At 38.9% G+C, this 72,089-nt stretch overlaps 2 protein-coding genes and 2 long non-coding RNA genes across 4 annotated transcripts; all 4 read right to left on the bottom strand.

Moving 5' to 3' along the window:
- Nucleotides 1–6,823: 6,823 nt before the first annotated feature.
- Nucleotides 6,824–48,131, bottom strand: LOC122646735. The gene is made up of 2 exons (XR_006330682.1): nt 48,037–48,131; nt 6,824–7,018 (listed from the first exon to the last, which is right to left on the bottom strand). It is a non-coding gene; the product is annotated as an uncharacterized LOC122646735 (long non-coding RNA).
- On the bottom strand, nt 23,852–36,796 carry LOC122646736. Its single transcript, XR_006330683.1, has 3 exons — nt 36,784–36,796; nt 36,201–36,204; nt 23,852–24,009 (listed from the first exon to the last, which is right to left on the bottom strand). It is a non-coding gene; the product is annotated as an uncharacterized LOC122646736 (long non-coding RNA).
- Nucleotides 48,132–52,999: 4,868 nt separating the features above from the next.
- On the bottom strand, nt 53,000–55,874 carry LOC122645380 (multicopper oxidase LPR1 homolog 1-like). The gene is made up of 3 exons (XM_043838689.1): nt 55,623–55,874; nt 53,355–54,815; nt 53,000–53,064 (listed from the first exon to the last, which is right to left on the bottom strand). The coding sequence occupies exons 1-3, from the start codon at nt 55,872–55,874 to the stop codon at nt 53,011–53,013; spliced, it is 1,767 nt and encodes a 588-aa protein (XP_043694624.1). The 3' UTR covers nt 53,000–53,010.
- An 11,211-nt stretch (nt 55,875–67,085) lies between these two features.
- LOC122645655 (multicopper oxidase LPR1 homolog 1-like) lies at nt 67,086–70,563 on the bottom strand. The gene is made up of 3 exons (XM_043838973.1): nt 70,290–70,563; nt 67,384–68,841; nt 67,086–67,139 (listed from the first exon to the last, which is right to left on the bottom strand). Exons 1-3 carry the CDS (start codon nt 70,539–70,541, stop codon nt 67,086–67,088), a joined length of 1,764 nt encoding a protein of 587 aa, XP_043694908.1. The 5' UTR covers nt 70,542–70,563.
- Between the last annotated feature and the right edge of the window lie 1,526 nt (nt 70,564–72,089).

Here is a 72,089-nt window from a genome sequence, read left to right on the forward strand (position 1 = left end):
TCAAGCTGAACCCTCCAACAAGCACAAGCAAAAAGTTAAAAATTTCAAAAGCATAAGCAAGCAATAAATTCCAAGTAAAATATGAACATTTCTTTGTTTTTTGAAATTTCAGCTGAATCTGACTCCATAAACCTTTAAAAAGAACTGCTATTTGCCTCACTGTTGTATCATATGTTGCATCAAATTCATCTCGCGCAATAGACATTTTCCATTCAGAGAGAGGCATAACATAAGGAGGGTAAGTAGCAGTGGAGAAGCTTAGTGAAGCCACGTAAGGAAAAGATGCTCGTGGATATTGTCCATTGGACTGGAATCCGACAAGATGAAATGCCCCCCATCTTCAGTAGATTTTTTCACATATAAAGTGATGTTGGTATCAATGTTATTCAATCTTTGGATCACTTAAAATCATGGTTCAAGAGATCAAAATTGGCACCGAAAGCCGATTACAATCAGATTCTGATCCTTATTGGTAAGAATTGACCATTAATGACCCTGATTACAATCATAATTGGTAAGAATCGGTCATTAATGACCTAGAATCAACAAAAAATCCCTGGATCAACCAACTCGGATATGCCGCAATCGTGACCTGCTGCGGCCGATTGGCCGATCCAATCCTAATTCCTTGAACCCTACTTCAGATAGTATCTTTCAACTTCAAGAAGAAATATGTGTTCTCCAGGGAATTAAACCAAACATTTTGCAGCACATGCAGGTTGAACTGCATTGAATGTCTTGCCATTAATATGGGGCCAAGGTGCTAAATACCCTCAATTGGATGCAAAATGAGACTTTGTAAACCATAAGGATTGAACTTTGTTCGCTACCATTTCACCTAAAAGCTCAAACTGTTAGGGAAGGGCAGCGTCAATGTATACATCAACACTCCCCCACACGTGCAGGCCAAGATCTCATGATCATTGCATGTGGAGCTCACACGGCATTTCCTTCACGCGGCATCGAGGGAGAAGATCTGTTCCTATCTAACGGAACGCTATTGGATCAAATGACAAAGGCATTGTTGAGAAAGAGATGGCTTAAAATATCAGGAAAACTCTTCTGATGCACTTCCCAGGAGTCGAACACTCAACCTCCCTGCTCTAATACCATGTTCGCTATCGTTTCACCTAAAAGCTTGAACTGATAGGGAAGGGCAACGTCAATGTATACATCAACAAACTTCAATGATGTAAACTAAATCAATCAAAAATATATTGCTGCAAGAAATTTAAGGTCCATATAGAGCCATTGAAATATTTTCAAATGCATGACATGTGATATATTTTAATTTAAAAACATAGCATCCATTGAAAGAACCAAACTAATTACACGCCCTGGCTCAAGAAGTGATTCATATCATCATCCAAGTGCATAGGATCTCTTTTGCGGTGCCATAAAAATCTGTCTCACGGTAGCCACCATCAAAAGTATGATATCTTTGAGTAGCAAGAGAATAGAACAAACCAAGGTTAGCATAAAATCTTTGAATGTAGATCTTATTACCCATTTTCCTCACAGCTTCCTTTGCAGAAAAAGAAGGTTTTTCACTAAGAAACAACATCCAATCTCCCAAGCTGTTTACATTCTTCCAAAGCATCCTAGATTGATCCAGTCTACAAACTTGAATCCAACTCCCAAAAGGACCCATAAACATTGATAGGATATTGCCATCACATTCTACCAAAAAATTCTGATCATACTCAGAAACACAGAGTCTCCATGATGTTCTGAACACAGTCCAACAACCTCTCCCAAGATCAAAACATCCCAACTTTCCCTCCTCATCTAAACAATAAAATAGTCCACCATAGAAAACTGGGTTGCTTTGAGATGGAATAACTGACACTGAATTGTTAATACAATTGCAAACACCCCATCTCCTCTTATTTTCTAAAATTTTAACCTCCCATCTCTCTTCTCCAAGATGTAAGATGTAAATTTTAACGTTGTAGACTGCCGATGAAAAAATGCTAAAAATTGTACAATCGAAGGAAGTTGGTGCAGAGGTGAAGCAAACAGCATCAAAATCAAACCCGAGGGGAAATGGGTAAGGGTTCAAGAAAAACATGTTGTGATCATCTTCAACCAGCAGCAACCAACCATCCTTGGAGAAGCAAATCACTGCACCAGACAATTCTTCCTCCAGTTTCAAGGTATAAGTTTGGTTATACATTGGGTAGAACAAGTTAATATTGCAGTTGTTCATAGAAGAGAACATAAGGCATGGAGATGAAGCCATCATCGAGTAATCCATTGAATCTAGTGGAAGTGGAGCTTGTGAATATTGCTACTGTCTACAGATGGCACAAAAACAAATACGATCGCCAGAAAAGAGATGTGATTGGATCAAACTTAGAAGCTCCTGTGGGAGATCAGCCCAAGAGCAAGGTAACTGTGGCACATCTATTACCTCTTCCATCGTGTTTCTGATTGTGGGGACAATATTTTCCACTATAGCAAGAGTGTTTCCTCCCTCATATTTTATCTCCTCTTCCATCATGTTTCTGATTGTTGGGACAGTATTTTCCACTCTGGCAATCGTATTTTCTTCCACACATTTGTTTCTATAAACCTTTCCTTCATTATAGCTAGGTGCAGACATTATCCAGGCAACCTCAAGCTCTTGAAAACTTACATCTGGACAAGGTAAGGAGATTGAGATGTTCTTAAGTTCAAGACAAAAAAATGTACAAACCCTTCTCCCCTTCTGTATAGTAAATTGAATTCCTTTTGATTCCTAATTTTGTGGCCAAACATGAATGGCAATAAAACTTAACTGAATCAATAAAGAATGCATGGTCCCCCAAGGTTTCAACCTTCTCTTAATCTGTCGTAGATAAATTAACCTTGAAAATCTCAAAATATCAAACTCTTGGATTGTATAGTTGCGAGAATACTTTTCTAATGACAAAAACCTCACCAGAAGATTCAACCATAAATACTCTATTACATGATTGTCTCTTTGGCAGTGTTGGCATGGTAAGCCTTCTCTCAATATCCTCATCCCAGAACCATGGTTCACTTCTAATAAACCAACATGACATATACCATCACTTTTAATTGCATAAATCTTTCCTTCACATCCAATGGCACATGAAATCTGATTTTCCAATTCTTCCACAACCCAATCATCATCACAAGGTCGGCAAAACATAAGATAATTATGATCAAAAAACACAACAAAACATCCCTTAGGATTGTCCGGAGCCAATGAAAGAACGCAAAAATACTAGGTAGAGAAATTCAAAGGTGGTAGTTGAATTTTCTCCAAGGATGTAGGATTTAAAAGAAAGCAGTCATCTGTATTAACATCCAACATTACCAGCCACCCATGAGAACAAGTGCAAAAGTATTTGTTGGTCATGTCAGGAATGCTTCTAACATAGTCGTGACTTTCTGATATGCTGATGGTCACCCAATGAGACTGACCAGGCTCCACCTATTTCTTGTTTCCTGGGTGATTTTCATCCTCCCAAAAAATAGGGTAACCGAAAAAAACTTTTGCCATTGTTAAAAGCTCAGCATGTGGATAAAGCTTACAAATCTGCCTGCAGTGTCATGATGCTTCATGATGCTGAAAGCCATCTTCACATCAACAATGGTACTAATGCAGAAATTTATTAAGTTTGAATCAAATTATGGCTTCATACCTTAGACAACAAAGAGGAGAAGGCTTTAGCAACAACTTTGTTGTTTTGTTCGCCACCGTCACCAGTATAACAGAGAACAACATCGATGCCACCATTTCCAGCTATCAATCTGCATATTTCATCCTGCAGAAAAAGTAAGAAATAGAGGCAAGTTGATTTACAACAAAGAGACAACCAACCTCCAGAGCGGGCCACCTTTCTTGGATCCTTTTTATCCGTTCAGTGATCATTCGTAGAAGGGCATGAGTTTGTGTTACAACCAGAACAAGTCTAGTTTTTTTGCTTTGGAAATCAGAATTGGTCTGCTTCAGGTACATACAAAGCAGAAGCACATTATGACTAGGGCTGTATATCCACTCTATGATTGCATATCTAAAACTGTATATCTACTCTACGATTGCACATCTAAGGCCCAAGTCTCTGTTGTTTGTAAAGAAGAACATTCAGTATCTGTTGCCACTAGGGCTGCTAGCCATGTTATGGCAGGTAATCTAACTTTGACTGTTCATCAGGATGTAGAAATGATGTATTTAATTAATCTTTTTCTTTTGCATAAAAAAAAAAAAGAAAAAGAAAAGAAGCAGAAGCTCTGTAAGATGGGTCGATTCTTCCCCCAAGGTATGGAAGTTTAAATGCTTCTAAAGCAAAGAGTTTATCCAATATGTTCACAGAGCCTCTTCACCATCTATTTGGAAGATCTGAAAAATCTTAGATCAATCAATGTGGAACTTTCAAAGTAGATTAAAAACTGATTCATCTAGCAATCACAACAGGATTATTAATGAAAAGTACAGAAAAGGTTAAGCTAGGTTTGAACTAAACCACTTGATTCATTTTGTTTTTTTTTTTTTTTTTTTTTTTTTTTTTGGGGGGGGGGGGGGTTAATGTTCATTCAACTATTCATTACCATTCATTTTCTTTTTCATTTCTTTTTCCCCCTGCTGTTGGAAGAGGAGGGGGGGGAGGAAATTTTTCTTGAACTATACATTGACTGAAAGGAAAGGTAAATTTTCTATTCATTTCTCATTTAGCTAATTTCTGACTACTCAATTCAATTGACAAATCCATCTGCCATACATGGGGAAAAAATGAAAAAATTGGAGATGACAGACTGATTGGACTTAATCCATAAAGAACCACAGGGAAGAAATGAAAAAACTCAAGTCGTCCTCAGGTTGCTTACTCTTGTCTTAATGAAAAATGCCTTCAGATAATCAATTTGATCACGGTGGTAGACGATAAGAATGCACAACTGCCTTATCACTTCTTTCTTCAGATACCTCATCTTCTTTCTCTTTGAGTTTGTTCTCCAATTCTCTTGCCTTCTTCTCAAGTTTAGCTACACTTCTCAACAGTTTCTCATCCTCTACCCCCTCAATCACCTTCAATTCTAACTCCCCCACTTTCTTGATCTCATCCTGTAACCTTGCAATCTCTTCTCTCTTTTTTTTTCTTTTTTTTTTTTATCCCGAATATTCCGTGGGACCCGGGGGCGGCCCCTAAGCTTTATTGATTAGAAAGAAAACCAGACATACACGGGGGGGACATATCCGCCTTACCCCAACCCAAGGGTACAAGTTGACTTTCCTCTCCTCTCTTTCTCACCCACCCTTACATCGGTTTACACTAAAACTCAAAACAAAACAGGAAAAAAGGATAAAAACCTACTTTCTTAGAACCGGGAACCCTAACTTATCCTCCCAGAGAACTCTACTAAGCTCTCTCGGGAGACCATTTTCCTCATGAAAAACGATGGAGGCAGAGGTTTGACAAGCCTGGTTCGCAAGATGATCTGCTGCCCTGTTCCTTTCCCTATACGCAAAGCTTACATAAGCTCTAGTCATTGTGCAGTACTTGGTGATTTCCTTAAAAAGGTACCAGCCCTTCCAAAGAGTGCATTTCCCATTATTTACCATTAAGGCTAGCATGGCCGAGTCCGTATTTACCACCACCTCTGTCAGCCCTAGAGTGACACACCTTTTAAGGCCATCCCGCAAAGCTCTCAATTCTGCTATCGAGTTGGTACATTCCCCGTAAAAATTTGCAAACGCCACTTTCATCCTCCCTTCATTATCCCTGATGATTCCTTGCAATCTCTCCCTGATTCTTTTCTTGAATTCTCTGCAACGATAGTTTGACGCTCCGTCTCTATGGTTGCAACTGCCTTGTCTAATTCTGTGGACTGAAGCCATTCCTGAAGATCTTTATGATTCTCCTCCATTTTACTCAACTCTGTTTTCAATGCAGTAATTACTTTTCTTCCAGTTTCTACTTCTTTCTTTAGCTTCTCAGCCATCCTTTGCGACATATTAATCATCTCATCTCTATTATCAATGTTTCTCCGGTACCGTAAAAACTTCTGTTTCTTCGATCTTTTTTTGCACCACCTGGCAATTCTTCAGTGATTCCTGATACAGATCCTCAAGTTGTTTATACTCTATAGTTAAACTTTTGATTCTATCCTCCTGTTCTTTCAGCAATTTCTGCTGATCAGAAACCTGCCTAGTTAACTCAATGTTCATATTCTCCACCTGAGTCTGTCTTCCTGCAGCTTCTTGTCTTTCTCCTGCAATCTGCAATTCCAATTGGCTTTTCTGGGAGTGTAAGGAGTCCAACTCCACTTGCAGATCATTGACCTGTGTCATTAAAGCCATAATTTGAGCTGACCCTTCATTCTTGTTATCTTCAAGTTTCTTCAGGAGATTAGAAAGCTCATCTCCTCTCTCTGATAATATTCTCTCCAAATCAAAAAACCTGATCTTGCAACTCTGTTCTCATGAGCTGCAGCGCCAGGTTTTCTTCCCTCAACTCCTGTGCTTCATGACTCTTAATTTTGATCTGCTCTTCCAGTTCACCTTTCTGTGCTAATAAAGAGTTCACTTCCAGTCGAAGGTCAGTCACCTGAACTGCCAGATGATCCTTCTCAAGGTACAGGTTTTCAATCTTCTCATATTCTGACCTTTTTTTTTTTTTCTCAATTTGCAAATCTAGTTGGTTTTCCTTAATGTGCAACGAATCTAGTTCCTTATGGAGAGCAGAGAATGATCCAAATCGGAATTCTACATTTTGAAGCTCATTTCTACATGTTTTGTTTTCACTGGCTTTCACCTTGGAAGAATGATCCGAATCGGAAACTGAGCTGGAACTAGGTGATAAGTCACCATCTTTTTCTTCTTGGTCATGAAATTTCTCCTTTAACTCTGCAGTAAGATGATCATAACGTTCATAGAGTGATTGGCACTGTTTGTGGAAATCCTTGACGAGGTCAAAAAGTTCTGACTCTCTGTTCGAGTTCCCTATGGAATTGTTTTCTTCTCCTCCATCTTTGATAAGCTTCAAGATCTTCTTCACTTTATTCTCAATTTCTGCAATAGACAGGATGCTTCGAACTTGATTATCAAATATAATTTTTTGCAGGCTGACAAAATATTATAAAATTGCTTTATCTGACTTCCTAATCCCATTCTATGTTGTCTTCATTGGAGGAAAACTATGAATTTCTTCAATGACATTTGAAAGATTAAGACCATTTCCTAGAAGATCTAGAGCAGGCATCCCCATTTTTTTTTCTCTCTTTAAGCTGTTCAGTATTTTAAGGAGCAACATGAGTCCCAAAAATGGATTTTGTTGAATCCCTCCAGTGATGTTTTGTCATCATTGTGGGTTACAGACAACTCAGTGAACTGTTATTTGGCAAATGAGAAGATGGGAAGGAAACAGAGCTGGTTGCAGCATCATATCTTTCCGCTTGGTGTCAACTTCAACTTTAGAGGTTGCTTGAGGCCCAATCGATGTGGCAAATGGACCATCCCTTTCATTTTCAAAGTGACAACAGTAGTACAACACTAATCATATTTCAGTTTACCTGCATGAGTGTCACCAACTTGCTCATCTGATTTTAAGTTTATCCTCTCTCATTTTAAATCAGGGTGAATAATGAAATTCGCAAGTTCTATCGTAAAAGCAATAAGAGAAGTTTTAAAGCCTAATTTTAAACATGTATTGGGAAAATCTGTGTCAGCTGTGCAAAACTATCAGTTTAAGGTTTCTCCCTTCCAATTCAAGGCCAAGGCTCTTAAGGCATTGAAGATGGTTTGCTTTTGAGTATTAGACGGGTTTCCGAACCCAATGCCATTGTTACTCTTTGAGAGTGTTGAAAGATGTTGATGGTAGAGAATAAGAGCTGAGAACAGTTACTGGTAAAATGATGCTGTCCAGAGCCCATGCATGATCCCAGAAAATTTCTTGAGTTTAAATCCCTGAACCAGAGGGAAGGTAGGAATGTTAAATGTGTACCACACTACTACCACCATATTGTCTCTTTGTAGGTTCCAAATTCAGCTAAGAAGGGTATTTCATTAGTATAAGAGCTACCCCACAATCAAAAAGCAACAATCAGAGCTGAGAACAGATCTTCTCAGAATAAGCAAGAAAATCAACTACGAAAATCGCAAAGACCCCTAACCTCAGATTTACTGATACAGGTTTTGAAACACAAGAAGAAAATTAAATTTCTTGATAGAGAGATTACACAGTGAACCAGGAGGTCTGAGGAGAAATAGGAGTGTTGTTATTGTCAGAACAAGGGTGGACCATTGGGAGAAATCACGATAAAAAAAATCCCAATCAGGAAGAAGCACACCGGCAATGGTGAAGAGACCAAATATGTAAGTGAACACCATCTTCTTGAATGAATAAGTTTAAATACTGATTAACAAGGCCATTGCACCCAAGCAAACCAAAGAAGATCCAGGACAGCATCATTTGCTATGGTTGCTGGTCTGCTGCCCCAAAAGAAATTGTGCTCTCAAGAACAACTCTTTAAACTATCCTTGGGGCCTGCCTATTAAAAAAAAAGGGGGAGAGATTGCTGCCTGGGCCTCTAGAGTCTGCACATGCATGCTGGCCAATTGGAACGCACATGCAAGCATTGATCTGGGCGGGATTTCTACCTTCCCATGGGGGCAGGATGGTACTTTCCATGGGAGCAGGGCAGTTCTAAGTCTAGGTGCAGGAGCCATGCTGACCATACGACCAGGTAGTGTTCTTTTCCCTAAAACAAATGGAAAATTTATGAGTCCTTAAACTCAATCTATATTTATTTTCTTGTAAAACACCCCATCTTTTTATTCTAACAATAAAACAAACTTTCACCTCTCTTGAAAAGAATTTAATTACTTTGTATCAACCCAGAAGAATCAGAATTTTGTTCATTGATTTGTCTCTACGATTGTAGAGGTTTTATATAAACTTACAACATAAACATTATCAACTCAGCTCTTCGCCACATTAACTCCATAGACTTCCACAACCTCCTAATAACCACTATCCACCACATGTTCCTACTCCTATACAGGAACTCCATCGTAGAATTGTGTCTACTTATTAGCTTCCATTGCTGCCACAATAGCTTCATAATTATTACGATGCCTAGGCGATCCGAGGCGTTGGAGGGCCACCTAAACGCTTAAGAGACAATGTGCCCACGTAGGCGTTGTCTAGGCACCTGCCAACCTCTTCATCATTTAATGTTATCCAACTATCCATTTAATCTAGATAATAATTTAATCATAGTTATCAAGGTGGCAAGGCGACCATGGCATTGGAGAGGGTCTAAAATCAAGGCGACACCAACAAGGTGGCAAGGCGCCCAAGGCAACCAAGGAGCCTGGATGCCCTAGACGATGCCTTGATAACTATGAATTTAATCAAGCTATTCTATACAATGTTTTTCAGCACATATGATTTATGAATAATTTAACAGCCCATTAGAGCTAGTAAGCTACGCATACATGAATAAATTAGGTTCACATACATGAATAAATTAACAGCAAACTCAATCAATATATGTTAACAGCTAACTAATAGTTTCTTAAGTTGATTCAAGAATGAAAAGGGTAATCAAGATCATTCCAGCACTCTCAACATTAACATGTATTATAACAGTTTATGCTAGTGAGAATGTAAATTGCAAAACAGCAAAAAAAAACTAATAAATTTTGAAAACTCTTTGCAAATTCAGACTTCAACCTTTAAAAAGATATTTGCCTCACTGTTGTATCATATGTTGCATGAAATTCATCTCCCACAACAGACATTTTCCATGGTTTCTTTTCCAAAGAGAGGCATACACAGGGAGGGTAAGTAGCAGTGGGATTCAGCTGCACTGAATGTCTTGCCATTAATAGGGGCCAAGCCATGGTTTGAGGAATCGGTACTGGATCGGTGGATCAATCGATTCATATTGGTATCGAAGGAGACTGATTTTGATTCCTAGTGGATTGTGTATCAATGGGTCGGTACAAACAAGGGTAAAAATTTAAACAAAATCTAATTTTTTTGAAGAAAACAGGGGTAAACCTGACCGATCCAGACCAATACGGACTGATACCGATACCGATTACTAAAACCCTGGGCCAAGGTGCTAAATACCCTCAATTGGATTCAAAATGAGACTTTGAAAACCATAAGGATTGAACTTTGATGTAAAATAAATCAATCAAAAATATATTGCTGTAAGAAATTTAAGGTCCAATGTAGAGCCATTACAAAATTTTCAATGCATGACATATGAAATATTTTAATTTAAAAACATAACATCCATTGAAAGAACTCAACTAATTACATGCCACGGCTCAAGAAGTGATTCATATCATCATCCAAGTGCATTGGATCTCTTCTGTGGTGTCATAAAAATTCTTCCGACAGTAGCCACCATCAAAAGTATGATATCTCTTAGTAGCAAGAGAATAGAACACACCAAGGTTGGCATAAAATCTTTGAATGTAGATCTTGTTACCCATTCCCCTCACAGTTGCCTTTGCAGAAAAAGAAGTTTTTTCACTAAGAAACAACATCCAATCTCCCAAGCTGTTTACATTCTTCCAAATCATCTTAGACTGATCCAGTCTACAAACTCGAATCCAACTCCCTAAAGGACCCACAAACACTGATAGGAGATTGCCATCACATTCTACCAAAAAATTCTGATCATACTCAGAAACACAGAGTCTCCATGATGTTCTGAACACAGTCCAACTACCTGTCCCAGGATCAAAACATCCTAACTTTCCCCTCTCATCTAAACAATAAAATAGTCCACCATAGAAAACTGGGTTGCTTTGAGATGGAATAAATGACACTGAATTGTTTATACAATTGCAAACACCCCATCTCCTCCTCTTATTTTCTAAAATGTAAACATCCCATCTCTCTTCTCCAAGATGCAAGATGAAAATTTTAACCTCATAGACTTCCGATGAAACAATGCCAAAAATTGTACAATCTGAGGAAGTTGGTGCAGAGGTGAAGCAAACGGCATCAAAATTAAACCTGAGGGGGAAATGGGTAAGTTCGATCCTTGCTTTTGTGAAAGGGTTCAAGAAAAACATGCTGTGATCATATTGAACCAGCAGCAACCAACCATCCTTAGAGAAGCAAATCACTGCACCAGACAATTCTTCCTCCAGTTTCAAGGTATAAGTGTGGTTATACATTGGGTAGAACAAGTTAATATTGCAGTTGTTCATAGAAGAGAACATAAGGCATGGAGATGAAGCCATCATCGAGTAATCCATTGAATCTAGTGGAAGTGGAGCCTGTGAACATTGCCACTGTCTACAGACGGCACGAAAACAAATACGATCACCAGCAAAGAGATGTGATTGGATCAAACTTAGAAGCTCCTGTGGGAGATCAGCCCAAGAGCAAGGTAACTGTGGCACATCTATTACCTTTTCCAACGTGTTCCTGATTGTTGAGGCAATATTTTCCACTATAGCAAGAGTCTTTCTTCCCTCATATTTTATCTCCTCTTCCACCATGTTTCTGATTGTTGGGATAGTATTTTCCACTATGGCAAGAGTATTTTCTTCCTCATATTTGTTTCTATAAACCTTTTCTTCATCATAGCTGAGAGGACATGACATAGTAGGCGCAGACATTATCCAGGCAACCTCAAGCTCTTGAACGTTTGGACAAGGTAAAGAGATTGAGATGTTCTTAAGTTCAACATCAAATATGTACAGATCTTTCTCCCCTTCTGTGAAGTAAATTGAATTCTTTTTAATTCCTGATTCTGTGGCCAAACACGAAAGACAATAAAACTTAACTGTATCAATAAAGAATGCTCGGTCCCCCAAGGTTTCAACCTTCTCCCAATCTGTTGTAGATAAATTAACCTTGAAAATCTCAAAATATCGAACTCTTGGTTTGTATAGTTGCCAGCATACTTTTCTAACGACAAAAAGCTCACCGCAAGACTCAACCATAAATAAGTTGTCACATGATTGTATCTTTGGCAGTGATGGCAAGGGTAACCCTTCTCTCAATATCCTCATCCCAGAACCAGGGTTCACTTCTAATAAACCAACATAATGCACACCTTCTTTAATTGCATAAATCTTTCCATCAAATCCAATGGCACATGAAATCTGATATTCCAATTCTTCCATAACCCAATCATCATCACAAGGCCGGCAAAACATAAGATAATTATGATCAAAGAACACAACAAAGCATCCATTAGGATTGTCTGGGGCCGATGAAAGAACGCAAAAATACCAGGTAGAGAATTTCAAAGGTGGTAGTTGAATTTTCTCCAAAGATGCAGGATTTAAAAGAAAACAGTCATCTGTATCAACATCCAACATTACCAGCCACCCATGAGAACAAGTGCAAAAGTATTTGTTGGTCATGTCAGGAATGCTTCTAACATAGTCGCGACTATCTGATATGCTGAAGAAAGTTTGGAATTGTCCCCCTACTCCGTGGGAGAAGACAAGCCAAGGGTGTGACCCAAGGGCTGGAGGACATGAATTCTCATGTTCATTTTCAACATCGATTTCCATTCTACAATTCTCCATTCTCTGTGTTTTTTTGTCTTTCCTCCTACTGACCAAAGTCTTCACTCCTCTATATGCTCCATGGAAGAAGGCAAGCCAAGGGTGTGCTTTAAGGATTGGAGGACGGGAATGCTCACCTTGGTTATCAACATCTGTTTCCATACATCCACCTTCCATTTTGTGTGCTTTCTTGTCTTTCCTCTAGCTGAAAATTTTTGAAGTATCTGAAATTTTTTGAAAAATAGATTGTCAAAGCAAAGATGAATCTCATAAAGAATAGATTGTCAAAGCAGACATTAAAAAAAGAATTGTTTAAGAAAAAGAACAATAATTAGATGATATGATAGTAGAGTTTAGAAGTAGTAAGAGTCCAAGTAAAGGTGGCGAATTTATGTTAGGTCAAATGGTACGAAAAATTATTTACAATGAAACCTTATCCATTTCTTAAATATTAATAGGCTCGAAATTAGCAACCCTCATGCAAAATTGTTGATTACTTGTGATTAGTTGGGCTGTTCTTCATTGTTAAAATATAAAATTAATGAAGGATTGAATTTATGAACAAAAATAAATCTCTTGTGCTTAAGTGTTGACATTGATATGATTACTACATACACAACATCGTATTAATTAGTATAATAATAATTAACATCACTAAACCATTAATTCAGAACTTGTTCCATCTCTAAGACAAAAAAAAAAAATAAGCCTTTAGACATCTAATAAGACCTTTCGGGCCATCAGAATATTATTGGAGATTTGAAGGCATGACTCAAGGATTACATAGAAGATTCAACAAACAACTATGGTCATAAATCTAAATTGTCTGGAAATATTAACATCATATATAAAGTTCATACATCTCAAGCAATCTTAGCAATCCTAATAATCTGCATTACAGTACTACTCAATAGTCTCGGCCCTTCATCAACAATCCATGGATAAACCTATTGGATCCATACCAAGAATGAGTTCTCACAATAGGATCTAGGTAACCTAGATAGCCAACTAAGGTCACACATATAGTGACACACAGTTCATCGGAGTTGGACATGGCCAATTCAAGTCCCTCGCCGGTATTAGTTATTCTGGTGGAACACTTGCAGGATGGCTTGCTGACAAGGCTGAAAGTGCATTCTAACCTAGTCTCAAGAATTTTGGGATTGGGCTTTTTATTCATATAGTGTGATCATATGTTACTTCAATGTGATTTTTCAGAAGCAATTTGGTTTAGTTTACCACAACTATTTCGTAATGTTAATCATCAATACACAACCTTCAAAGATCTAACTCTGAACTGGATGTTGGACAGGACTGTTACAAAGGATACGGAACTTTGAGGCTTGGATCAATTATCAACAACTTATCATGTTAAATGATTCAAGAGTTGGCGTGTGCAACAAGGCGATATTGGATATGGATGGATGCAGCAGAAATCCAGTTCATATTTGATGCAGAAAAAAATTGGAGGTGTTAAGACAGTTTAGATGTGTTCAATTCTGAGAATGGTACTCAATTAGCAAGTTGCTACTTCCTAAGATATTATGCATGGCTCATCCCTAGCTGATTAGGTAAATATTTGTTGTAATACATATGTTGTGTGGTTGGAAGAAGGTTAATTTAAAAGACTAGAGTCTGAAACTCTGAATAATGTTAGCTTTTATCTTCTTGCATAAAATTAAAACAAACAAACAATAACAGAAGCTATTACTATTCATAATGCAATTCTGGCTTCCAAACTCTTAAATTCATATCACCATGGGCCCACAAGTGACAAATAACTCAAATTGAATGAGCAGTGGCAGTTTCGTAAATATTCAAAGGGAAAAGTCTTTCTGAGCCTTTACAAAAGAAAGAAACTGTTGAGATAGGCTAGTTACCCGATTGGGGGAACTAGTCCTAGTTGTGTTAGGATTGCAGTCCTAGTTGTGTTTGTGTTAGGATTGCAATCCTAGTTGTGTTAGGATTACTCTTTTTCTTTCTTTTATTTTTTATTTTCCACTGTTTTATTGTATTTTCCTCCTCAGCCGAGTGCTATTCTGGGATTCCTAGTTGTACTAGGAATTCCTAGTAGGATTAGGACTGAGGAGTTTTACTTCAATTACATGTACTTCAGATTACTATAAATAAAGGGCCTGGGTGATTGATTCTGATCACTCAAGCATTCATATTCAGAGCTGTCTACATGGTATCAGAGCCATCTCTGATCTGAAGAACAGCTTCCCCTCGATTTTTCTGGTTTCCATCTTCAACACACTCTCGGCTTCTGGTTCTCTTCTTCTCCAACTCTCTCGGACTCTCTACTTCATGCAAGGCAGCATCTTTGAGGTGATTCAATGAAGAGCTGCTGCCCTCCATGACACCACTCTGAAAATCATTCAAATACTGGGGTGATCTGAACCTGCCGCAGGTTTCCTCCAACCTTGGCGATCAAGCTGCTGCCCTAATCGAGCTGGATTTCTGGTTTTATTTGGAGATTGATTCCTGCACCTTCTGATCTACACCCTATTGTTTTCAAACTGCAGATCCAAAGCTGCAATTTTTTTGCATTCAAACTACAGATCTGAATTCAATCCACAGCAGATCCAAATCTGCAATTATTTTGCATTCAGATCTGTCCCTGTTGACCTAAATCTTCTCCAATTCAGGGCTTTTATTGGCTCATCCGAAGGGGCCACTGTCTGGAGGACACTTTCTCTGCTACAAGGAAGACACTCGAACCTTGTTTCAGCCAGTTCTAAGGGCTGCAACTCATACAGCCTTAAAACCCAGGGCTCTACTCGATTAGGGTTTCCTATTACATCATCAGTTTTTTTCTGATTTTTGAAGGAACTTTACATGATGTCTGACATCACTTCAGCTGACTCTGATGGATCTTCTCGACCAGAGTATCTTCCTTTTGCTTCTCCCACCAAACTAGATGGGACAAACTATTTAATGTGGTCCAGATCCACTTACCTTACAGTTGCTGGCCGTGGCTACACAGGACACCTTACAGGCACTACTCCTATCCCTACTGAAGAAGGAGCTGCCAAGACTAAATGGTTATCCACTGACTCCATGGTCATGTCATACCTTATTCATTCTATGCATCCTTCAATTGCATCGGGCTACCTTCTCCTAGACACTGCTGCCCAGATATGGAAGGCTGCCAAAGACACCTATTCACAGGTAGGGAATGATGCTCAGGTCTACGAATTAAGGAAGAAAATCCATGACACCAAGCAGAATGATTCATCAATCCCTCAATACTATGCTGAACTCCGCAAGTATTGGCAAGAACTTGATCATTACTCTGATTATCAGCCCACTAATGCCACTGACATTGCTGCCTACAGAAAGCATATTGACAAAATTAGGGTTTATGATTTTTTGGCTGGACTTAATGTGGAATACGACCCAATTAGGGTTCAGATTCTAGGCAAAGACCCTTTCCCTACATTGGAACAGTCTTATGCCTTGGTTAACAGTGAAGATCGCCGAAGAACTGCTATGCTCAATACTACAGTTCCGGATCGATCAGCATTGCAGACCGGGGCTGGTTCTACTCCTTCAGTTGTTGATACTTCTAAATTTGAGAAGACACAGGTTAAATGTGAGCATTGTGGAAAATTGTGGCACACCAAGGCCACCTGTTGGAAGATACATGGCAAACCAGCCGACTTTGAGGCTAAACGTGCTGCTCGCAAATCGAAAAACAAAGCTAATCATACTGAAGCTGTCACTCCTACCCCTCCTACTGACACTGGACTATCCAAGGATGAACTGCAGGCTTTCCGTCGTATGTTAGATGCTTCCACTGCTACAACAACACCTGCCAATTCTTCCACTCCTCCAGGTTCAAATTTAGCTCACTCAGGTATTTCTTTTGTTGGTCACTGTGCATCGGTAGTCTCCTCTCCCTGGATCATAGACTCCGGTGCCACTGATCATATGACTGGATCCTCCAGTATCTTTACTCGTTACTCTCCTACATCTGGTAAAGACAAAGTACGGGTAGCTGATGGCTCTCTCTCCTCTATCTCTGGAAAGGGCTCCATCAGTTGCACACCTTCCTTACAGTTATCATCTGTTTTACATATTCCTAAATTTACCACTAATCTTCTTTCTATCAGTAGTCTTACCCGTGACCTAAATTGTAAAGTAACCTTTTTTCCTCACACTGTGTGTTTCAGGATCTGGCAACTGGGTCGACGATTGGATGTGGTAAGATGCATGGTGGATTGTACCTGCTTGATACTGGGAGTCTTACTTCACCACCGCCTTTGGCTTCTCCCATCCATCAAAGTGCGTTAGTTTCTTCTGAACTTCAACAATGGCATAATAGACTAGGTCACCCCCCTTTAGGAACATTATCCCTTTTATTTCCAGCATTAGCTAAAGAATGTCATAAAGATGATTTTTTTTATGAAGCCTGTGTTTTGGCTAAACAACATCGTTCTACTTATTCTATTTCTAATAAAAGAAGCTCTTCTCCTTTTAATATTATTCACTCTGATGTTTGGGGGCCTAGCCGCAAACCATCCCTTAAAGGCCACCGTTGGTTTGTTTCTTTCATTGATTGTTATTCTAGGTGTACATGGGTATATTTAATGCACAACAAAAGTGAAGTTTTCTCTTGTTTTCAAAATTTTCATAAAATGATTCAGACCCAATACACTGCCACTCTCAAGATATTGCGTAGTGACAATGGTAAAGAATACATGGATGGTCAATTTCAGCAGTACCTTGCTGCCCATGGAATACTCCATCAGACCAGTTGTGTTGATACCCCAGCCCAAAATGGTGTGGATGAAAGAAAAAACCGCCACCTTCTTGAGATGACTCGGGCTCTTATGTTTGCCCATTCTGTCCCTTCCCAATATTGGGGAGATGCTGTCCTAACTGCTGCCTATCTTATCAATAGGCTCCCTACTCGAGTCCTTGACTCTGCCACCCCTGCTTCATTACTGCAGGGGTCCTCCACCTTTGTTGTCCCACCAAAGGAGTTTGGTTGTGTCTGTTATGTTCGCGATACCCGATCTCCGAGCAAGCTTGAACCCCGTGGGACCCGGTATATTTTTTTAGGTTACTCTCCTTCCCAAAAGGGATATAAGTGTTACCATCCTCCTACCCGTCGCACCTTCACTAGTATGGATGTTGTCTTTCATGAAACTCTATCTTATTATCACCCCACACCTCTTCAGGGGGAGACTTTTGGTGAAGATGTGATGGTTGACCTTCCCATACAGACCCAGACCCGAGTCCAACTACCTATTTCACCCACCCCTCAACCGACTGTTGTTTCCTCCCCTCTCCCCTCTCCTGCTTCCCCACCGGATTTTCCCCAGGGGGAGAACTTAGAGGATGCTGAAAATCCTATTGGTGATAATTCCCTTCAGGGGGAGGTGACTCCAGTCCAACAAACCATTAGGGAATTTCAGAAGAAAATTAAGAACTCTAATCTCAAAACATATCACAGGGGACATTCCCAATACAAGCAGCTTCCATCCACTGTAGCTCCAGCACCACTACAATTGTCGGCCCTGGAACCAGATCGATCTCCAGGTAATATATCCTCTCCTTCATCTCCTGATTTACCTATTGCTCATCATAAAGGTATTCGCGCTTGTACCCAGCACCCCATTTCTCATGTAGTCTCTTATGACTCCCTTTCTCCATCATTTCGTACATTTGTCTCCTCTCTTTCTTCTGTTCGTATTCCCCAAAATTGGCAGGAAGCTTTTGCAGATGGAAAGTGGAAAGCAGCAATGATGGAAGAAATGCAAGCCTTAAAAAAGAATAATACATGGGAACTTGTGGTTCTTCCTCCAGGAAAGAAACCAGTTGGATGTAAGTGGGTGTTTGTGGTGAAACAGAAGGTAGATGGCACTGTGGATCGATACAAAGCACGTTTGGTTGCAAAAGGATTTACTCAGACCTATAGGATCGATTACCAGGAGACTTTTGCACCAGTCGCGAAATTAAACATTGTCAGAGTGCTACTTTCTTGTGCAGTGAATCTTAGCTGGGAATTACAACAATTAGATGTGAAAAATGCCTTCCTCCATGGAGAACTTGACGAGGAAGTGTACATGGACATTCCACCTGGATTCTCTTGTGATAAGACCAGCGGGAAAGTTTGTAAATTGAAGCGTGCTTTATATGGACTGAAACAGTCCCCTCGTGCATGGTTTGGACAATTTCATAAGGCAATGGTCTCTGCAGGTTATAAGCAGAGCAACGCTGATCATACTTTGTTTATCAAGAAAAATGGTGAAAAGGTAACTCTTCTAATAGTTTATGTTGATGATATTGTGGTGACCGGGAATGATAATCATGAAATCACCCAGTTGAAGACTTATCTGGGGCGAGAATTTGAAATTAAAGATCTGGGAAAACTAAAGTACTTTCTAGGGATAGAAGTTGCTAGATCTTCTAAAGGCATCTTTCTTTCTCAAAGAAAGTACATCCTAGATTTATTGACCGAGACTGGAATGCTAGGGTGTCATCCTTCCGATACACCTATGGATGCTACTACAAGACTTAAAGAAAAGGAGGGAACTCCTGTTGACAAAGGTCGGTATCAAAGATTGGTTGGTAAGCTCATCTATCTGTCTCATACAAGACCTGACATAGCAGTATCTGTGAGTATGGTTAGTCAGTTCATGCATGATCCACACTCCTCTCACATGGATGCTGTTATCCGGATCCTTCGATATTTAAAATCAGCACTGGGTAAAGGAATTCTTTTGTCTCCGACTGGTCATCTTCATGTCGAAGCATATACTGATGCAGATTGGGCTGGTTCCTCTGATAGAAAGTCCATTTCTAGCTATTGCTCATTTATTGGCGGCAATCTTGTTACGTGGCGTAGTAAAAAGCAGAACGTCGTGGCAAGATCTAGTGCTGAAGCAGAGTTTCGTGCTATGGCACAAGGTATTTGTGAAATGTTGTGGCTCAAAGGTTTATTACAAGATATTAGGACTCCTGTTTCTCTTCCCATGATGTTGTATTGTGACAACAAGGCTGCTATTAGTATTGCTCACAACCCGGTTTAGCATGATCGTACTAAGCATGTCGAGGTTGACAGACACTTTATTAAAGAAAAGTTGGAAGGAGGGCTGGTGTGTGTTCCGTTTGTGCAATCTTCTGGCCATCTTACTGATGTGTTTACTAAAAGCTTAAGTGGAAAGATTTTTCATCCTATTCTTGTCAAGTTGGGCATGGTTGACATTTATGCTCCAACTTGAGGGGGAGTGTTGAGATAGGCTAGTTACCCGATTGGGGGAACTAGTCCTAGTTGTGTTAGGATTGCAGTCCTAGTTATGTTTGTGTTAGGATTGCAATCCTAGTTGTGTTAGGATTACTCTTTTTCTTTCTTTTATTTTTTATTTTTCACTGTTTTATTGTATTTTCCTCCTCAGCCGAGTGCTATTCTGGGATTCCTAGTTGTACTAGGAATTCCTAGTAGGATTAGGATTGAGGAGTTTTACTTCAATTACATGTACTTCAGATTACTATAAATAAAGGGCCTGGGTGATCGATTCTGATCACTCAAGCATTCATATTCAGAGCTGTCTACAGAAACAATGATTAAAAAAATAATGTGAGGAGTTGTAGTATACCCTGCTTGCTCAGTGAACACTCCCATATTCAGACCCTTATGGAAGAGATAAATAGGAATTGGGATGAATCATAAAAATAAGGGTAAATGACATCAGGGTACCTAACATTTTAGAGAAATTGTATGTTAGGTATCCAATGTTTGTGAAATTATATTTAAGATACCTATTTTGATTTTTTCCAATTATACCCTCAATCACCACTGCCATCACCACTATAGCCATTATCGCTGACGCTGCTGCTGCTGCTGCTGCCGCCAATTGCCAACAACCACCACCACCACCACTAGACCACCCCCACCCACCCCCTCTGTTCCTTCCCAAACCCCCGCCCTCTGCTGCTCAATTGCCCTCCCCAGCAATCCAGCCCCACCCTCCTCTACAACTGCCCAAGCGCCCCAACCCCACCCCCTGCCCTCCCCTGCATCCCCGCCCCCTAGACTCACCCCATTTGCACTCACACTGCCCCATCGCTACACCCACCATCCCCCACCATTTCCCCTAGTCCACCCATCCGTCCCTCCCACTCCCTCTCCCCTTCCCCTTCCCCCACCCTACCCCTGCCCTCCCCTGCTACCCCGCCCCTTAGACTCACCCCATTTGCAATGCCACTGCCACTGCCCCTGCCCCATCACTACACCCACCATCCCCCACCACTTCCTCTAGTCCACCCATCCGTCCCTCCCTCTCCCTCTCCTCCTCCCCCACCCCCCCCCTTGCCGTAATCCCAGCCCCACCACTCCCTGTAGTCCACCTAGCCCTCCCTCTCCCACTACAACTTATCTGATTGCCATGTCTCTATCAGCCCTTTCAACAAAAGTCTATTTTATACCCAATGAGTCAAGTAACATAATCCCATAGACAACCAATCCCAAAAACCTTCCTGAGGTGCAGAGCGTATTCATAAATCTCCTGAGGCAAGACAAGCTCCAGATTCCAGAAGAACCTGAGGCGATGGTGGTTCTTCCAGGTTAGTTGATGAGCAAATCTCTCTCTCTCTCTCTCTCTCTCTTTTATATATATATATATATATAGGGTGGGTGGTAGCGGAACGTGCGTTCTGTGAGCTTGTTCTTGCGTTTTTTTATTATAATCGTAGATCTGATATTAAACTAATCAAAACCATCCATTGCATTTTCACGCAGTCACCGGCTGGTACGGTTATCAAAAACAGGAAAAAAATGGAGAGAGACGGTTAGGGCTTTGGCTGCAACTCATCCTGTTTGGGCGCCGGTGCTCGATGAAGATGCAGAGGGTAGGCAGGGAGGGGGATATAAAAGCTGGGACGAGAGAGAGAGGGTGCAGGGTTGAGCGTGAACGTAGGGGTGGGGCAGGTGGTACATCAATTCAGGGGAAATAAATTGAAGGAGAAATATTTCTTGATTTTTTATTTGTTATTTTTGAAAAAAAATCCATAAAATTTTCTCTATTGCCATTACTGCTCCGGCAATAACACCAGGGGTTTCATATTCAATGTAATTCCAATTATAACCAATCAAAGGCTGCTCACCTGATTAGTCATCATGCATTTCATTCAAACGTTACCAACAATTCCATATTCGCGCATTTGGGTTTTCCATTTTCAGTCGTCATGGGACATTGAGGGTTACTAACATATAGGTTGAACAGGCCAACGAGTAGTTTTCTTTCCCTTTTGTTCTCTAATTTCATCAATTTTAGAGGTTTCTAATACCGACCTAGAGACTGGGTGAGAACTTGTGAGGATTGGAGATGGTTTTCGTGAGTTTTTTTTACTGTTTCAGTTTTGTTAGGAGACGATAAGTGATACACATTGCAGATCAAGAAAATGTGGGTTTCTGTTTGTTTCCTCCCTCTAACTTTCTCTGAAGGAGATTAGAGATGGATTTCTCCGTTTTTTCGGTTTTGGTGATGGATTTACCATTGGAATTGTAATTGATTTTTGGTACAGAAGGGTGGGAGGGAGATACAGAGAAGTAGCGCCAGGAGGAAATGTAGAGGCAAGGGGAGGAGAGAGAGAGCGGGGAGAGGAATGCAAAGGCCAGGAGAGGGAGAGAGAGTGCAGAAGCGATGGAGGGGGAAGAAAGGATGCAGTGGGGATGCAAAGGCGACGAGGGGGAGAGAAATCACCGTCTTAGTCTGTTTCAGGTAAAATAAGACTAAAGAAATTCAACGGCAGACAGTCAATGGGGTTAAATCTACGGTTATAAATATAGGAACACTCTCCCAACTTATTTTCAAGGATGTACCGGCGTACCACTACATTTAAGCCATATATATATATATATATATGTGGGAGAATGTTCTCTGTGCCACGGCGCAGCCTCCGCATAGGCACATGGGCAGCCTGTACAGAGGGCAGGGTGGTCATTGCGCCCACCCCCATGTGCCTGGGTGCAGGCTGCGCTGCAGCACAGAGAACAGTGCCCCTATATATATATATATATATATACAACAGTAACGGAATAAAGAAAGAAGAACCAAGGAATTGGAATAAAGGGGTTCACACCTACTTGAGACAAATAGCTCGTACCAAAACTGAGTAAGAAGAGAGAGAAGTCAATATGCACCTGCGACCTGCAACCAGCAATATCAAACTTCTATTTATTAAAAATCCAATCTCCATTGAAGGGTTGGGTTACATATAAAACTGAAAGAAAGATTCCTAATCTTATCCAGAAACCAAACTAACTAGGACTCAAAACAGGGGAGGGTAAAATAGTTGAAAAAAAATATATAGAGTGGTGACCAATACTCGATGGAGTCCCAACTCAACTGTAGTTGGCTCACTCCAATAGTAGACTATTAATTAAATCTTTAAATATCCTATTTTTTTTAATCAAAACCCCTGTTTGTTTGAACTTGATTCTTCTGAATAAATAAAATCCACGAATTCCTCAAATTGCGGATTAAGAACTTCTATATCTTTCAAATCAATAACACGAACTAACGAAGTTCTTAATCCGTAATAGAATTTTAACAAACCAGTTTTCCCGAACTCAAAATCAATCTGCAGAAATCGAAAACAAACCTCTTCTCTTTTATGTAAGTTCTTCAAGAAGAACCTCGGAACTAAGTTGTAGCAGTAGCAGTAAGTTGATATCTTCTCCTTTCGTCAAATAATATACTGCTTATCTATCCTTCAAATAGAGACTTCAGAATATGAATACAACAGCAGCAAAGTGTTCCTCTTTCTCTCTTCTCAAATCTCCATAGAATTGCGTAATCTAAAACTCCAATGACGAAGATGTAGCTAAAAACAACAGCCCCTTTTCTTCTTTTATAAAGAGATGTTCTTAAGAATGAATCCCTCTACAAGAGAACACCGGCTTTCTGTACATTCTCTCTCTGTCCTTCTTCGTATATAATTCTCTGTCCTTCTTCGTATATAATTCGCTGTCCTCCTTCTAATCTAACTCTCTTATCTTCTTATCAAGAACTCAAGATTTCTTAATAAATTTGGTAGGATTCGATTTCCTACCAAAAAGGAGTCCTGTTTTTTTTACTTGTTTCAGGTTATAAATTTAAGGGTTAATTTCACAGACACCCTCTGTAAGTATACAATATATTACGGATATACTAAACTTTGCAAAAATATCACAAATAACCCTTATTTTTTTTTTTTTTTTTAACTTAATCCACTCGGTTAGGTCTATGCGGTTAAGTCTTTTATAATAACAAAATTACCCTTACCACAAGCTAAACTTCCTATAATACCCTTAATACTAAAACCCCAAATACAAACCATTCTTCATCGTCTTCGTTGTTCTGAACTCAGATCTTACTTTGTAGAACACATGTTTCCAGCGACCCTTGTTATGGCTGCCAAGCATGGCGGTTTCCTCTTCGTTCATCTCTAGATCTTTACCGAAGGCTGGTTTTCTTGATTGGATCCAAGCCCATCCTCAATCCCACCATTTTCTTATAGATCTCCATTTGGTTCACCGTTAGCCGACATTGATTTGGATCTAGGAAGAAAGTTGAATGATGATGCAGAGGACAGAATGAGGTTGATTCTCAGGGAAATTGACGAGAGCCTTCGACGCAAGCCTTGCTCTTTGGGGCTCTTTTGACAGACAGGGAGGTATTCATTTACAAGTCTGGATGGAAAGAAGCTTCGCTTCTGAGAGCTCTCAAGAATTGAGCTCATGGTGTTTGCTAAAAAGCCTCTCTAAACTCAACAGGAGAAGAAGAGAGAGTGATTGGGTTTTCTGCAACTCTTGTGGTTGTGAAATGTGATGGGGTTGTTGTTGTAGAGGGAAGAAAGAAAGATGGAGAATGGAGGAAAGAGGTGAGATGTAGAAGTTAGGGAAGTGGTAAACTGGAGGTCAGAATTGATGAATGGATGATCTTCTTCAATTGAAAATCCTACATTGAGTTCATCTTTCTGATTATCCAAAAGAGATATCGACTCTCGTTTGCAATCCCATTCATGGAGTTCTGGAGTAAGTTCCTCCATTGGGGCCTTATTTTCTTTAAGACTTTTGTCTATCTGCTTCTTTATCATCTCATTTTGTCCTTCATCAAAACAATGCAAGGAGAATTGATTATTGTCCTCAAGATCATTAGACTCTGAATGACTCCTGTCATACATTTTCATGGATGAGTTTCTGAAACTTGTTGCTTCAGTTGAGGAAGACCAGTGACTGAAGCTGCCAAACCCTTCAATGCCACAAGTTAGTTTGCGAGCTCGGTCCCTCTCTTCTTTGAGGAGTTGGCTCTTTTCCAGCAGCTTTAATACCCTCTCGGATTTCTTTCTGACAGTGAGGCCCCAATTGAATCTTCACAGCTCTAATACAGGCTGTTTTATTTGATTTCTGGGTTGAGGTGGGGACTTGGAGGGATCCATGGCCATTGTGGGAACAAATCTTTTTTTCTCTAGTTTTCATTTTTATAATTAGGGTTTGTATCTGTGTGAGGTTGTAACATAATCTTCTAGCTTTACAATAATTTATGGCCAGCTTTGTTTGTCGAGAACTACAGAACCATGGCCAGTGCCCAGAATTGACTTGCAGCAGTTCAACGGTAAGAATAGGGATGAAGATGAAAGGTGAGTTTTCTATTTAAATAACCAATAAGGTTAAAATGGACATTTCAACTTTGGGTGCTAACTTGTTTAACGTCAAGGGGAAGGTTGATATTTTTTCAGAGTTTGGTATGTCCATGACATATTGCATACTTACAGGGGGTGTCCGGTGAAATTAACCCTAAATTTAAATTTACTAGGATCTCTTTCTAGTTCTAGGATTCTTAAATCTTAATTAGGTTTAGGATGTTATCATTGCTTTGAATCTCAACCATAGAAATTTAGTTAGATGGGTGGTTGAGATTGATTAGGGTTTCATTAGTGTTTATTTTTCTTTAAATATGTAAGGGCTATGCCCATTTTATTTGGTTGGATATTGAATTGAATTTTGGAGTTTCTCCATTTTCAAAGTTTTGAAGAATTTCACCCCTTCCAAGCCTTAAAGAGTTTGTATCGTGCCAGCTGAGCACACCCAACCTTCTATCATCATTCCTAAAAAAATATGATAGTTGGTATCCACATTTCCTTGATTGCATCACTTTCGCCTAAACAAAATAAGTAGGATTCGATTTCCTACCTAGAATGACTTGATCTTCTCTCTAACTATTCTATTTTTGGGTTTGTCTTGTGTTTGAGATGGATAAAAACTCTTTGGACATATATACTCATTATTGTGAACGAATGTTGGTAGGGTAGCGGTGGGTTGCTGGAGGGGAACACAATAGGAGAGGGAAGGGTATCAGGGGTAATTTGGTAATTTAGAATTATCAAGGGAGAAGGAGGGGTGGAAGTTTGCATAGTTGGGGAATCATGAAAAAAAAGAGTTAGGGATAGGGGATTTTTTTATGGAAAAGAAAAATATATTAAGAAAAGCCAAAAGAGTTATATACAATAGGGTTGTGAAAATCAATGGCTATCTTCACCAAATTAGACACAACTGCTAACAGAAAACTATCTTGGATACACCAAAAACAAGTATCTTGGCAACTATTGGAAATCTTCAAAACCAGTCTAACAATTCCCAAGGCCAAATAGAAAGGGTTGGAGAAGGAAGAAGATCGGGGATCAGACTGTTAGAACTCCATACTTTTTTCATCTTCAAATTGAGTTTGGCCGCAGTCTCCAAGCCCAAATGTGCCGAGTCAAGATCCCAGCCACATCTGCTCCCAAAAAGTGAATGGTTTTGATACGACTTGCTGCAATATAAACAAACTTTCCTTTTAACAAAATAAAGAAAGCCCAGCCTGCATGGTTTATGGATGATGGTCGAGTTAGAGATCTGGAAAAATGAAAGTATGGTAATGGGTTAACAATAGATAAGTTTCTAACCTCCTCGATAGGAGCATATACATCATGGGAAAAAAATTTGAGGGGGGGGGGGGACATCCGCAGATCAATGATCCACCAGTGAATATTCTCCAACGTTTTCATAGGGTTAAGCTTGATAGAGCCAGCCACAAATTTGTTCCTAGTTTCCCAAATAAAATAACAACTGGTGATAAAAACACCACAAAACCATTTAAAAGAAAGAGGATCAAGAGAATGAGATTGAAAAAAATCCATGCAGAGATGACCCTAAGATGGGTAGGAGAGAAACTCGGTTCTCAATCCTAGAGGTCCCGTCGCCCAAATATGCTTAACCCAATCATAAGAAAGATGTGCTAGTACGATTCAACGCTATTTCCACAAAAAACACAATTTGGGTCAGTCGCTATCCATTGTGAGAGGGTAGCTTTGAGAGGAAGTCCTGCATGCAATACACGACAAAAAAATATTTTCAATTTAGGATGGAGATTAAGTTTCCAAAAGAAATTCCACCAAGAAGAAGAAAAACATGAACGAGAAGAACTGAAAAGGGAGTAAAGATTTTGTTTTTTTTTTGGGGATGAAAATAAAGACTATATTAAACCTTAAAGAGCTAGGTACATTGTATTTTGGTCAGTTTTATTCTTCCTGTACATCCGAAAAGTTATACTATAAAAGTTTTCCGTAGCCTCTGCTAGGCCAAAACTCATGCTTAAAATTAAAGGAAGGATTAACAAATAGGGGGGAGAAGTTACCTGAAGCGGAGGGAATCCAAGGATCATACCAACAAGAAGTTGATTTACCATTCCCTATGAGGCGATAAGTCATATTCTTTAAGTCTAGAAGCACCTTGGCAATACTATTCCAAGTCCAGGATCTTCTTTTACGGATAGTTTGGGTAAAAAATAAAAGCTCTGGGGAAATATTTTGCCTTCAAAACTTTGGCCCAAATGGAAGAAGGTTCTAACAACAATCTCCATCCAAGTTTGAGGATTAAAGCTTTGTTATGGACTGAGGATTTCCGAAGTCCCAGTCCACCAAAAGCAATTGGTTTGCAGATTGTATCCCACCCAATTAAATGGCATTTTCTTTTATCAATGGGATCGTTATTCCAAAAACCTAAATAGATACTATCAAGGTCCTTACATGTTCTTAGGGGCAATAGAAAATGAGACAGCTGGGGTGGATGCCAGGACCGATTGGATCAAAACTCGTCTCCCTGCAAACAAGAGGAATTTAGCTTTCCACGAAGAAAGTTTGGATCGAACTCGGTCCATCAAAGGGATTAAGTCTTTATATTTGGATCTAGAGTGGCAAAGTTTAGTTCTTAGATAAATGGAGTTGGGGGTCATTTCCTTCATGTAATCAGGGAGCACAAGCGTTTTTTGTGTCCCAGGGAGACACACCTGCTGAAGAAGATATTACTTTTATTGAAATTCACCTCGTGTCCAATAATATCCGAGAAAATGTCAAGAATTGATTTAATGGTTAAGAAGTCATCCTCAGTGGCTCAACAGAAAATGAAAGTGTCATCTACAAAGAGCAGGTGGGAGATTTTGGGTGCAAGTTGAGTAACTTTAATACCCTTGAAAATTCAGTGAACAAAGAGAGAGAAGGAGGTAGTAGATATCAGACAATTTTGAGCCCCCTATGAGGTTTAAGATAGCCAAAAGAACTACCCTGAATTTTGAAAGAGAAGGAGGTAGTAGATATCAGACAATTCACAAGAGAAATCTAGTGGTCATTAAAGCCTATAAACCTTTTAAAAGGTCAACTGCCATTCAACTTGGTCATAGGCTTTCGACATATCTAACTTAATAGCAGCAAGCCCATTTTCCCTTTATGTTTTTTCAAGTAAGTAAAGATTTTCTGAGCAATATCGATGTTGTCCCGACGACCAGAAACAAAGGCAGCTTGAAAGGAAGAAATAAAGGAGGATAAGAGAGGTATAAGTCTGTTTGCCAAGATTTTAGCCACAATTTTATAACTCATATTACACAAGACTAATTGGCCTGAAGTCAACAGCAGACATGGCATTATCTTTTTTGGGGATCATACAAAATAAGGTGTGGTTGCATCCATGGGGCCGTACCCCATTAAGGAAGAAAGAGCGGACAAAAACCTCAACGTCTTTCCAACTAAATTCCCAAAAATGGTGGTAAAAACACGTCTGAAAACCGTCAGGCCTAGGAGCTTTAAAGGCTTCGATGGAAAAAATGGCCTTTTTTATTTCAGCCAAGTCCGGCACGAATGAAAGGGCATGCTGGTTAGTCAAGATGGGGGGAAAGAAACATTCAACAAAGTTGGTATCCTGAGGGTTGGAGGAGAGAAATATTCTTTCAAGATGGGAGGAAAATATCATTGCCATACCTCGAGGGTCATCCACTTTATTGCCCTGGTCATCGAGGATAAAGGATATGCATCTTTTCCTAATGTGGGATTTTGAAACAGCATGATAGAATTTAGTATTCCTATCACCATCCTTGATTAAAGCATGCCGTGACTTTTGAAACTAGAACATTTCCTCAGCTTCAGAGATCCATTTTATATGATAAGCAATGAGGGGAAGCTCCTTGGATGTATCCAGGGTATGCAGGGAATCCTCGATTTTCCCAAATAGGTCAAAGTACGAGGTCTTGAGGGAAGAAATATGTCCAAAAACATCCTTATTCTAGGTAGACAACAGTCTGGCAAGGGACGAGAGCTTGGTCTAAAGATTGTCTCGACATAAAAGGTTCCATTTTTGTGAGCAGAATGAGGTAAATTCAGGGTGATGCATCCAGGTTGTTTGGTAATGGAAAAGTTTTTTGAATGATTTCTTGACTAGTCTAGTATTAAGATAGATGGGGTTGTGATCCGAACCAACAGAGGGTAACTTAGCCAGACAAGAAAGAGGGAATTGTAGCAACCATGAGGGGGAAACTAAGGCTCGATCGAGGCATTCCTTAATTAATTTTGGGGGTTTTTGTTTGTTGGACCAAGTGAAATAAGGCCTAGGGAGGGCAATATTATCAAGGTTGTGGTCGAAAATGAGGGAAAGAAGGGCCTCGGTAGAGGGATGGTTATGAAGAGGGTTTCCTCTAAACTTCTCAGCCGCAGAGAGGGTTTCATTAAAATCACCAATGATGGCGTAAGCCATAGAGAGAGAGGAGAGAAAAGTTGACAAAGCGTCCCAAACAGATAGTCTATCAAATGCATGGGGGGGCATCGATGAAGATAACATAGAGATACATCCCAAAATCATTCAAGATATCAATAGCCACAAACGGAGAATCGATAAGAGATACAGCTGTGTTTAATCCAGGGGTCGAGAGAACCCATAGTCCACCTTGGAGACCTTTGGCACCTGTGCTATTTAAGGAAACCAGGGATTTGAAACTAGTGTTAATGAATTTGAATTTCAACGCATCATGATTCACACATTTTGTTTCAGATAGGAAAACAAGATCAGGCTTAAGTTTCTTCAGGTGTGATGATATGCAGTTTTTGGTGAACGAGTTATTTATACCCCTAACAAATCATGAGGAGATAATCATTGTGAACAAAAACAGAAAAGTAGTCAGCAACAACCAAGAAGAAGAAAAAAGAAGCAAGAACAAATGGAAAAAAACACCTTCGAGGAATGAAGCACCTAGCTCGAGCTTTGCGGAGTTAAGATTTGGCAACTAGACTCGTCTTGAACCTGCCATCAGTAGTAAGGGTACACCACCATTTGTCATTAGTAACCAACAAATGAAAATTCAAAATATTTGAGACAAAATGAGCGGGCAACACAAAAGAGAGTAAATTTAAATTCCATTGAGAATTACATGTAAAATTCCAAACCTTATTTTGGGCTGGGAACAGGTGTAAGGAAGGCGGGAGACAAGACCCCGAAATAGATGGTAACTAGGGATCATGCCTGATCCCTGAAGAAGGTATCTTTACCAATCCCAATTTTCCTCGTAGTGCACTTTAATAAATCAGGAATAGTAGACGTAATACTATTCAAGAACCCTTTTCAACCTAGTTTTTACATCAAACAAGGAAGCATGGGGAAAATACTTACCCTTTAGAAACCGCACCCAAAGAGAAGTGTTATCGGACAATAATCTCCAACTAAGGTTCAAAAGGATAGGGGAGGTTGGATAAATATAAGCCAAGTGTAGGGGAATGATAGTAATTGCCCCTTAAAAATTTCTTTTTTCTTCTAGAACCTTATTATTATTATTTTTTTAAATAGAATGTAAGCAGATACTTCTCCTTCCTCACATAAGGTAACCTACTCCAACCAAAAAATAATAAAAAAGGGTAACCTATGAAGGAACCCACCGCCGGGCATCCTTTCCCTCCCTTTGATCCAGACTCACTAGTGACAATCCTAACCGCTGCTCTTTTCTTGCGTCAATGCGCGACTTCATCGTCACTGACGACCCCATCATCATCTTCTTGTTCGCAAACTGTAAATAGTATCGTAATGGAGGAAGAACTCTATGAACATGAACCTTGACACCAAAACCCTTCCTGGGCATCACTTGTTTTTCTCTGTTGAACTCTCGTCTCACAGACGTTAGACCTTCTCCTCCTCTCCAACGAATTCCTCAGGATAAGATTGCAACAAGGTTGAGTTGGGTTAGGCCTTTTAAGATCCCAACCCAACCCTGAGTCCCCTTAGTTGAGCCCAGGCTTGGCCCGGTCTTGACTCATGGTCAGAAAAACCCAATCCTGATCTGTCCTCAAGGTCGAGCCGGGCTAATCCTGATTGGCCCTGAGCATGGGGGTGGGGGAAGGGAGATGCATGGGCTGGCCAGGCTAGGAAGAAGAATAAGAAAAGAAAGAAGAGGATTAAAAAAAAAAAAAGGAAAGAAAGAAAGAAGAAGAAGAATGATAAGAAGAAATAACAGGAAGTAGAAGATAGGGTCGGGTTGGCCTCAAGGCTCAGCGTCAGATATCTCAACCCAAATCCTATTTGGTCTCAGGGCAGGCTAGGTGGGCTCGGGCTGTCAGGGCTAAACTTGCACCCCTTGTCAGGATGTTTACAGTATGAGTTAAAGCTTGTTATTCCTCTTTTGACCCTAGGGTCTTCTAAAACATGCTGTAAACTTTTGGTCATATGAGTAATTTGACAAAAACAAACTCTGAAGTTTAGGATCGTCAATCCTCGGTTACATTAAATTTCAACATTCTTATCCGATGGTCCATATTATCAATTTCTCTGCAACTTATATGCAGAGGATCAAACCTGAAGGACTTCCTTGAACGCCCTAGTTCTCATCTTCATCTTTATTCGTGACTTCTTCGCGTGATAAAGGAGAATTTTTTTTCCCCATGCTCCGACCACCACCAAGCCCTGCAATTCCTTGCCACCACCAAGTCTGAATCCGCTTCAATTCCTCCCGTGTCCAATCGACTACATCTTTTGCAGCCCAACAGGTGGAACGGGTGACTCCCTCATGAATCGCTTCCCTGATGAGTGTTGCAGGGTAGATCTGATGGCAAGATATCATTTTTATCGCGTCGATGGCAAAAAGATTAATTTTTTTAGTAAAAAAAATCTGGTTTTTCTTCTTATTTTCGCTTTCGAACGAGTTTTTAGTTTTCTTAAAAAATCGTCTCTGCTAGCACGAAATACTCATTCCATGTCAAAGAGGGGAGGAACCGAAGGAAATCAGAGTCCAATGGGTGGAACGGGTGACTCCCTCATGATTCGTTTCTCCGATGAGAGTTTCAGGGTAGATCTGATGGCAAAATATCGTTTTTATCACTTTGATGGCAAAAAGTTTTTATTTTTAAATGAAAATATCTGGGTTTTCTTCTTATTTTCGCTTTGAGCGATTTTCTAATCTCCTTTAAAAACCGTCTCCTCTAGCACGAAATTCTCATTCCATGGCATCCGAATCCAGCTTGTATTGTCACCTATTGTGTACTGTTGTTCGGCTCTGGCTCCACGAAACTCTGCTCCCTCCATGGTGATGATGTCAAAGAGGGCAAGAACCGAAAGAAATCAAAGCCCAACGGATGGAACGGGCGACTCCCTCATGACTCGTTTATCGGATGAGAGTTGCACAGTAGGTCTGATGGCAAGATATTGTTTTTCATCGCTTTGATGGCCAAAGGTTTGTTTTTTTTTTTAATTAAAACCTTCGAGCGATTTTCTAATCTTATTCAAAAACCGTCTCTGTTATTATGAAATCCTCATTCCATGGCATTCGAATCCAGCATGTATTGCCAGGCTCCATGAAACTCTGTTCCGTTCATGGTGATGGTGCAAATAGGGGAAGAACCGAAGGAAATCAGAGCCCAACGAGTGGAACGAGTGACTCCCTCATGAGAGTTGCAGGGTAAATCAGATGGCAAGATATCGTTTTATCACTTTGTTGGGAAAAAGGTTTTTTCTTTATTGAAAAAAAATCTGGGTTTTCTTCTTAGCGATTTTATAATCTCCTTCAAAAACCGTTTCTGCTAGCACGAAATTCTCATTCCATGGCATCCGAATTCAGCATGTATTGTCACTTATTGTGCCTTGTTCTTCGGTTCCGCAAAACTTTGCTCCATCCATGGTGATGATGGCATAGAGCAGAAGATCGAAGGAAATCAGAGCCAAGATAACAGAAGAACTCGACAAAGAAGTAATTGATCTCAAGGGGAGCTTTTCATGTTTCGATTACAGAAATCAGCTTATTAACTTGTTGAAGTCCAGGAGTTTCTTCGAACATTCTTTATATCTAAAAGTTTGGTAGTCAGAATATCGTTAGCCTTCGAGTTTAAGATTTGAAGGTAACGTGCTTCATAATTGCTTAATTTTTACGTTTCAAGAGAGGGGTTTTGTTTTTGCGGGATTTAGAGAGTCTGATCGAAATTGGATTTACGAGATTTTGTTTTATGTAGGAAATACTCTGGCAAGTATGCAGTTTTCAGGGAGCAGAGTAGATGGAGAGAAAAGAGGCTTTTCTTTTCTTTGCTGGCACTTGGTCCAAATCCATTCCCTATGATTTCTTCATTAAACTTTCTTCTCCCTTTGTGTTCAACCAAACTCCCTCCCCCCAAAGATGCAACCATGCCCACAAGGGTTATAATATTAATCGTTGGCTCATCTCATCCGCTTGATGAGATTGGGAAACTTGGGTTCAGGTTGGTACTTGGTGCTCGGTTGCAGTACAGAGAGAAACGACATTACGTTCGAAAGGCATGGTTTTCTAGGATCAAGCGAGCCCCTGATGTGAAGGGAGATTTCAGGGTAATAAAATGGCAGTCTAGATTTGATGGCATGGATTGTTTGTGTTTTCTTATAATATTTTTTTGATATGTTCTCTAGGTATCAGAGACGAAGGAAAATTTCCCCCCAATCAAGAGCGACTCTTCATGAACAACAGGTGGTAGAACAAGTTTCTAGATTCAGATCTGATAGAAAAGATGGATTTTGTTTTCTTGACTTCATTTTATAGCCTCGATTGCCACCAGATTTGCAAGGTCAGCTCTCTCTCTATCCTGCTCTCTTTCTATGGGTGGCATTTTGAATGATTTTAAGACGAGTTGGCTCACTCTCTCTAGCAGAGAGTCGCAAGCCTCTTTTTTTTTTTTTTATTCTCCAAGAGAGATTTTTGGATGACCACCGATAGAGAAATTCATTAATCACTGGCCTGACTCAGCTTGGCCCATAGATCCTGCCTCTAAACTCATACAAACTTAACATTGAATTACTCATTTTTTTTGGAGGGTGGGTGGTTTGGGAGCAGAATTCGAAATAGGAATTTGCACAATCAATCTTGTTTCGTGATGTGTAATTTCATTTATGTCCTGAAATCATCATTTCTAGTGACATACAGTGTAACGACCATATAAACAGGATGTTCAGTCCTATCTCTAGTCAAGAACGGTTTTGGGTGAAAAACCCATGAAACAAACCTATAAGCCTTTATAAATTCAGGAAAAATAGAAATTAAATTATTTCTTCAAATCAAATTTGGGTTTGATGGACATATTCCAACACCTACATCAAGCAAAATGTCATAATCAAAAAATTTCAATGCCATTGGCCAAACGGAAATGTTATTATGTTTAGCTATTAATGCTATAGTGTCTGATTTGTATTTTAATAAAGCTCCAATGTAATGAAAACTACATAAAAGGCAAAATGAAATCGTCTTTCGTCTGAGATAGGCTTTAAAAAACATTAATATTTAATTAAATAAAATGCTAATATTATATTAGAAAACACTAATATTTAACTAAATAAAATGCTATTATTTTATTAAAAAAACTAACATTTATTTAAATAAAATGCAAATTTTTTAGTAAAAAAATAGCTATTATAAAATGCAAATATTTTATTAAAAGACAGTAATGTTTAATTTAAAAATAGCTATTATTTTATTTAAAACACTAATGTTTAATTAAATAAAAAGATGCTATTATTTTATTAAAAAACATGAATGTTTTATTAAAAAACACTAACATTTAATTTAATAAAATGCTATTATTTTGTTAAAAAAGATTAATATTTATTAAAAAATAGCTATTATGACTAGAGTTTCTGATTTTGTATTTTATAAAGCTCCTATGAAATGAAAACTACATAAAGGCAAAATGAAATTGTCATTTGTGAAAGATGGGCTTTCCCCATGTAGATTGGGCAATGTACGTATAAAACCAAATAATACCATACACCATATTAAAATTCCAAAAATATCAATTCTGATGTGATGCAGACAAGTTGATGTAGATCAAAGCATGACGGACAGGACAAAATTACTGTTCACGTGAACAGTGATTTGGCTGATATGGACAGTGGGGGAGATTGAATGTAAATTGAAGACTCAATTGTCAATATTTGTTAGGATACTATCTATTAGTTTTTATTTTAGTTAGTCTAAGTTTTCAACTTCAAACAAGCTGCTGTCAAAGATTCTCTGCAACAACAGTGAGTTTGAATCTCCCCATCCCCAACAATTCTTCTTCTAATCCTCTCACAGCCCAAACCCTAGCTTTCCCCCTTTTTATTTTCACTTCTCCATAACCTAAAATCCAAGCAGACTTAATCAGCCAACAGAACCACATCAAAATTGGATCAATTATTCCTTCCACCCATTGGTACACTCGATCTTATCCCTTGCCACATTCACCCACTCAAACCCAAAAATTCTCCCTCTCTTTTCATTCCCCAAAACCCAAGGTTTCTGCGCAGCTAATTCCAACCATAAAAAACCCTTCCAGTTCTGACCGAGTGTTCCTCTGATGTAAATTGGCTGTCTAAAACCAGCCGCAGGTTTAGGGATTCTTTCCTACACGAGCAGTAGATTAGCCATCTGGTTGGTGTAGGGAATGGGATTCTCCTACAACAACATCATTAATCGTGGACTGAAGTTAGGTCTAATTAGATTTTTTTTATTTAGTCCTTTATTGAGTTGTAACTCTAATTAGGATTCCTAGTGCAAGCTTGAATCCTATATAGAAGTCCTAGTTAGTATTCCTAGTTTTGTTTTTGTGTCTGAGTCATAGTTAGAGTTTGTTTAGTTTGTTTTTTTTCAGCCATAAGACTATAAATATGTAAGAGCTCCAATTGAGCCCCCACGATTTAATGAATAAAGGGTTTTGCTTCTGCAAATATCACCGTCCTGAGATAGGATCTGACGGTGAGATACCCAGGTTGAGATATCCTTCACCGCCTCTCTCCATCGATCTGCATTCAAGTGTTCAATTTGTTTCAGTTCTGCCCTACCCGATAACTTGAAGATTCAACTCAATTGCTGGGATTCTGCTGCTAGACTCAAGAATAGTTCAATCAACAAGTGCAACACCCCAGCCCCCAAACCCTTCTTCTTCTAATCCTCTAAATCTAACCCTAACATTCCCACCATCTCTGAAGATCATCCCCATTACCTAAATTCCACTTAGACCAAACCACTCATCAAAATCCCACCTTTATTGATTCGGTCTTTCCTTCTCACCATTAGGGAAACTCAATTCTAGTACCAACCCTAGGTGACCATCCTAAACCCTAGATTACCCCTCCCACTTTCCCAAAACCCAAAACCCCCGAAAACCTTAAACCTAATCTATTGTTCTTTCAAGTTTACATGCCTAACCTCATCAAAGCATCTCAGGACCTTCATTGGAAGCCTCTCCTACATCAACTTACCCTAACCCTACCATCAACCCTAGGCCCCATCAAACCCTAACCCTAATTTCACAATTTCACATATTTTGACCAAGCCGATTTCCCTAATCCATACAGACCTGGTTCTTGGTTCTAGTTGGCCTCATACCCATCTAGAATTACATTATCCTCTCACCATCAGAAAAGTTCGATCCAAACCTCAGCCTTTTCTGCCCATCCTAAACCCTAGATTCCCCTCTTTTCCATTTTTCAAAAACCCAGAAAACCTAACCCTAACCTGCTGCCCATTTAAGTGTACATACTTCCTTAAAAACATCTTTGAACCTTCACTGTTAAACTCCTCTACATCAACTTGACATAACCCATACATTAAACCCTAACCCTAATTTCACCAAAAACCTATTTTGACCTAGCAGATTTACCTGTTCATATCAGGTCCTGATTCTCTGGCTCCTAGTTGGTCTACCAATCTAAGACTACATTAGCCCCGACCCGGATTTATATGTACGCTACATTTCTTCCACCCATGCGTCTGAGACGATTGATTTCAAGTCAGGGAGGGCTGATCCAGAATTGAAGACCTACCAACGTTGGAAGTCCAAGAAAATTCAGGCCTAGCGTGGCCCAGTCTATTTTAAAGGCTTGGATCCACTTTGTTTTTAAGTTTAAGTTGTTTATTTTCTGTTTCAAGTGTTAAAAGTTAAACCCGGTTGAACCGTTGTAGTGCAGGCCCGATGTAAGGTTTGGTTTAAATTTGGGCCAGGTTTTGGTATAGGTTTGGGTTGGGCTGTAGTATTTTGTATTTATTGTTGTAATGAGCTGAAATATAAGGTCCAAAAGTAGGGTTGTAAGAGGGTGTAAGAAAATTCTTATTTTATTAGTGGGTCTCATATTGTAAGGTTCAATATTATCCTAATTTGTTACTGTTTAAGTTAGTTTAGGAAAATTAGAGTCACAATTATTCGTCTAATTAGGAAATTCTTAGTAAAATTCTAGAATATTTTATTTCAGTTTCTATAAATAAAGAATGTAATCAACCTCCCCACTGTTGAAATTGAATGAATTGATTTGGTTTGTCGTCACTGATGGCTTAAGTTTTTCTGTCTCCCCTTCTTTGGTAAGGCATTTTCTCTGTTTTCTTTCTTATTCCTCCCTCTTGTTTCTCTCTCATCTACGGTAAGAGATCTTCTTTTTGTTCTTATCTTTTTATTCTCCTTCACCATGGTTTACTCTTTTCTTCTTCTCTCCCTTTATTAATTTGTTCAGTTTTAGATCCTAATTTTAAGGATGATTTTATCTCATTCCAATCGCAACTTTTTTTTCTCCTTTTAGTGGGACAGCATGTCACATTAATTCCCCTCTTCCTTGCTTCTATTGTAAGCTATTTAAGATCTAACCTCCATATCTTCTCTCCCCTCAATTGCTCCAAATTAATTGCCATTATTTAAGCTAATTTAAGTTTCATTTTATATCTTAATATTATACTTGAAATCTGGTAGTTACTCGGTGGAAAATCTGACCGTTAATTCTGAGATCAGCTGTTGCCTACATTTAGCCATCAATTTGAGATATCCTCTATTCCATCGTTGGGCCCATTACTTGCAGGCCAATCAGAGCCATCAGATCTGATTGGATCTGCAGCACGGTGGTTCAATTGGTCCAACTCAAGCTTTTTCAATATTCCATTCCTTATGTAAAGAACAGAAAACTATACTAATTGTTCAATCATTAAAAATGAACAAAAAACTGTACTATTTGTTCAATCATTTGTGTATCCAAATCCTAACATATGCCAACAATTACATGAAAATCCATCATTTAACTACATCATTTGAATTGTGAGGGAACCGGTTTAATGTTTTAATGGAAAAAAGTGTGTGATTGTTGGGCTTTTTCCACTGGCCATAAATGGTGATGTCTTCAACGCTTCTGCATCCCTGTAAGAGTAATTATTTATTAGTTTAGTATTAAATATGAAAACAAAAACTGTCTTTCAGAAAACACCTGGTAACTCGGCCTTGTTAAACCCAGTCAAGATGAGTCTAGCTTTTTTATTTTTAGTTGGAAGTTACCGAGTCTTGTTGTCGTTGGTCTTTCGCTGAGTTTATCATTACTCAGGTAAAAATACCGGTTCTTATTTGACTCGGACAATTTATGACCTAATCTCGTCATTTTTTTACCCTCACCTAGTCTACAGACTACAGAGTACAGAGTCTACAAACTCTGCAGTCTACAGGATTCTTGACTTGGTTTTCCAAAATTTTGACAACTCGGATGACTTGCGTCCAGTCAAAACTCGGTTTTCCAACTATATTTTAAGTAACTACTATTTTTTTCTTTCATGGTTTATTCCTATTTGATAAAAGTGCAGGTTTTATAAGTGTGTGAGACTCATGGGATCATCAATTCTTTAATTGAAAAAAATAAAATTAAAAAGATACAAATCTTGAAACAAAAAGGGGAAATAAGAACAAAATACAAATCCTGGAAGGTTTTTTGCCTTTTTGGAATTCCTCTAAGGCTCCAACTGCTCAACCTCAACCTAGGGTTTTGGTCCTTTTGGAATTCCTCCATTCGGTGTGCACCTCATCCTCTTTAAAGCTCCACTCTCTTTGAAGGCGAGATTTTCTTCCTCTGCCGCCTCAAGCTCTGCTCAACCCTAGTTTGGGACTTTCTCCTCTAGTGTTCTCAGATTCTCACGGTTTGTGTGTCTTCTTCTTCTTCATCTATCACTGTGACTGAGAGTTGACAGTCACTCGACTCACTCCCATGAATTTTTTTGCCCCTTCTTCCTCTGCTCTTCACAGTAAAATAATCTTTTTTTTTTTCCTGTTTCTACTATATATGCTGGATTTTGACTGTACAATCTTATTAAAGAATTAAGATGGTTACTCAATTACCCTATTAAAATGAGAGTTATATTATAGAAATCTGTTGCCAAGCGAATATATGCAATTCTAGGATATTGAATCCTCCCCACTGCATCAGTGACACTGTGACAGTGAGGTCAAGTGTTCTGGTGAACTGCAAACTGAAGGCTAAATATCTATTTGGATTCCAGCCAGCAGGGGAAAGGTTGTGGCCTGTGGGCCTATGTCTGAGAAGTCAATATCATTACTTAAGTTGTGTAATTATAAATTAGTGATTCAATCTCTTTGATGGAACAAAACTTTTTTTATTTTCTTTGGTGCAGATGGAACTAAACCATTTATCCGATTGTTTTACTTTGTCCTTGGAGATCATTTTGCAAATTCAAGATTTATACCATCTAGTATGGCCTAGTTGACTGAACTTAACATGCCAAATCTTAGAAGAAGCTGAGTCTGTTTCCACTAATGTAAGCAATCTTATGCTTTGAATCCCTTCTTTTGTCCTTGTTGCATTTCTTCATCCTGGGCTGGATGAAGATCCTAAATAGATGGTAATAAACTAATAACCAGGAAGTTTAATGAGTAATATAGAAAACATAAAGATCCATCTTTTAATTTCTTCTTCTCCTTTTTTTATTCTTCATAATTTTCGATCTCCTTGTTTTTTTCTCGTTGTTGGCTATTACAATTTACAGCCATCTCTGTCTTGCAGCAGCTATAGTGAAAAGCCAAAGCCTGGTGCCCACCCAAGGTGCAAAGAATTCGAGAGCAATATGATCACTCCTATAAGCTTTTCTTAGGTAAATGACAAAATTACCCAATCTCTTTTTGAAAGGAGCAGCCTTTTTGCAAGGTGCAATGGAAAGCACTTTTGCCACTTTATTCTAATTTTGATCAATCTCTTAAGTTCCGATCTGATTCCAATATTACTGATTCTAGAAATCTTTCTACAGATAGGAAATTGGGGAAAGAAAGGATAAAATTGATAATGAAGACATCACTTTTTATTGGCTGGTGGCTAAGGTTAGCAAATCGGACCTTCTTTCGGTCTCTTTGTTTATTCCCTTACCATTTTTGAATGGGGTATTGGTATTTATGATGCTTCATTTTTCTCCTTTGTTGACTGTAAAAAGAGAAAGGGGCTCTCTACTGTTCTTGAAGCTGTTATCTTGCTATTTCAATCGAGGGTTTCGTCAATGGTTTTTCACCGAAAATCCAGGCTTCGTAGACCTGGGTAGGACCTGCAGATGGGATGTTCAGATGGGTGTCCATACTCTTGTGAATTCAGACTAGCCATATCCCACCATCAACAGACCGTCATATCCTGGCCAAGTGACTCACCACCATTAGAGAACTCTACTTTGACCCCCTGGCTCAATGCCATGTCTAAACCCTAGATCCCCTAATTTCCATCTTTTTAAAAACCTGAAACCCTAACCTGCTAGTTAGATTTTAGGTTAAGGAGGTAAGTAGAAGAGGAGGAAGAAAAAGGCAAGAGAAGAGAAGAAGAAAATAGTTTTGGTTGTAATGTATTGTGTGTGAGAGAGATCTCTTTACACCTATATTACTTCACTAATAGAAATAAGAGAATTACATACACCTCCCTGAGGAGGCAAAGAGTAAAAAGGTAAAAAGATAGAAATTGTATATCAGGCAACTAGTCAACAGGTTAGTTCCCAAACTACCCTTAGAACATAACTTCTAGTAACTCTAACACTCCCCCTCAAGCTGGAGAATATATATCATGCATTCCTAGTTTGCTTAAGAGAGTACTAAACTACGGAAAAGCAAGAGCCTTGGTGAAGATGTCTGCCAGCTGATCACCAGTCTGCACAAAAGGAGTACAAATGTAGCCAGAGTCTATCTTCTCCTTGATGAAGTGCCTATCAACCTCAATGTGTTTAGTTCGATCATGTTCATAGGATTGTGGGCAATACTGATGGCAGCCTTCAGTGTCAAATCACAGTTCCTGAAGAAGTCTTTTCAACCATTTGAGTTCACAAACACCATGAGCCATAGCTCAAAATTCTGCCTCTGCATTGGATCTGGCTACAACATGTTTTTTGCTTCTCCATGTAACCAAATTACCTCCCACAAAGGTACAATAGCCGAAGGTAGATCTCGTTTGTAATGGAGCCAGCCCAATTAACAGCAGTGAAACCTTCTACTCTCTAGTGATTGTGTCTGACATACAATAGTCTTTTCCCTAAAGAAGACTTCAAATACCTAAGAATGCGATACACAACATCCAAGTGGCCACTCTTGGGGGCATGCATGAATTGGCTTACCATTCCCACTGCATAGGAGATATCTGGGCATGTCATAGCAAGATAGATAAGCCTCCCCACTAGCCTTTGGTATTTTGCCGCAACAAGAGGAGAACCACAATCTTCTCCCAGTGTGTGATTCTACTCAATAAGAGAATTTGCTGGTTTGCAGTCTAACATCCCTGTCTCTGTCAACTAATCAAGAACAAACTTCCGCTGACATATGTTGATTCCTTTCTTGGTCCTTGATACTTCAATTCCTAAGAAGTACTTCAAGCGGCTCAGATCTTCGATCTCAAACTGTCATGCCAAGTAGCTTTTAGTTTGCCTATCTCATTTATATCATCCCCTGTGACCACAATATCATCAACATAGACAATGAGGGCTGTGATGCTACCATTGCCCCGTTTGGTAAAGAGATCGAGATCAGTTTGGCTCTGGGAGTACCCATTCTTTAGAATAGCCTTTCGGAAGCGCTCAAACCATACCTTTGGTAATTGTTTGAGACCATATAGTGCCTTCTTGAGGAGACACACTTTCCCTTCAGCTGAAGGCATTTTGAAGCCTGGAGGAGTTTGCATGTACACTTCATCTTCCAAGTCACCATGAATAAAGGTATTCTTCACATCTAATTGATATAATGGCCATTCGTTATTGGCTGCCAATGATAAAAGAACTCTTATAGAGTTGTGCTTGGCCGCAGGTACAAATGTCTCCTGATAGTCAATCCCATAGACTTGACTGTACCTCTTGGCCACCAACCTTGCTTTGAATCTCTCAACAATACCATCAGATTTATACTTGATTGTATAGATCCATCTGCATCCAACTGGGACACGTCCCTTGGGAAGATCCACCAATTGCCAACTACCATTCGTTTCTAGAGCCTCCATCTCCTCAGGCATAGCTTGTCTCCATTTTGGGTCAGACATAGCATCAGTAACATTCCTGGGAATAGAAGTTGTAGAAAGTGCAGTAATAAAGGCAATACTTGTAGGAGAAAGAGCATCATAGGAGACAAACTGGGCTATAGGATTAGTACAAGCTATTTTCCTCTTTCTAACCGCAATAGGAATGTCTAAATCAGATGGAGGAGAAGGAATGTCATCTGATTGAGAGGGATGAATCTCAAGATGTGGATCTGGATCCAAATAGGACCCTTGGTAGGTCTGCTTTCCTTGGTTATGCAAGCCTTCACCCCTTTTGTATGTAATGTGGTAATCTTTCTCCTTACCAAGACCACTTTCAACCACCAATTCTGTATTCACACCTGATTGATCACCAGTATTAACCACATCCACAATCTTGTGTGTTCCAATTTCAAATAGAAAAGGAGAGATAGGTAGAGGAGAATGAAGAAAATCAGCAACCTGTTCACTTCCACAATTTTCCCCCTAAAGAGGATGCTGAGAAGGGACAAAGAAAGGAACAGATTCAAGAAAGGTGACATTCTTAGAGATAAGACACTGACGGGAACTGCGGGTGACCTCCAATAAATGGCGATTTTTCCTCTTAGCAACCCCATTTTGTTTGGGGGTGTGAACACACGCTAGCTGATGGATAGTGCCATTATTAGCAAAGAAGGTTTGGAGGCCAACAAACATGTATTCTCCCCCTTTATCACACTGAACAATTTTGATTCGAGTGTCAAACTGAGTAAGAATCATCTAATAAAAGGTTTTAAAGGCATCACAAACATCATTTTTATGCTTCAGAAGAACAGTCCAAGTAGCACGAGAAAAATCATCAACAAATGACACAAAGTAACGATAGCCAAATAAAGAGGTAGTAGGGGAAAGTCCCCAAACATCAGTATGCACAATATGGAAAGGAGCAACAGTTCTATTGCCATGATATGGATAAGAAGAACGACAATGTTTGGCAAACATACACGATTCACATTGAAAAACATGAGAAGAAGAGACAGAAGAAAATAAGTGAGGCAACTTTTTCCTCATTACAACAAAAGATGGATGGCCAAGACGACGATGCCATAACATAACAGACTCCACAGAACTACTATCATTACTTCCACACACATAAGATTGAGCTGTGGGCAAAAAAGTGTAAAAAAGGTAAGGGTCTCTCGCTTCATGTCCACTACCAATGATCCTCTTCGTCACCAAATCTTGAAAAAGACAGTGAGAAGGAAAAATGTGACACAACAGTTCAAAGATTTAGTCAAGTGACTCACAGATAAAAGATTAACTCCTAGGTTAGGGACATGAAGAACTGAAGTAAGAGGAATAGAAGAGGTGACAGGGATGCTACCCTTACCTGATATGGAGGATAGGGAGCCATCAGCTGTCCTAACCTTATCCTTATCAGAGCAAATGGTATAGGAATCATAATTATGGGACGTACCAGTCATGTGATCAGTGGCACCAGAGTCAATGACCCAAGATTAGGCTGCAGTAGGGACTGAGGTGGAGACCTGTAAGGTTGAGGATGATGAGGAGCTAGCTGCAGTAGGTGTAGGAGATGTGCTAAGCTGTGATATCACCCTGTAGACAACTGTATCCATAAAGTTGGAGTAATCCTGTGTAGTATCTGCCAAAGTCATCATTGAATGAGCTCGAACTCCCCCTCCACGGCCACCACGACCACGTGTGCTAGGAGGGCGGCCATGAAGAGACCAACACCGATCCCTGGTGTGTCCAGTTCTCCCACAATGATCACATTTAAACCTGTCCCTACCAACTCCATTTGCACCAACTGTCTCCACTGTGTTGGCTACCTCACGGTTAGGCCCTAGGCCTCTACCACCTCCACAGGTGTCTCTGGAAGAACTAGAGTTGAGAACTGACCTCTAGAGAGAGTGTACTGGAGCTGGTCCCATAGCAACTCGCCAAGTCTCCTCACTTTGTAAGTAACTATAGACCTCACTAACAGATGGAAAGGGAGACCTGCCGAAGATCTGAAGCGTGATGGGCTCATAGTCGGGGTTCAGACCACCAAGTAGAGTGAAGACACGCTCTTTTTCAAGAGTCTGGTATACCTTAGTTTCATCTACTGGATCCTTTAAGTGGAGATCCTTATAATGGTCTTATTCTTCCAAAAGGCTGAGAAAGGCATTGGAGTACTCAGAAATGGTCTTGTCACCCTGCCTCATGGAGTTAATCTTTTGGTGAAGCTGATAGACCTTGGCAGAGTCACCCACTCTATCAAAAGTTTGGGAGACACTGTCCCAGATTGCCTTGGCAGTTTGCTTTCTAATAAACCTTCGTCCAATCTCAGGAGTCATGGAGAAAATTAGCCATGTCATGACTGTAGAATTGTCGGCCCCCCATTGGTCATAGGTAGGTGAACCAGGCTCTGGAGCGGTAATAGTACCTGTAATGTACCTAAGTTTCTGTTTGCTCTTTAATGAAAGCCTCACAGAGTGTGACCAGTCCAAATAGTTAGTACCATCAAGCATCACAAAGGAGATCTGTGTAGGTATGCTCTCATAAACAACTGGAGGAACTGTGGGCAGGGGCTGTGAAGCAACCGAACCAAGTTCAGATGTGGCTGTATCAACCATATTGTATGGGGAAGAGCACTTGACCATAAACCAGATAATAAACAGCAAGTGGGGAGGACACACTCAACCCAAATAGAGGTTCCCAATACAAAACAGAAATTCCAGCAAGGAAGAAAGCCTCACCCTAACACTCTGGGTAGAAAAAAGACACCACGAAACTGAGTTGTGCTCAAAGGAAAGCCTCATCCATCAATAGAGAACACCAGAGGCAGAAGAAGGATCCTTCTACGATCCTAATGAGCTACTCCAATAACCAAATCCATGCCGAAATGAGAAAGAAACAAGGACTGCAACCTACAACAGTGGAATACTGGGCAGAAACTTGTTTCCACGAAAAGGAGTTGTGCTCAGATTGAGTCTTCAAGCAGCAAGAGGAAGCACCTGGCCCTTAAACAACACTCTTGAGCGATTCTATTGACCCATTCCAATCCTCAAACCCATGCCAAGAGAAGGAGATATAAGGACTGCAATGTAGGGCTGGCTGTCTAAAACCAGCCGCAGGTGTAGGGATTCTTCCCTACAGCTTAAGTAACCATCGGGTAGGTGTAGGGATGAATCCCTACACTAGCAACAATCGTTTGGATTTTTAGTATTTGTTTTATTTTTATTGAGTTATAATCTAATTAGGATTCCTAGTGCAAATCTGAATCCTAATTAGAAATCCTATGTTTTATTTTTATTGAGTTGTAATCTAATTAGGATTCCTAGTGCAAATCTGAATCCTAATTAGAAGACCTAAGTCCTAGTTAGCATTCCTATTTTGAGTCCTAGTCCTAGTTGGCATTCCTATTTCTATTTTGAGTCCTAGTCATAGGTAGGATTTATTTTATGTCCAGCCTTGAAGGCTATATAATGTAAAGAGCTCCATTGAGCCCCCACGATTTAATGAAGAAGATTATTGTTTTAATGCATTCCCTTTGTCTGAGATTGTGAAGGTGAGGCTGAGATAGCCTTCACTAGTTCTTTTTTTCTCTCCTTCGAGTGCATTCAAGTTTGTCAAGTTTGTTCTTTGTCGATTGTGTGAAGGTTCAAAGATTAGTTACTCGGATCTGTTCTCGGTCAAGGATCCATCCAACACAAGTAAGCTTTCATCCCAACCCCTAACCCTTCTTCTCCTATCCGTACCATCAAACCCTAACTCCATTAACCCTAACCCTCAGTTCATCTAAACCTCCATTCTGCCCTAACCAATTGCATTATACCCAAGCAGATTCTGGTTCTGGTTTTAGTTGGATTGACATCCATCTGGAATTACATTACTGGCGGTAACTCTAGCATTGGCTAGCAGAACTTCAAATCATCAAATGAGCTGCATCGAAGCTCAAACTGTAGTAATCACTAGAATAGGTTATTCCGAACCTATTTCATAGTTCTCTCAACAGATTCTTTACATAAGAAGCTTCTCCTTGAAATCCTTTGTGCCTTAGGATTTCAAAGAGAAGGAAAAAAATGGGAACAAGAAGCTGGATTCGACTCTCAAACCCTGAGGCTCTGATACCAAGTTAGATTTTAGGTTAAGGAGGTAAGTAGAAGGGGAGGAAGAAGGCGGCAAGAGAAGAGAAGAGAAGAGAAGAGAAGAGAAGAGAAGAAGAGAATAGTTTTGGTTGTAATCTATTGTGTGTGTGAGAGAGATCTCTCCACTCCTATATTACTTCACTAATAGAAATAAGAGAATTACATAAACCTCCCTGAGGAGGTAAAGAGTAAAAAAGTAAAAAGATAGAAATTACATGTCAAGGCAACTAGTCAACAGGCTAGTTCCCAAACTACCCTGAGAACATAACTTATAGTAAACAGTCCTTTGAGTTCTCTCACTTCCACTCATCCAAACATCACTGGACCAATACTGATAGATTTTCCTACACCTGCCTAGCATAACCATACCGTCAAACCCTAACCCTAACCCTACCCTAATTTGGACTAAAACCCTTATTATGCCCAATTGGATTTCCTGTTCATAACAGATCATGTTGCTTGGCTCGTAGCTGGTCTCCTTGCCACATAGGACTACATTAGGTGGTGTTCTGTTTTTAGCATGAAAGTACTACTTTGCCCATCTATTTAACCATGTGCTAGTTAAAGAGCAAGATTGATATAAAATGAAATAGAAATTCTGAAACAGCTCCTCAGCTATTTCAGAATTTCTATTCCATTTGATTTTTATTTCACTGAAATAAGGTGCAAACATCATATCAAACAATTTCCCAAATTAAAAACACCCCTTGAAATTGAAATAGAAATCTTACCAAATCAGGCCTCAGCAGCCCCTGTAACTTTCTCCTTTTTTTTCTTACACCTGCATAAAAAAAACAGCTTGTAAGCAAATTCGGTCTAAAACATATAAAAAAAAGCTTGTAAGCAAATTTGGTCTACCCCTTGCATTTCTTCTGGTGGTCTCTCCCCGCCTTCTTCGTATAAAATTCTTTCCCGCAGTTCGGGCGGAAACATATGAACACCGGTTTCGGAACCTCTGGTGTTCTATTCCTTCTCCCTCTGTTCTGCCTATAGGCAGGTGGTGGTTGAACTATTTCTCTGTATGCTGCTGGATCCATCTGAAAAAAAAGAATCCCAACAATACATTACCACCAGATTATCCGAAGAGCAGTGTTAGTAATGTTCTTTTCTGTTTTTACAGGTTCATACCAGTGAGAAAATGTTGAAATGATAGTAACAAGATAAAATAACAGCAGAATGAGCATTATAAATTGGAAATCAAATTCTTTTGCAGGTTGACAATAATTATAAAATTGCTTTATCAGACTTCCTAATTCCATTCTATGTTGTCTTCATTGGATGAAAACTATGCATTTCTTCAATGACATTTGAAAGATTAAGACCATTTCCTAGAAGATCTGGAGCAAGAAAATCACCATTTTTTGTCTCTTTAAGCTGTTCAGTATTTTCAGGAGCAACATGAGTCCAAAAAATGGATTGTGTTGAATCCCTCCAGTGATGTTTCGTCATCGTCGTGGGTGACAAAACTCAGTCAAATGGTTTTCATCTTCTGGTTTGAATCGAATTATTTTGGTTTAATTTACCTTCACACTATACAAATAGATCGAAATCCTCAAAACTCTGTAAATTGTATTCCAGTTGACTTCTGCACAACTTATTTTTTATGCCAACTTATTTTTAGGTGGAAATTTTCTTTTTTGCAGGTGAAGGAAACCTACCACTGGAATGCCATAATGATCTGCTCTCCTTTATATGAATCCCTGAACTACTCCCCCTCGCTCCCCCGCCCCCCATTTCAAAAGTCTCATTCAAGTATTAGAACCCACAAGTATTTTACCCCGTCTAGTTTAAAAGCTATCAGAATTTGAACATGCCATGTTTTACAGGGAAGGATTGCCTATCACCTTGTTTCGCCAGATCCTTGTTACATAATACGGCTTGTGCCGATTATTATGTAACAGAAGGAAAAACTCTAGATGCCTGGAATATACCGGTTCTGGGCCAATCCTTGTTGGTTATCGAAATTACCCGAGGCCTATGGAGATCCTGATTCTCGTTTTTTAAACCTTGGTTGGAACACAAATTTGAAAGGAGAGGAACACTCTGAACAGCCACATCATCCCTCCATTGAAAAGGGTGACAAACCCACAAAATAGTAGCGGACTAACTAGTCTCTGGCAGGAATTATTAGGCATCAGGGCAGGAGAAGTCGCATATAAGACAACTGAGTTGTTCTAAAATCAAAATTAATGAGAACTTATACTCTAAAAAAAAAAAAAAAAGAGATCTGTTTGCAACTCCACAGTTATATACGTCCTAAAATGAAGCTAAAACCCTGAACTTAGAGCCTCGAAAGTAAGAATCTAAATCATCAAAAAGAAACTCTTCTTTACGGCTTTAAGGCAGATCTAACATCAAATGTGAATTTCTGCTATGGTGAAGAACACAAAAAACCAAAACCAGAACCAAATAAAAACTTAGGGAAATGCAAGAGAGAGACACAGAGATAAGAATAAAAGAGGGGTCATCAGATGAAGAGTGAAGACTCACCTGAGCTTTTAGCCTTTTGCTGTTCCGTGAAGCGGCTAAGACGGTCTAACTTTGAAAGCGAATTAATGCTCTGGCCAAGAACACTGAAAAAAAGATCAAATTAAAAGAAAAGATATTAAAGATAAAATAATAGTTAAATGGAAGAAAACATGTGTCATCGGATGGAATGAATACCCACATCTGCTCTTCTAGCTATTTGCCGTTCTGTTAAACGCCTTCAAGACAGTTGTAACGTCTAACCAATGTGAATTTCAGCTCTGGCCAAGAATACATAAAATGAAAATCAAATTAAAAATGTAAAGAACGAAGAGGGAGATGCCAGAAAGAGAGATAGAATAGAAAATTAAAGAGGTGTATAGGTAGAGGTTTTCTTTCTAATGAATTTCATAATTCTCCCGACATAATCAAACCAGATTCTAGGGGTAGAGACAGACCTAAATCATTCTCAATTCTCAATTTAATAGGGGCAGAGACAGACAGATTCATGAAACCATAAATTTTCTTTCCGATCGGTCGAAAGAAAGTAAATAATTAGTCTGTAGAACTAAATCATTCTCCTGACATTTTCTAACCAGATTCCAGACTTTAGAAAACTATTGAAACAATTAGTTAAATCTATTTGAAAAACTTCACCTGATCTACCCAAGATTCTCGGAAAAAGGAAGTACCTAATAAGAACGAAAGAACTGTGGAATGGGGAAGTACCTAAGAAGAAGAAGAAGATCCAGATTCCACTAGTACCTCCGAGTTGGAGCCGGGAAGAACTATGAGAGCTTCCTGAGAATTCGAAGACGAGTTCGGGGTGCCTGGGAGAGTGCCTGTCAGCAGTGTAGAAAATTAAATCGAACAAACTTTTTCACAAAATGTGTTTAGGGAATTGGCTAGTTATAATAGGAGAACGAAATGCTGTTTCCTTTTCCCGCGTTCTGTATTTAGGGTTTTAGTTTTGTAATTATATTCTAATATGTATATTTATAATAGATAGTGTAAATCTTGAACATAGTTAATTCTATTTGGGTCCAAATCTTGTAACCATACTTCCATTAATATTAACCTGTATCGGCGTGGCCTGAGTTTTTTCATTGTGGCTCAAAGTTTGAGCATGGGTGAGAGAGTAGGAAGTCCAGACCTACTTGAGTTGTTGTAGATCTGTTTTCCATTTATTGGTTAATGAAAAAGTTTTCTTTGGTAATCTATTGTATTTGCGTCTACGATGAATGATATGTTGTCAATTAAGGCTTCTTTCGGGTTTACAACGAATATCCACTACAATTCATTCCTTGATATACATTTTTCTTCTCTTCTAAAATCTTCAAGTAAACCCACTATTCATCTTTAAACTTTAAGTCACATAAAATAATCCTAGCATTTAGACGTGGCGGGATCCTGTTCTCGTACGTGAATGTACAAGAACAATTGTGGGCCGCATAAATGGAATCCCCATGTGGGATCCAACTGGAGTGAATTCCATCTGTGCGGTTCACAGCCGTTCTCGTACGTCCTGGTACGGGAACGGGATCCCAATTCCCAACTCTATTTAGACCATTACCCCACCCACACGCCAAAAATAATTCTTAGGCCGTCCACGTAGAGGATGATTGCCAGCTTTAATTGAAAAAAAAAAATAAATTCGTTTTTTAAGAATGAAATAAGAGATACCATTTCGTACAATGCAATTGTGGGAGGCGGTTGTTGAGATTAGAGTCTGTCTTTCCATCACTAAGGGGAAGGGGGATCCTCTCCAATTCCATAAAAGTGCAGTGTGGTGGAGTTTGGGCTTGAGAGCTTGACACATGAAAGATGTTAATTCCAACGGTGTCGTGTTTGGGAAAAAAAAATGGGGATCAATGTCGGCTCCATTGGATTTAGCATCTTTCACATGTTGAGCTCTTAGCCCCGAACTATACCACACTTTTAGGGAATTGGAGAGGATTTTAATCTTGGGGGAATAATCACAACCCTAGTTGCGAGGGAAAATAAAGAGAAAAGAATTGAAAATTTCAAACTTAAAAATAAAACTTTTGTAATCGTTATCCCACATGATTATATTATTAATTTTAAATCATTCCAAATTTAATTATAAAAAATTATTTTACTTTGCATCTAAATCCTTTGTATTTGGAAAAAAAAAATTATAACTAAGAATATCATTGCTAAATATGATAAAAAAATTTAAGTAATTTATTTATACATTCAAGTTGGATAATGTTTACTAAGGTTTCCTTTTTAGGTTTAGAACTTTTACTTCTCTTCCTAAGTAAGTTGCACTTCATGAATAAAAAGTTCTTTAAAAAAAGGCAATGAAATACGGGAATTACCATTTAGTGCGCTGCATTTGGAGGGTTCCGTTAGATAGCTAACCATAGCATTGTATCAGTGCTCAAACCTAAACGTAACTTAAAATCCTGCAGCAATTAAACTATTCTTAAACTATTCCAACGTTGCTCAATTGGCAAAGACCAACACCTCAAAAGTAAGAGGTCATAAGATCAACTCTCTTTGGGGCCAAATTCCCCCCCCCCCCCACCAGTAAAATATATATATAAGCTCACAGTTCCAAATATATATATATATATATATATATATGGAGAATCTAAGAGGTATCGGTTTGAAAGACAATCTAATAGAGTTGGGTTTTGGGAAGAATTGATTAATGAGATCTCTCCTTGTTTTATTTCTTTCCTATATTTTAGTAAGGCTTTTGTTGATTAGAATATCAACAAAAGAGAAGACGCCACATGGACAACAACCTTGCACAGTTTTGACTTTTGAGAGTTCTCCCTCCTTGGGAAGAATTTTGAGGAGAGAGAGAGAGAAATTCTTTAATTTAGTTTTTATTAATTTTGGTATTTCTAATTGTCAAGGAGTGTAGCTTAGATTAGGATTAACTTTTCCTTTATTTTATGATGTAAATTTTGATTTAATTGTAGTCGTAGGATAGAATGCAATTAATGCTTGCAAATTAGATTTTATTTTTCTTTCTATGCTCATTCAATAGTGTAAATAGGAGAATATTGTGGTGAATGCACTCTATGTCTTTTCATTATCAGTGAAGGTATATATATATACAAGTATAGATGGAGAAATTCTCTCCCTAATCTAAGGTAATTGATCCCTTTATAAAAGGGAACTGGATATACAAGATATGAATGTAAAGATGGAAGGATATAGTTGTACATGATACAGGATAAGGATGTACAGGTGGAAGGATAAGGATGTACAGCTAAGTGAAACGGTAATAAATAGTGACAAATTGATTAAAGAAATTTTATTCAGTTGAATATTGTGGAACTTTGGAGTGTTCTACCTTATAACCTTAGAAAGTTACATTGCTTCCTTGAAAAGTTGTAAATCTTCATGTATCCTTAAAGAGTCATGTTAAACCCTTTAAAATGCCTTCTTGACTCTCCCGATCCATATCTCATAATTTTCTAAATATTGACTTCCATACCATTTTATTAAAGCTTAGTTTTGCGACATGGTAAAACCGTCTTGGCCTGCAATTAATTTCACAACTTAAAGCATGGGAAAAGAGAGGGAGAATGATTTGTGATGTACGCTATTGCCATAGTCCAAACTCGACAGTTTGCATTATTCTCTCATTAAAGAATCCCTAATTTCATCTTTATTTATCAATAATATATATAAATCAGAAATATCTACAGAAACATTATTTGATGTAGTTTTTGTTGACTCTATTACAATATTTGATTTTAGAACGTGGGATCCAATTCATCAACAATAAGAATCAAACTAAAATTTTGAGAACTATAGATTACATGAGTTAATATCCTATATAACTTATTAGTAACTCAAGTTTGGTTTCCATTTTTCCTTGTTCAAAGAGTCAACTTCATTGGTCGTATCATCTCATTATCCTCATGGTCCAAAATCTGCATAAATGAGAAACAAAAGATTAGTAAGAGATTATATAACTAACAAAGAGAGAGGGTGGGACTTGGTGCAACGGTATATAATTAAGGTTGCTCCATTGTGATCAAATAGTCACGGGTTCGAGTCTGGAAACAGTCTCTTTGTAAAAGCAGGGATAAAGTTGCATGCATTATGATCCTCCCCAAACCTATATGTGATGGGAGTCTCGTGCACTAAATACGCTCTTTTTTTTTCTTTTTTTTTTTTTATATAAATAACCAAGAGGATATCCATGATTAGAGAAGCTTACATGACAATGGTAGACATATCCAGGTGCAGCAGTGACATTGAAGGGATATGTTGTATTGGTCTCCACCATATTAAACTTGACAACCACAGTAGTTTGATATCCAGGCTCTATCTTCACTACATTCTTCCATGTCTTCTCATAGTTAGGGATTGTTAACAATTGCCCAATCGCATAGTCTGTCACGTTGCATGCAATTGCATCGTTCTTTGCTGTCATACAATCGGAGAACGTAGTTTCATTTACCAACTCTTGAACCTTGATTGCCTGGAAGGTGGCTAAATGGATGTGGAGTGGGTGATTATCTGGGGTCAAGTTGATCACCTCCCAAACCTCGCTGGTACCGGATCTCGGAGTTTCCGTCACCGGATCCGAGAAGCTTTTCCCATTAATATAGAGATGGGTTGGGTTTTCGGTAGCACTATCATACTCATACAACACGATATACCTCTTCTGCACTGCACCTTCACTTGTTGCTACCGGATAATTCACTAGGCTTTTTGGGATTTTTGAATTATCGGGGCGGGTCGGATTACCCGATGCAATGATGAACTTCATGACGTTTCCGCTCAGCTGGTCTACCGGGCTGCCTGTCGGGTACGGGTAAGGTGCAGTATTGGTTAAGATAGACTCATTGGTTTGAGAAGGTGAGAAGTCAATTACAACATCGGCAATCTCAGCGGGGGCTAGGAGAATACTCTGAGTCTGGACTGGGGAGTTGAGGTATGATGAATCAGATCCTATTTGGACGAATGGGAGGCCATTGGATAAGGAGAAGTTAAAGTATCTTGCATTGGCGGCATTGATGATCCTAAAACGGTACTTCCTTCGTTGGACCTTAAGATATGGCCAAGCCTTACCGTTAACTATAATGGCATCACCAAAATATTCTGGTTGCCATTGTGGGTGAATGGAGGGGTTATCACCAGTTGAGTTGATGTAGATGGATCCATTTTTGAAGAAGCTTCGATCGATGATCATCAAGTGCCGATCAAACTCTGATCCAGATGGGAGGTTCAAAGGGTTTTCTACTTTTGGATCACGGATGACGTAAGGCCCAATCAGGCCTGCTAAGAGGTTGACACGTGTTAACCCAAGTGCATGATCATGGTACCATAAGTTACCGGCAGCTTGGACGTTCGGGTATGTGTAGGTTGCTTGGGTCCATTGAGAGCCGGTATCATTGAAATTGGAGGTGAACCAGGAGAGTGGGTGACCGTCGTCTTGTGGTGGATGGACGCCACCATGGAGATGGACAACCGTTGGAACTCCACCATTCTTAGGGATGGCAGTGGTGATGGTTGGGTCCCATGAGAAGATGTGGTTTTGAGGAAGGTGATTCTCCCATGTCACTGATGTAGGCACCTGTTTCAAGGCCTCGATCACTGGTCCAGGTATGGTGGCCTCCTCTGCCGATGTACCATATGCGAAGACTGTTGTTTTAGGTAAATCACGGTGGAATTTCTGCATGAGCATGAAAAAACCAAATACTATTAATACGTGATTGATCTTAATTTAACGCATACCATAAGTGGAATTTTTGGATCCATTTTCACTATCAAATACAAGCTTCCTTTGTAAAGATGTCGCTCGCTTGTTAAAGACTTGGGTAGAACTCATCCTTAATATCTACCCATTAAAGAAAAAGGTTCATAAGTACCTAGGAAAATTATTTCCTCCAGTTCTCTGTCCGGCCTAGTTCCCCAGTGTCTCTAATAAGTTTTTGGGGGAAGGGGAGGTGGTTGACCTCACTTGAGCAGTGTTCGGGCAGGGATAGGATGGTCATTGCGCCCCCCTCTCGTTAGAGGCACTGGGGAACTAGCCGGGCATGGAACTGGAGGGGATAAAGATTCTAGAAGTCTCTATATCGAACTATTCACATCCGATGTGAAATTATTACTTTGGTCTTCTACGTGGAACCCCAACACTGCATAAGTGCAAGAATTCTTGCATCCATCCATAAGCAGTGCATGATGGAATGCAATTCTAGCTCTTTTGCTTTAAATGATTATTAAAATCTAATTTATGTGGAATGCAATAAGATTATTTCGTTTGAAATCTTTATCACCTAAAACTAGGTGCATGTAAATGTGAGAGGCAACCATATGCCCATTTTTGCCATTTAAAGGGGTCGAGGGGTAATTATGAAAATAAAAAGGACATATGGTTGCCTCTCAAATGTATGTACGTGCAAATGATCCATTTTCAACCTCTAGGCTCTAGGGGGAGGGGTGGTTTTTGTAGGGATAAGAGGAGGAAGAATTTATATACCCATGTCTTCTCGAACATGCCTATGGTGAGATTTCCAGGTGCTGGTGAGCTGCGGTGTTGCATTGAATAACCAGAGAGCTTTGGAATTTGGGGGAGCTCATCAACATACATTTGCAGAGAAGCAGAAACTTGCTGAAGGGTTGCATCAGTCACCGGAGTTTCCGCAGCGGTTGACGGTACTGGGGTGACCGCTCCACCACAAATCAGCACGATTAACACAACAAAGATTGATAATAATCTATTATCTCCCATTCTTGTAGATTTGAAGTGTTGATTTGTCTGTAAACAGAAAGCCAAAGAAAAAACAAGTCAGTTTATAGAATGGATCGATGGAAGTCATTGAATTGGGTTAAGGCACATTCTGTGAGAGAGAATTGAAGGTCCGGTAGTGGTGGTGGTGCAATATAGTATAAGCACCCTAGCTTGTTTCGAATCAAACTAACCTTAATTTGGGAATGAAAATTATCCAGCTAGAGAAAGGAATGGAAGGGACAAGGCGTGTGGTGAGCACAAGATTGATGATGAATTGGCCATCCTACTCACCCCTATATATATATATATATATAATCGAGCAATGACTAATTGCATGTTTCCTTGACCACATCCAAAGTCTCCTATTTCAAACCCAAAGCCGCGTGGCGCAATTCAAATTGGCTGCCTAAGCAAGCAATACGGTGGGTTTTTAGTTGAATCCATCAAACAAATTGGTTTAGTTTGCAACTTCACCAGATTGTCCCTTTCCCTTGCGATCATTAGAAATGTTTAAATTAATAAAATGGTAGACAGCTAGGGTCAGCCCATTAAATCACGACTAATATTGCAAACAGTGGAAAGCTAGGGTTACTTTTAATTAAGTGGATGAATTTCTACCTTTGTTTTCTCATTCTTCTCCGGCCTCCATCTTCTTTACATGGGTGCGGGAGTGGGTGTGTGTGGACAAGAGATAGAAGGGTTTGGTTTCTTAGGTGACATGACCTAAGAGTCCATTATACACTTAATGAAAAGGGTTCATAAACATACCTTGATTAAGATCGATCAGTTTGAATGCATGGATTCTCTCTTAAATTCACTTATTCAGGATTTATATGAACCAAAGAAATTAAGGGCCTTTGATGCTTTTCTACTTCTTCAGTTCGATTCTTTTTTTCTTCCTAAAAGGTTGTTTGGGTTAGGTAAAATTAGGAAGAAAAATGGGGGAAAAGGAGTCCCACTTCAGCTGTTTTGCACTTTGAAGTTACAGTCCTAAACGCGTATATCTTTAATTTATATTGTTTCTTAAAGCCTAGCTATTCAGCTATTAGTTGATGCATTGGCAAACACATAGTGGGTTAATCTCACTTGCCCATCGTTACTAAAGAACTAAATTAAAGTGCCCAAATAATAATAGAAAGAGGGATTTATACCTATTCGTTTAATATTAAGGCATTTTATACCTCAAGCCAATAGTGGATAACTAAATAGTATATTAATGTGAAGAAAAAAGAGAGACCCACATATTTTATAAAGAGAGGGGAAAAAAAACTGTGAAAGACAAGTACACACTGGAAACATGTATTTCTTTTTCTCATAATATATATGCAGTAACCCTAATCTTAGCATAGTGTTGGGGGTACAATGTCTTGTATTCATTCGCATACACTTGTGCGCTGATTCCAAAGGGTTGTTAAGAGGTCGTAAGACTTGAAAAGCTACATGGGTATTTTGGTAATATGTATCTATTTAGTGTTTCACTATATATTTGTAGCAAGATGATTTTCTCTAAAAGAATCTAAGAGAGATGTGAGGAGGAATGGTTATAATCTATTCTCCACCAATACTGATGTAGATCTCATCTCACCGTGGACAAAATAATTAAACAATCTTGTCAAATCACGTAAATCATTGTATACATTATATGATTGACGTTTACCATTTCAATTATTTTCTTCGTCAATTTACATTCTTGGTTTTTTTGTTTTTTTACAAGTAATTGGTGGGATAGATTTTCCTCTTTTAATTCTTCTTTTCCTTTCTCCACATTGAATCAAAATTCTTAAGTTTGGAATTTGCTAGCTTTTTTGACTGGCTCTTTTTCCGTCTGAACCATTTGAGAGTCTTATGATCTTGTTTGAAAAGAAAGCTATACAGCTGGTTCTAAAGCTATATACCTCTCTGAGGTTGCACGCTATGAAACCGTTAAAGACGTCATTGAAGATGTCATTGTAAATTGCTCCTTTTGGCGTTTGGACTTTGGAAGGCATGAAAGAACCCTATTAATCCATCTAAATCTTACTTTCTGTTATTAGGTGGGTTGGTGTAGATCTCCGAGTTTGATGTTGCAAGTCAACCAGCTACCCTTTTTGTTTTTGTTTATGAAAATACTTAGAAGGGATTACATGTTTACACGTGAAAGGTCAGCTCTAATCGTTACATCTAATTCATAACTATCTCAGTATTATATTTCAACATGTGTCGACAAATTGTTCACGAAGATGCAATGGGGAGGCTGGTGAGTAGATGCTAGAGCACTTTGTAAGGGGCGGGTGTGAGCTGTTGAGCGGTTGAGTGAGCTATTTGAGTATTCGTTTGGGTTAGGGGTAAGGCGGGTATGTCCCCCCCTCATGTATTCTGTTTCTTTGATTTTATTTTAATAAAATCTTAGGGGTCAGCCCGGGTCCCAGAGAATATTCAGGTTAAAAAAAAAAAAAAAACATGTGTCTAAACACCCGTGGAGGAAGGTTTTAAACTCTGTCTTATTCTTAGAATGGAGATTTTTAAAGGGTTATTTTGGGATTTATTTCTTGTTCTATTATGCATACGTTTAGGTTAGTTAATTGTGTGGTGGATATCTTGGTTAACAAAGCTGTTTTTGAAATATTCAAGTAATATTGCACTTTTGATTTTTTAAGTTTTAATTGGTTTTCTCTTGTTGATGGCAATGTCGTAGGTGAGGGATGTAGTCAATTTGAATTTGAGGTGGATGTTGATGGTTATGCCGAAGGCATCCCTTAGATCAGTGTCTTCCTTATATTGTATTGGATTGGGTTCACTTAGACTTTGTCTTTGTAGAATTTTTATATTAATATATCTTTTGTTGATCTTTAGAATTTATTTATTTATTTTTTAAAACAATTACTTTTAGAAGAAAGTTTTCCTTCACCATAACATCCTCGGGTTCACAAACCTCTATAGGATTTTAGCATGTTTCGCAAAATGTCATTCTCAATACTCTCCTGCAAGCATCTGAAGACCCACGATGAATAAATTCCTATTCACCATGGCTAAGGAAAATCCAGTCCAATTTTTTAAGTCAGCTTAAAGGGGTTTTATTTAAAAGTGAATGGCAGTTATGCCAATTTTTTTTAGGAATTTTATCCTCTCAAGGGGCAGTGCACTGGCCCGATGTTCTTGGATTTTTAATTCTCTCAACTGCAATGGTCACCATTGGATGCACTTTAAATGTGCACTAAAAATCTTTTTTTTTTTTAGTTGTTCAATATATTTGCCCTTAGATGTTATCAAAAAGCTAAACACCAAGAAGCTTTTTAAGAACCAAAAATACACATTACATTTTTAATGCTCACACCTGCTTCAACGTACTAGATAATATTCAACTTAATTTTTAAGTGCCTCCATTTTTCCAATTAACAGATTTCATTCTTCCAATAGCTGAAATGTGTGGAGAAATTAATGAGCTATAGAGAGAACCAACGCTTTTCTATTTTGCAAGCACATTGTTAGGTGTCAAATTAAACCTCGTGAGGGATTAAGAGGGATCCACATGAACCTAGTGTGAAGACACTATTCTTGGATTGATTCAGATGGCCAAATTTTGTTCATTCTGAAGTTGTCTGGGGCACCCAAGAAAGACCGAGATATTGGTTCCATTGAATAGAAATTGTCTTTGGAATTGGTTTATTGTTTTAAGCTTTCTGTTAATGGCAATGTCGAAGGTGAAAGTTTAAAATTTTTAGTTAGTTCTTGCGTTGTCTTAAGGTCTCTGCTAATGACAATGCCAAAGGTGGAGTCTCAGGTCAAGATTTAGCATCGGGGAAAATTTTTGTACATGGCCGTGTAAGCATGCACGGTCGTGTCCCCTCTCACAAAGAGTTGGAAAAGTCATAAACCCCCACCCATTAATTAATGCCTTGAAGCTCCCATCCTCTCACATGCATGGCTTACACAGCCATGTATGAAAACTTTCCCCTTTAGCATTTATACTCTTGTATCTTATTATCTGGGTATGCGTGGATTCTGGTATTTGTATTATTATAGTCATTTATTGACCGTATATATACATGCAATATATTATAAGAAAACAAACGCAGCCCTAATAAAATAACTCGTTTTAGATTATTAGGGCTGCCAACCGATGCATTCTTTTCTTCTTCTTTCTTCATTTTTTTTATTATTTTTAATTCTTTTTGGTCATGTGCCTTAATCTATGTGAGGTTCTCATGTAAGTTGCTTGTTATGGGCATCCAGATCCTCTACGGTGCGCAGCTTGTAGCGGCCTGTGCAGCGCAGACTGAGCAACGTGTGCAAAGACCGCCATACCCCTGCCCAAATGCCTTGCCCGAGCGGGGATAAGGCGGTCATTGCGGATGCAGCCCGGTCGCTGCACAGGCCGCTACGTGCAGCTGCGCCGCAGACTATCTGAATTGTTGCTATGGATGATTTAGGTTAACAGAAAACCTGCTATGGAGGGCACATGCAGGGATGTGTCCGGCATAGCCCAGCCATCGGATGCCTCACTGAACACTCATTGGGTGATGTCCTCCAAGGAGAGCAGCCCAATCTAACATTCTTAGAGAGAAGTCGAGTTTTCCAACGAATGGGAGGCGATTGGATGAAAGTTACTGTTGGAGAATGATCAAGTGGACAATAATTGCATAAAATGTGAAAGCCAACTAAAGTCTTGCTTACGTTCTTTGTTTCACATAAAACTGATGCAATGAAGATGCTTACCGCCCATCCTCATGCCTTTAACACACTCGTATTAAGGGTATCTTGTATTACAACACAAGTTCTATTCAGAGCACTCATAGGATGCTATCAAGAAACGCAGGCAAGGAGACTACAACAGGGGTTGCAAGGGGCATTGGAGATGGGATACGTCACTACAAGAAATTGGGCCTACGGCGGCACAAATTATAAGTCCGAAAACTGCCGCCATAGGATATAACGGTATTTATAATTTGTGCTGCTGAAATGTTGGCAAAGGTACTGCCGTTTTTGTACAACGGCATTTTTTTAGTGTGTATGTGTATGTACCTTTTTTGCGGCATTTTTTAATAAATGCCGGGAAAAATGTACTACAACGACGTTTTTATAAGTGTCGCGATAGGTATTGAATTTCTATTCTTTTGTGGTATTTTACAATAAACGCCGGTAAAAGTGTATTGCAACAGCATTTAAAAAGTGCCGTCATAGGTGTTGAGTTTATACTTTCAGCGGCGTTTGTAAAAAAACGCTGCTAAATGTATTTTTTTTTTTTAAAAAAAAATTATTTCTATATTCAATCCATTAACTTGTTTCAAAGTTAATAGATTCATCATGTCACCTATTTTTATATCCAAATCAAATTCATATATAAAACAGAGATATACCTCACCAAATACCCTACCCATTTCAGATTCGAAGTGCATCATCCACAGAGATGGGATGAAATAAGAGATTTAAATAAATATATCCAAGTCATGTTAAAGTTTGATACATTTAAAAAGCAATGGACTGAAACAGAGATTAAGCGATCAATAATCCAAATCAAACTCAAATCTGACCCATTTATAAGCAATAGGCAGAAACAAAGACTTGAGCAAGTAATTATCCAAATCAATAGACTGAAACAGCATGCCCTTTTATGCACAAATTCAAAATTCATGACAGATCATCTAAAAAGAATTTTGAGTTTGAGATGCTCAGGTCTAACTGATGCCTTAACACACTTGAGGGGATTGTAATCTAATAATTGATGGTATATCTCTAGAACTGTCATGAGATGGTAAGTTACAATGAATGCTCTGGTACAGAAACATGAAGCACATTAGGTAATATGAGATCCAACACAAATATTTGTTAATGATTAGACAAACAATATCACAGGTATGGATGGTCAACAAAGTATAAGAATAGATTAGAAATGAATATGTCTCTTGAAAAGTTGGTCTCAACTATATAAACTAACTTGTTTCTCTTTAGCTATAACACTTCTACAATGATTCTCTTATATTCATATAATGATTTGGAACTCAAACTGGGACTCTAAAAGCAGAACATAAACTTATAGTGAAATCTGGACACAAATACTTAATGGTTCTAGGATTTACCCACAAATCTTTACTAAAATAATCCTACTTGATTAATCTTGTAGTCCTAGCTCCTACCCTTAGTTTAGGCCCATTAAAACGACCTATTACAATGAAAACCCCTTGACCCAAAGGCCCAACTGATATGTAATCAAATCCAAGGATAAATCCACTAAAATACCCACTTTTATGATTTATCTGCATCAAATTGAGGATAGATTCAACACTTAATAGTTTTTGAGTTATTAATTCTAAGGAACTGTTTCAGCCACTGAACACCCAACCAATTTTTATTTCAAAGTAAAAGGCTGTTACATGCAATGGGACGCTGGTGATCTGAATAGTTTAAACTCAATACATAAAATGTGCAAGAGCATAATTTTTAAAATATGTAATAAGTGTTAATAACTAATGCAAACTCAAGTTCAAAACTAAGGACTTGAACTTTGACAAGAACTAATATAAAGTTTAAAACTAAGGACTTGAACTTTGACAAGAACTAACATAAAGAAAGATGGGTACTGATCAAAAGAAACAAAAAATCCATCTCTATATAAGAATGTACGAACTCATTATACAAAGCATACATAACAAAGACATTAGATAAAATAAAATAAAAATCTCCGAGGAACAAAGATTTATAATCCATTTGTTGGGATGAGATTTTCTAAAATAATTAAACCATGTAATAACTAATAACAGAACACCAATTCCATCAACATTTAAACAAGGAATAAATAAACATCATCCCCCCAACAATTCCCTAATCTACTATATAAAAATAATCCACAGTATAATGCATACAAAACTAATCTCTTACCTACTTCAACTAAACAATTCTTTGAATTGTGGAAGATGACTTCAACTGAAGATTGTCACCAATCTGAAACCAAAAATATGAGAGAGAGGTCAGCAACAGATAGGAAAATGCTCAAACTAAGATTTGAGTATTGGCCACAGGAGATCTACTTGAAAAGGGCCAAAGTTCTCCCTAGATATCACGGCCAGATATGAACAGAGATTTTCCTTTAGGTGGGGAGAGAGAGGAGATTACCTGGAGGTTACAAAATTGCTTGGAAACAAGTAGTTCTACCAGAAATTATAGGCAGAGCTGGGCAGACAAACATTCTTTGGTGAGAGAGAGAAAGACATAAAACTACTCCAATATGATGGCATCAAGCTTTCCAAGTTTGAGTTTGAACATTTTCTATCATTGTTTACATCTTTCCCTTTTACTTTTTAGTTCCACTGTTTAACAAGGATGCTCATCAGCTTCCCATGGCACATTGGCTGCTTGCAGTTTCACTAACAATGTACAAAAGTTTGTTATAGGTGTATTATCACAAGTCTGTTGGCTGTTGCAAACAGGAGCTCCCAAGTACAATTTGTATTAGGCATGAGAAATTCATCCAGATCAGTACTAAGAAATTACATTCACTGATAGCCATTTCAGTACTACTTACCTGACTAAATATCCTACACATTTTAGACTCGAAACAAAGATTTACATGACCAACTATCCAAAAGTTACATCCATCTTTTCTTGATGTTGGACAGCAAGGAAGTGTTCAACAAGGAGGGTTGAATTATAATGGGAAGAAAATAAAGAGAGAAAGTGAATAAGAGAAGAAAGAGATAATGTAAAAACTACAACTTACCTATGATAAATTCAAGCTACAACTAGCACTAACTCAAACGGATTAACCACAAGAACAATAAAGTAGAGCAACCAGTCAACTTCAAGTCATAAATTGAATCAGAAAAATGATCCAACTACTAGATCAATGAAAAACTTACAGTTGCTACACATTCGGAGGGAGTTGATAGGGTATCCGATTTCCAAGATTATTGTTACTTATATCCCTGGATGGATTTTCACAAGTACAGGTAATCAATCAATCAAAGCTAAGATAAAATGTGGAACAATTTTAAAAAATATAAAATAAAACCACTCACAGAATCGTTAAAGAAATTAGACTTGATAGCTAGTTTTGAACTTGAGTTTGGCTGGAGGCATTGCAAGTTGGTGCATGCCCCCCAAGAGGTCAAGGGTTCAACTCTCCTGGATTGCATTTGTGCCAAAAAAAAAAGGCACCTTTCTCCCCCTCCTCCCCCCTTAGTTGTAGATTGTGGGCTTGTCTTAGCCTTCCCCTTAGCTTGTAGTTGGCCTATGGGCCCTTGATGGTGAATAGAAGTATATATAAAATCACATAAAAAAGAGTAAGTCCAAGGCCTAATAATTTGCTGATGGAATATGGCATAGAAGTATATATACAATTAGGAAAAAGCAGCACTAGTGGATATACAACCATTTGAATACAAAGGGAAACGAGGAAGAGAAAAGAAAATCACATTTCTATAACTACTTCATTAGTTAACTTCATATTAGTGTACACAACCTTATTGCAGCATTGAATCCAAGTCCAATCATGGCATTCCAACCTCTTATGTTCATGCTGCAAGAATTGGAATATGAACAATATGTAGTACTAATATTCTGTTGGAAAATCCATTACCAATTTACCATTAGATGCATGAAGTTAACAGTACTACCACAAAACCTCATCAACAAACATTTGTCATGTTAATATATGTGTCATAGTAGTGGCATCCTGAAAGTGCTTGTAAAATATTACCACAAAGCCTTAGAAGCACAACAAGAAACAGGCATAGTTAAGCAAAAAATTTGTACTACTGGGTGGCTAGAAAACACTTACTTAAGCATCACTTCCTATTCCACTGCTTGTCTTGTTCTTTTGTGTGCAAGCCACATAATCACTTGAGTGATTACTCGCCACATTGTTTTCAGATATTGCTTCAACGTTTCGTTGTGCAAGGCTTCTGTCACCAGCTGACTAATAAGAAAACACAAATAAATTAAGATCAATTTGAATTCAAAGTCTTAAAAGACATAATTTAAAGAAAAAATGTAGGGACAGGACATACAGATTGTCTTCTCGCCTAGGAGCTTGAGAATGGGAGGAGAGAACGCATAATTGGCTATGAGCAGCGTCTTCAGCAGTAGCAACAGAAAAAAAAAATTTATCGTGAGGAGCAGAGGAAGATGGGGAAAAAATTCGTGGGAGTGATTCGAGTGACTCTCAGCCACAGTGAAAGATGAAGAAGAAGAAGAAGAGGAGGAGGAGAGAACAAAAAGAAAAAAACACACACACACATACCGTGAGAGTCTGAGAACATAAGAGGAGGAAGGCTGAAACTAGGGTTGAGATTGAGTCAGAAAACGAAGAGAATCTCGCCTTCAGAGAGAGTGGAGCTTTGAAGAGGAAGATTTGCACGCCGATGGAGGAATTCCAAAACCCTAGGTTGAGGTTGAGCCGAGGATATCACAGTGGTGGAGACGTCGGCCAGGAGCAGTGAGAGAGGAGATCGTAGAGGCAGAGAAATTTGGGGGCAGTGAGAGAGGAGGTTGAAAGAGATTTGAGAGAGGGATGGTGACCGCGCAGGAACAGAGCGGGAAGTGAATATAGGTTTGGGAATTTGAGAGATTTGAGAGTTGAACGAAGATGGTGAGCGCGGGCTCGAGCGGGAAGGAAATAAGGCTTAGGATTTTCGGCGGCGTTTAACAAGAAACGCCATTGTATTGTATTCTACAACGGCACTTTATAAGAAACGCCGTTAATAGAAACACTATATCCCCTTCGACCTTCTATCTTCCCCTTATTCCAACAATAAATAATCTACGGCACTATTACTAAATGTTGTTGTTTTGTTATCTACAACGGCGCTTATTGAAAAAACACCTTATAATATGTACGTTTACCTATATATATCGGCGTTTGTTTACAAACGTCGTTGAATACTCATATATGATGGTGTTTATCGCAAAACGCCGTTGCATACTCATATATGACGACGTTTACCAAAAACGCCACCATATCTCCTCCCAATGTGCCGTTGTTGCACCATTTTCTTGTAATGCGTAGAGCTACAAATTTGGATAGATGGCGTGGTGTTGGGACTTATTCTAATGTTTATTAAATATCGTTGGGGTTGATGGTGTCTTTTTTTTTGTGGGTCTTTACAATTACCATCGGATTTGTATTTATAATTCGGTCGGGTTTTGGGTTCATTAATATATGTACCGCTTTGGGATTTTTGGATTCCTTACAAATTGTCTCTGTTGGAAAAACCTAAACACAAGTAAAGAGAAATCACGCTCTGAGGTGGAAAGTAGTGTAGAGAGGTTTTTTGAATTAACGAGAAATTTCTAATTCTCTTGGGTGAATGTAAGCATTCATGCGAAGGAAAATCATTATATGTTCGATTTTAGGGTTTTTGGATCCCCTACAAATTGTCTATATATGTTGGAAGAACCTAAACACATGTAAAAGGAAATCACATTGTACGTGAGGTGGAAAGTGGTCTAGAGTTTTTCTCTGAATTAGTGAACAATCTCTGATTCTCTTGGGTCAATATAAGCATTTGTGTCGAACCATGTTAAATGTAGTTATATGCTTGAGTTGTTCCTCGTAATTGTACGATCTTTTTTTTTTGGTAAAGCTCGTAATTGTACAATCGTCTCCAATAAAAGTGTCAAAAACTTTACCTATGTTGAAGTCTTCGCATATTCAGATGAAGGATGGGATTTTTTCTTTCTCACGTTGTCCCTAATTCCTTAATACCAATGTTTTAAAACTTGAAAACTCCACTCCAAACTCTTTTTGTTGAGTGGATTTATATAAAACAAGGATCAAATGGGGCTGGGTTGACCCAAGGCCCAATCAATTGGGCCCTAAAATCGTCCTAAGTTCGTATATCAGGCCTTACCCTGAAACAGTTATATATAAGCTGGGCTAGGTTGGGTGATGTCTACCCAGGCCCAGTCCAAGCTTGGACCATAAACAATCCAATTTTAGAGAGAGAGAGAGAGAGAGAGAGAGAGAGAGAGAGAAAAGGGCGTATAACAATTAATACATATTTTATTTTTTGGTAAAACAATTAATACATATAAAAGAAAGTAAAATATTTGTACCAAAAAACAAAAGAATGAAAAATATAACATACATTAATTGTTGGAATGCATTCCAAGTCAATTTCGTATTCTTGGATGAAAATACGAAATCTATCTAGAATGCATACCAAATACAGCCTAAGTTTGGCTGCCTTATTCAATTCTTAGAAGGAAATTTTATTAGGACAGAGCTTGGGATGCTTTTCAAAGAACCATCTTCAATGGTCGTATCATCTGGTTATTTTCGTGGTCTAAAATCTGCATGTATGAAAAAACAAAACAATTCAGTCAGGAGATCTATGTGTTGAGTACAAATTCATATATAAGTAGTAGGATCCGACTCCTCTACTTCTGTCTGCTCGATCGCCTTGCCCGAACAAGGTAAGGTGGTACTTTCTAACATGCTTGTGTGTGAGGGCACACGGTAGTACCGGACAGGCGGAAATAGAGGAGTCGAATTGATAAATAGTAACCCTATATGAAGATGATTAGAAAGACTCACATGACAATGGTAGACATATCCAGGTGCAGCAGTAGCATTGAAAGGATATGTTGTATTAGTCTCCACCATATTAAATCTGACTATCGTTGTAGTTTGATATCCAGGTACTATCTTCACTACATTCTTCCATGTCTTCTCATAGTTTGGGATACTTAGCAATTTCCCACTTAAATGGGCTGTCACGTTACACCCAACTGCATCATTCTTCTGTGCAATCATGCAGTTTCTAAATGTATCAAGATCCACCAACTCCTCCACCTTGATCGCTTGAAATGTTGCCAAGTGTATGTGAAGCGGGTGATTATCTTGGGTCAGGTTGATCACCTCCCACACCTCTGTTGTACCAACTTTCGGAAGTTCCGTCACCGGGTCCAAGAAGCTCTTCCCATTAATATACAGATGGGTCGGGTTTCCGGTAGTACTTTCATACTCATACAACACTATATACCTCGTCTTCACTGAACCTTCTGTTGTTGCTGCCGGGTAATTCACTAGGCTTGTCGGAATCTTACAGGGAGAATTCTGGTTTTCTGGTGATATTATGAACTTCATAACATTTCCGGTTAGATTATCCACCGGGTTGCCTGTCGGGTATGGGTAAGGTGCACTATTAGTTAAGACAGATTCGTTGGTGTTTGGAGTTGAAAAGTCAACTATGACATCAGCGGTCTCGGCGGGGGATAAGAGGATACTCTGTGTCTGGACTGGGGAGTTGAGGTAGGACGCATCTGATCCTACTTGGATGAACGGAAGACCATTGGATAATGAGAAGTTAAAAAATCTCGCATTGGAAGCGTTGATGATTCTAAAACGGTACTTCCTTCGTTGGACTTTAAGAAATGGCCAAGCTTTACCGTTAACTATAATGGCATCACCAAAGTATTCTGGTTGCCATTGTGGGTGAATGGAAGGATTGTCACCAGTTGAATTGATGTAAATGGAACCATTCATGTAGAAGCTCCGGTCGAAGACCATCAGGTGCCGATCAAAATCTGGTCCGGATGGGAGATTCCAAGGTTTTTCTAATTTTGGATCACGGATCACATATGGGCCAACCAGGCCTGCTAGGATGTTGACACGTGTTAAACCAAGTGCATGATCATGGTACCATAGGTTACCAGCATGTTGGATGTTCAGGTATGTGTAGGTTGGTTGGGTCCAGGCAGGTCCGGTTTCTCGGTAACTGGAGGTGAACCAAGCATTTGGGTTGCCGTCTTCTTGTGGTGGATGGACACCTCCATGGAGATGGACGACTGTTGGAACCCCACCATGCTTAGGGATGGCACAAGTGACGGTTGGGTCCCATGAGAGGAAGTGGTTCTGAGGAAGGTAATTTTGCCATGTCACTGATGTTTTTATCCCTTTTAGAGCTTCGATGAGTGGTCCAGGTACGGTAGCTGCCTCTGCTGATGTACCATATGCGAAGACTGTCGTTGAAGGGAAATCACGGTGGAATTTCTACACATCATAAAAAATACTAGTAAGTGATTGATCATTGAAGAATACAATAGCTAGACTAGAAGACAGATGCGGTAACAGTTGGCTTGAGGCTAGTGCAGTAGAGCCTATTCAATCCTCGAAAAGATTTGGAGGACCTCTTGTTCCTTATCTAGTTTAGTATTTTTCTATGGATCCAGTTCTGGTGCGACATCAAATGACGATACGTGAATTTAGTGCCATTCGAACAACGAATATCGAACTGAAAATGAGGATTTCAAAAGTAAAAAATCTTTCTCTCCATAGCATATGCACCACATATTTAGATGTTTCAGCTCGATCCATGTTGGTCGAAGAACACTACTCCACGTGTCATCATCTGCTGCCGTGCCAATCGAGGTGCAGCACACCCCCAACCCCCAGAGGAGTCAAATCCATCTCCCCACCTCCGTATCCCCAAAAAAAAAAAAAAAACAAAAAAAACAATAGATATGTTTTCATAATTAAAACAATCTTCCTATGTATAAAGCAGGTTTATGCTTCATCCATATCTTATGGGCAAGAAGTTTATTTATTTATTTTTTGGCCAAATATTCACATAGCTAAAATCAGTTGAGGTAGATGTGTTATTAAGCTCAACATGCTGATGCTGCCACATTGTTACTTGGTGCATGGCCGGATAGGTGTACGGGTGTCAATTGGTTCAGTTTTGATTTTTCGGTTCAATTCAAGATACAACATGTAAAAACCAAAACCAAATAAGAATATATTTTTCAAAACCAGAGCCAAACTTATTCGGTTCGGTTTTTTATTCGATTCCTCATTCAATTTCACATCTAGTCCACTGTTTGGTTTGACATGGTTTGTATCCAGTTTGGATCTTATTTTAGGCGTTTGGGCCAACTTTTTATATATTAACCGGTAAAAATTATCCTTGGTAGGACCATAATCCACAAATATTTTTTCTCCCAAAGATTAGAAAGAAAAAGAATTTAGCATCTACATTGATTAAACATTAAAAAAAGAGTACATATGATTTATGTGGTTGCTTATTTGGTTCGAAATCGTTAAGTTGGTTCGGTCTAACAGTTTCAATCATGAAATCAAAACCAAATCAAATCAAGAAAATATTGCTAATCTTGAAACCAAAATCAAATCAATTTATTTTAGTTCGCTTTGATTCGGGTTTAAAAGGTCGGTTTTGGCTCTAAATTGACACCATTAGATAGGTGGTCGATGTGTAGGGTCCAGACTTCCAAAGTTCTAATGCCAGACCTTTGAGATGTACGTTACGTGTATACTTAGGCTGCCTTATATATGCATTCTTAAAATGCATTCTACGTCAATTTAGCATTGTGAAATGATAAAATCAGTTGACGTAGAATGCATTCCAAGAATGCTTATCAAACGCAGCCTTCTACTAGAAGATTTTAATTGTGGTGAAATTCCAGGAGCAAGAATTTATATACCCATTTCTTCTCGAACATGCCTATAGCGAGATTTCCAGGAGCTGGTGAGCCATGTCGCATTGAATAACCAAAGAGCTTTGGAATTTTTGGGAGCTCATCAACATACATTTTCAGAGAAGCAGCCACTTGCTGAAGGGTTGCTTCTGTTATCGGAGGTGGCGCGGCGGTCGACGACGGTGCTGGGGTGGCTGCTCCACTCCAAATCCTCATACTTAACAGTATAAGGATGGTTAACAATCTGATAGCCTCCATTCTTGTAGTGTTGATTTGTCTGTAAACAGAGCAGCCAAAGGAAATTAGTATGAGTGAGCGAGGTGTGTGCTCAATGCCAATGCCGAGCACAAGATTTAGGATGAATTGGGCAACATTAATGTCACCCGGCCCCTTATATATAACCAGTTAAGAATGCTTTATGGTCACCTTCCAACCTATTTTTTTCGTAGTTTTTTGGAGAACAGCAACGATGATTTTGACTTGTAATTGTATAAGTCGTGTGGGGAAATCCAACTTTGCTGGGCTGACGGCACCAATCTGGGCAGATGCAGAATTCAGACTAACTAAAGCTAGGTAGGGAGGGGGGAACTAGGGGAGACTTAGTATTAGCGCTAGATTAATAGTTAATACTAAGTTAACAAGGTTAATTACTTCTAAGTTAACTAAGTTAAGTAACCCATGACATCTTTTTAATTAGGGAGTACTAACTAATAAAACCTGGAATGGGGGAACAGGATCGGTCACCATTGATTTGAAATCGAATAGTCTTAGATCGAATTGGCCAAGAGTTGAATTCAATCTTATTTGGCCCAACTCTGTTAGACTCAGCAAAGAATCAAGGTCAATCGGAATTTGCACTGGTCATCATCAATTCTAGTTATTCCAGTCTGGTTTTTTCAAAATCATGTTCTTAATTATCAAACAAATTTTCTCACATTTTGCAAGTAAAACTGCGCCAGATAATGGCTTCTAGCCCCCCTACAAGCATTAGACTGAAAAAATTTGGTTGACTGAGCTTTAATTATTTTGTAAACTTTCAATTCCAAAAGTTTGAACCGTTACGTAGAGGGACTCCCAAGTGTATAAGGGGGGTTATAGGCTTGTTAGTGACCAATATAAGACTCAATTTGTGTTGCAAACACATGGACACAATGAAAACTCGTTCTAATATACCATGTAAAGTTTTCATCCCAAAAGTTGAAAATGTTAGAGAGAGAGACTCCCAAACCTATAGGCTTGTTAGTAGGCGATATGGGACTTATCTCCCAACATAGTTATAGGGTCAGGGTAAGCAATCAACATTCAAACATCAAAGCAATTACTTCTGAAGTGGGAAGGTCCTCTTTAGAGAGAACAAATAAGTAATGTCCATTCTTTTTTGTATCCTTTTTTATTTTTCACATTTTATTGGCATCATATATAGGAGAATCAGTAATAAAAAAGGTTGGGTCAAATGGTAAAATATGGATGGTTAGTTAGTCGGTTATATCAATGAAGAAAAAGTTCAAAAGTTTGAATTCACTCGTGATTCGTAATGTGATTTATTAAATTTACAGTTAATTTAAATTTAAAAGACATCTGCAATGATTTGTCCCATCATCTAATGTGATCATACCATTTTTTGTTGGTATTTTGTAACTTTGTGAACTTTTTTATTAATGATTTTTAAAATACAAAAATTTCAAAAATACCTCTGGTATGGGTGGGCTTTGGAGTTGTGTCTATACATTATAGAGATGAACCTCTACATCCAAACATGGAAAAGTGTATCTTTTAGAAACATCTAGGGATCTACAAATGTGGAGA

Source organism: Telopea speciosissima, chromosome 11, assembly GCF_018873765.1.
Source record: "Telopea speciosissima isolate NSW1024214 ecotype Mountain lineage chromosome 11, Tspe_v1, whole genome shotgun sequence".
Classification (NCBI taxonomy): domain Eukaryota; kingdom Viridiplantae; phylum Streptophyta; class Magnoliopsida; order Proteales; family Proteaceae; genus Telopea; species Telopea speciosissima.

What these genes read in the sequence shown, in the direction of transcription:
- LOC122645380 (XM_043838689.1), bottom strand. Translation starts at nt 55,874, where the DNA reads ATGGGAGATAATAGATTATTATCAATCTTTGTTGTGTTAATCGTGCTG. An exon ending in GCATGTTCGAGAAGACATGG is followed by an intron (nt 54,816 to 55,622) that starts GTATATAAATTC and finishes ATGCTCATGCAG; the next exon opens with AAATTCCACCGTGATTTACC. An exon ending in GATATGTCTACCATTGTCAT is followed by an intron (nt 53,065 to 53,354) that starts GTAAGCTTCTCT and finishes TCATTTATGCAG; the next exon opens with ATTTTGGACCATGAGGATAA.
- LOC122645655 (XM_043838973.1), bottom strand. Translation starts at nt 70,541, where the DNA reads ATGGAGGCTATCAGATTGTTAACCATCCTTATACTGTTAAGTATGAGG. An exon ending in GCATGTTCGAGAAGAAATGG is followed by an intron (nt 68,842 to 70,289) that starts GTATATAAATTC and finishes TATGATGTGTAG; the next exon opens with AAATTCCACCGTGATTTCCC. An exon ending in GATATGTCTACCATTGTCAT is followed by an intron (nt 67,140 to 67,383) that starts GTGAGTCTTTCT and finishes TCATACATGCAG; the next exon opens with ATTTTAGACCACGAAAATAA.